At 38.7% G+C, this 72089-nt stretch overlaps 3 protein-coding genes and 1 long non-coding RNA gene across 4 annotated transcripts in view; 2 read left to right on the top strand and 2 right to left on the bottom strand.

Annotated features, from left to right (window-relative positions):
- Positions 1-7202, top strand: part of GALNT4 (polypeptide N-acetylgalactosaminyltransferase 4) — a 24868-nt gene extending 17666 nt beyond the window's left edge. The window contains exons 6-11 of the mRNA XM_053468279.1: positions 2245-2362; positions 2671-2847; positions 4705-4836; positions 5494-5604; positions 5951-6103; positions 7006-7202. Coding sequence (XP_053324254.1) covers positions 2245-2362; positions 2671-2847; positions 4705-4836; positions 5494-5604; positions 5951-6103; positions 7006-7137 — 823 coding nt within the window. The 3' untranslated portion in view covers positions 7138-7202. The remainder of the gene's footprint in view (positions 1-2244; positions 2363-2670; positions 2848-4704; positions 4837-5493; positions 5605-5950; positions 6104-7005) is intronic.
- An 8547-nt stretch (positions 7203-15749) lies between these two features.
- Positions 15750-27658, top strand: GALNT12 (polypeptide N-acetylgalactosaminyltransferase 12). The gene is made up of 10 exons (XM_053468278.1): positions 15750-16228; positions 21394-21563; positions 21884-22073; positions 22386-22571; positions 24121-24238; positions 24470-24646; positions 25256-25387; positions 25794-25907; positions 26660-26815; positions 27111-27658. Exons 1-10 carry the CDS (start codon positions 15819-15821, stop codon positions 27246-27248), a joined length of 1791 nt encoding a protein of 596 aa, XP_053324253.1. The 5' UTR covers positions 15750-15818; the 3' UTR covers positions 27249-27658.
- A 5224-nt stretch (positions 27659-32882) lies between these two features.
- On the bottom strand, positions 32883-53624 carry ICE1 (interactor of little elongation complex ELL subunit 1). The gene is made up of 17 exons (XM_053467839.1): positions 53527-53624; positions 53196-53307; positions 50939-51015; positions 50103-50140; positions 48461-48543; positions 48309-48348; positions 48167-48220; positions 47915-47998; positions 47441-47482; positions 46123-46469; positions 40402-45426; positions 39946-40114; positions 37583-37743; positions 37258-37448; positions 35989-36095; positions 35355-35453; positions 32883-34274 (listed from the first exon to the last, which is right to left on the bottom strand). The coding sequence occupies exons 2-17, from the start codon at positions 53271-53273 to the stop codon at positions 34096-34098; spliced, it is 6774 nt and encodes a 2257-aa protein (XP_053323814.1). The 5' UTR covers positions 53274-53307; positions 53527-53624; the 3' UTR covers positions 32883-34095.
- Positions 53625-54100: 476 nt separating this feature from the next.
- LOC128498015 (uncharacterized) lies at positions 54101-57207 on the bottom strand. The gene is made up of 4 exons (XR_008354376.1): positions 57102-57207; positions 56742-56875; positions 55456-55514; positions 54101-54554 (listed from the first exon to the last, which is right to left on the bottom strand). It is a non-coding gene; the product is annotated as an uncharacterized LOC128498015 (long non-coding RNA).
- Between the last annotated feature and the right edge of the window lie 14882 nt (positions 57208-72089).

Below are 72089 nucleotides of genomic sequence, written 5' to 3'. Positions count from 1 at the left end.
ACTACTATTTGAAATACCTTGGGGTGTCCTAGTTTTCAAAAATATATGGTTTTATGGGGTAAATAAAATTAGCCGCATTCAAAGATGGCCCTATTAGGACATGGGGGGCAGTAGGACCAGATGTAAAAGTTCCAAGTTAAAAAATGTGCATTTCCTAAATGTGGCGTTTTACCTCCCAAACAACCCGACAAACCCATGCATGGGGGGTATCACAGTACTTGGAACATATTTCTGAACACATATTGGGGTCTTGTTTATAGTGACATATAGCAGGAGCTGTAAATCCATACCTGAAGCGCAATTTTTGTGATCAAAAAAAAAAAAACACAAAATAAATTACTACCACAAAGTTTGACAAAGGGTGGTAGTAGAATTAGTGCATGGAAAGGGTTAAAATACCAGCATTTGAAATACCTTGAGGTGTCTAGTTTTCAAAAGTATATGGTTTGATGTAAATTGCATTAGCCGGCTTCAAAGATACCCGAAATAGCAGAATGACCAGCTTTGGGGGAAAAAAATGGTTTTAAAATGGCAAAACGCTACTCGTACTTATTGCCCCATAACTTGCAGAAAAAAGCAAAAAAACATTGGGTATTTCTAAACTCAGGACAAATAGTAGAATCTATTTAGCATGTTTTTTCATTAGCTTTTTCGGATGAAAGAAGGATTTTTGGGGTAAAAGTCAGAAAATGTTTTTGTTTTGTTTTTTTTTCCTTTTCTTCAGTTTTCATCTTTTTTTTTAATGGTAAATTAGATAATATGATCAAAAAATAGTATCTGAAAAAATAAGATAAGACTAAAGTAGTTAGGATGTGTTACCCCAGCATTTTCATAATTAAATCCCTGGTCATTTAATTTTAGCCTTTAACAACATTAAAGTTTTTGACCCAATTATACATAATTAAAGGTGCTGCTTCTCATATTGTTGTCATTGGAACACTAAGTGCTATATTAGAATAATAATCCCTAGTACTGTTAAATGCCATAACCCTTCCCAGAAATCCTTATTTAATCTTGTACAATGTTGTCTCATTTAATTTTTATTTTTTCTACAGACGCCTTTCTCCCAAAAGCAGGCACTGATAGGTTGTCGCCATATAAATTTCTCTTGTTTTTATATGATTAAACCTTTGGAGGAAAGAATGAAAATTAACTCTGCTAAAGTTTATTTGTTTACCATACATGATTCAATAAATGTTTTGTCTAAATGGAATAGTACCTTTAAGTCATGAACGTGCTTTTTATGCTGAAATGTAACTATTAAAACAGCTACTTAACACCGGTAATTTACTTCTGTGCCCTGAAGCTACAATTCAGGTTTCACAAGAGTTGCTGCCAAAATAGTGTCACGCTTGGGATTGGCCTGGATACTTTCCTGGATACGGGCTTCTTCTATATTCAGTTATTTAAGTGCTCTATTGGGTTATTGATTGTTTGATGAGCAATATGTTTGGTATTTGTGGTTTAATTATTGCTTAATGACACTAAATTGTTCTGTTTTTTAATTAAATTTCTTTAATTAGGTGCACTTAAGAGTTACAGACACAATTCTTACACTTACATACATAATTCATGCACAAGACAGTATACTATGAACCAAGTTAGGGACAGTCCAACTTTATATACATGTATATGTATGTCCCAGCTTTATGGAGTTGAAATATGTTATCAATTGCATCTCAAATGTATTCCTGTTGTGAGACTCTTTAAAATTCCCTTTAAATACTTTAATTTTCAGATTTTGGGTGGAGTGATCATTCGGGGAGGGGGAAGTGATGGGACCCATTTACATACACACTTTACATACACACAAATTAGCACAATATCAGGACATGTAAAATGTTGTAGCATTGCTTACGGACCTTATTGTTTCAGATCTTAATCCTGCTTTACCTTTTGTTTGTCCTATATTAAAGAGGCTGTTGTTTGCTTAGCGGTACTACAGTAGAGAGCTCAATGATCTTCTGGAATTTGATAGTTTGCAACAGGCGAAGAGAGGCAGGACAACAGAACACTGTAATATGAAATACATTTTAGGCACTTAAGTAACAATATTTTGTGTATATATATATATAGGGGAAGTAGACTGATCAGCAAACTCAGTTCCTAGTGGGTTGTCAGGTAGGTGGGAGAGTGTGGGTGACGCTTTCAAGGCAGGGTGTATCGAATCTTTGGTTTATTGTGCGCTGTGCTTCTCTACTCTCTTTAAGCTTGATTCAGTTAAACTTGTGTTATTTTTTACAGATCTCCAACTATGGCAGGAGGATTGTTTGCTGTGAGCAAGAAATACTTTGAATACCTTGGAACCTATGACATGGGGATGGAGGTCTGGGGAGGAGAAAATCTTGAACTATCATTTAGGGTGTGTGTCATCATGCGATTTTGACTGTGAAAAAGAGCATCTGTAGATAATTTTAAATGCATATGCGCACTCAAGATCTTAATAAAGGTGCCATTAATATTTTCTAGACCCACAGTTGCAGTCTACTTGTTCCTATTACACGATAGTATATGTAGCACAGTTTGCTTTCTCCACTAACCATTTCAAGAGAAGCCTTATGGTTAAGTAACACAAAGTGACCCAACAAAGTTATGAAAAAAGTGGCTCATGCAGCTATTCACTTTTCAGTGTAAAACACTTGAATTATTTACTACTTCTTTTACATACAGGTCTGGCAATGTGGAGGATCTTTAGAGATTGACCCATGCTCTCACGTTGGACATGTGTTTCCTAAGAAGGCTCCTTACGCAAGGCCAAATTTTCTGCAGAACACAGCCCGAGCCGCAGAAGTGTGGATGGACGGCTATAAGGAGCACTTTTACAACCGTAACCCACCTGCCAGAAAGGTACACAATTTTCTTTTATATCTACTCTGGGGGTCAGGCAACAATACAATAGAGAAGAAAATTCCTCTAAGAAAGAAACTCTGGATTACAATATTCAGAGGAACTTGTTTTAACTCCTATAGAAAATGGGATCAAACAATAAAGAAAAGACTTCTTCATTTCAAGTCTAGATGTCGAATTAACAGATAGAAATCATGGTGCAATCTCACAATTTGATTATTCACCAAAAGATGAATACAGACATTTTCTAGCTAGCTCCAAAACAAACAAACAGGTTACAGAGTATAAAAATATTTCATAGATGCTTATTGCATCAATATATACAACACATATAAAAAGCAATTGCTATAATATGCTATCAACTTGAAAAACAAATACACAAGTTTTGGCCCTCAAGGGGCTTCTTCAGAGGATTTTAAGCGTTGGCTTAATAATACGGACATGGTAACCGTTAAGGCCTGTTTTGCAGAGTATAAACAGTTTAGTACGGCTGGATTCAGTATAGTGCAGCTTGATTTAATTCAGAACTGTGTATATCCCTCACCAGGTTCAATTCTGTTTTAAATGTGGGGCATTCACAGAGGTCTTCCCACTACCCAGGTTGCAGAGTCATCAAAGAGCTCTATAATATAATATATTATATCAATTGTTTTTGATACGTTCAATTATGTATTTTAAATATTGATGCAATAAGCATCTATTAAATATATTATTTTTATGCTCTGTAATCTGTTTATTTGTTTTAGAGCTAGCACATGCACCAGAATTTAAAGCGTTTGTGTGTGTGTGTGTGTGTATATATATATATATATATATATATATATATATATATTTATATATATATATATATATATATATTTATATATATATATATATATTTTTTTTGGTATTTAGGGAACACTACCAACTGGTAGTATTGCAGCAGTTCCTCTATTACATTCTTTCTTTTGTTTTATTTTATATTTTTTCATTTACTTGATTTATATTATGACGCAGACCAATACACTTTGAAAATAGACATTTTATCTAAAAGTCACTAAATTACCCTCTCATAAATCTTGTAAATTCCCAAGAAAGGGGCAAAAAGACAAGATAAATCCTTCAATGCACAATCACATTATTGCGGTTTCTTCACAAGAAATATTGTGCACTAAACTACATTCACTCAACATAGTGCTATGAATGACTAGTGCAAGTCTTCCAACTCATATACCCAAAATACCATATTTGCCCGAATATAGGCCGGACTCCGCCCCCCCCGCTTTAATTCCTTAAAGTGTGAGTGCGGCCTATATTCGGTGGTTTAGCGCAAGGATGCGCAATTCATATCTCCCGACGCCTGGGACATGCACTGGAATAGTGCAGGCGTTCGGCCGGCCCTTCTAGACACCAGGGAGTCTGGGGATGCATTGGCATTTCTAGGGGGCAGAGGGGCATATCTTCATTACGAATTAAGGGGGGAGCTTAAAATGGCTATTGGTTTTTCAAATTTCTGTTTATATATAACATATGCTGACTAACTGCATAATAGATACCAAAAATTTTAAAATACATGTATTCCTGATCATTAGATAAAATACTGTTCTACCATTCCACTCGTGTATTTTTTATTTAAAAATAATTTTTCTTTAAAATAGCACCAAACTTTTAGTGGGTGTGGCCTATATTCAAGCCAATACAGTATTATGGAGATCAAATATAACTTTTTGGATGTGGTTGATGTACATCTGTATTTCTGTGTTGTCAAGCAGGAACACTTAATATATGCGTACTATTCTGTATAGTCACACTCTTAATTCCTTTAAATTTCTTTAAATTTCAACAATTAAAAAGTGTTCGTTCAATGTGTTCCCACAGGAAAGATATGGAGATATTTCAGAACGAAAAGTGCTTCGGGAAAAGCTACAGTGTGAAAGTTTTGATTGGTATTTGAAAAATGTTTTTCCTGATTTGCATGTGCCAGAAGATCGTCCCGGCTGGCACGGGGCGGTAAGTATTCTTGTTCAGAATTATATTGGTGTAATTAGTAGCCTAGGCTACTTACCTAGTTCATAAAGAAGCAAAAGGGTCCCTGCTATTTGTTATGGAAAGTATTGTAGAGTCAAGCATGCTAAGAACAATACTCCTGTAAACTTACTGTACATTGACATGGACGATGGTGGTAATTGGGTACCATGCTAATATCCCTAAAGAGCCTAAACCAGCCTGTTTCACCTCATTTAAACTGTACTATAAATGTTCTTTATACAGTTGAAACACATAGTGACTGCTCAGAGCACTAGGGCCGCTGCCAGTGCCTTTAGATCTCGCCAAAAGAGAAAGAAAACAAAGTATTCATTGTCCTGTCACTTCAAATACACTTTAATCCACAAAATTAATGTAGTTGGAATTTTTGAAGGCATTTTCTCTTTATATACACGCACCTATCTACATATACATATATTTACTGATGTGATCGATATGAACCATGGGCTTGTGTGACAATTACTTAAGGTGTGAGCCCATTTTTATTGCCACTGTGTCATCAGTAATAACCTACAGACTTCTATCCTCCAATACATATTATACATGTATACACATTATACATATTATATGTTTTTAATGACGCAGGGCAACGTTTTAAAACTCTGTTAATTTGCCCTATAGATACGTAGCACAGGAATATCATCTGAGTGTTTGGATTACAATGCCCCAGATCACAACCCTACTGGAGCTCACCTTTCTCTGTTTGGATGCCATGGACAAGGCGGTAATCAGGTAAGTACTCAGATTGTTTAATACACAGTATTCACCAGTGTAGGTTATAATTAATGTGGTTTATACATATACTGCATCTAATGTCACAATTCCTTTTGAGAGCTATTCCATTTGGTGAAAGCCTTTCTTTCTGAAATACAGTGGGGCAAAAAAGTATTCACATTCATATATCTGTTAAAATGCCACTTTACCTGGTATTGGTATAATTGTACCCCTTTACCATAGTGGTGTATTTAAAGTGAAAATAAACTTCTCTATGGAAGATCCTTATAACAAGTGTGCTGCTGTAGTATGTGTCTGTTGTCATCTGTAGATAAATCTACAATGCGCTAATTTTATTTTTTAGTTTTTTGAATATACCACAAACAAAGAGATTCGCTTTAATTCGGTTACTGAAATATGTGCCGAAGTACCAGACCATCAGACCTACATCGGAATGCGGCATTGCCCGAAAGATAATGATCCAATTCCTGAGAACATCATCTGGGAATTTCGAAACGTGAGTTTTGCAAGATTAGTTAATTCCTCCCTCAATATCCTGTGTTTTATGTCTTCAAATAATAACTATTCTGTTTAGCCAATATACTCATATCAGGAGTGTAACAATCATAGTTGCAACCACTTGTCTGCCTCTTTAAAACCGCTCGGTGTGGGTAGTACCTGCAGCTAGCAGCACAGAGTGTGTAGAGATGATCTTTCACACACTCTCTCCCTGCACACTGTGTCTCATTGATTCAGTGGGTAAGTGGTGTGGGCAGGGGCACATGCAGACTGTTTGGGAGCAAAGATGGCACAAGCAAACTGTTTGGGGGCACTGACAAGCTATTTGGTGACAAAGATAGCACAGACAAGCCGTTTAGGGTCACAGATTGCACAAGCAGTTTGAGGCCTAGGTGAACTTTTTGCTCTGAGGCCCTGTGGTTTCTAGTTACACTCCTGGCATCCATTTTTATTCAATGTTTAGTATGTGCCACCATACTATATACTTCTCATTACTTCAGTTTTCTCTGAAATACCACCTAAAATTTCTGTTTAAGCTAATACAAATCAGATTATTTCACTATAATAATATGCACATTTTTTTTAACTCACATTCAAATAAGTTTAGATCATGCGACACATTATGATGCAGGATTTACAAGCACACATATTTTGATATCTGTTGCTCCTAGGGTAATGGAGGAATGGGGAGGCGGAACGCTAATAGGTGTTAGATGTAGCTAGTAAAACTTATGAGAGTAAGGTGGGAGAAAACCCTTTTCACTGAGAGACATGACCTCATAGTGCAGTGAAACTCTCAGCAGGAATCTGTCCTAAGAGAGAACAAATCCAAAGTGAGTAAGGTTGAATAACTGCAGAGGTTATTGTGTGCATAATTAACTTGTTTGATTTGCTCTGCAGGATGGAACAATCTACCATCCACATTCAGGAACATGCCTTAGTTCATACCGTACACCTGAAGGCCGTGGAGATGTACAAATGAAGGCTTGTAACACTTTGGACAAAAACCAGCAATGGAAGTTTGAGAGGTAGAAGAACTGGAGGAACCACGCAACGCAGACTGAAAACTGATTTTTGCAGCTATAACAAAACAAAAATGGATTTAATTCTGTCTGCATTGTACAAGACTCCTTGCCATAATCTAATATGTTTTGAAACATTCTGAAGTGCCTTTTACAAAATACAGACTGCTGAGCTTTTGTTATGTTATTTACATTTAATGTATGTGCTGAAAGAAGCTCCTCAAACATTGATACTCGTTCTTACCAGGTATCTTGTTGGCACAGAAATCTACGATATGGAAAAGTGTGAAGGGTGTTTTTGTGTGTATGTGTGAAGGTGTATGTATGAAAGTTGTATGTGCTATTTGCATCTACATGCCATGCAGGTATATGTTGTAAAATCTCACGTATAATACAGTTTTTGTCTATTTTGTAATATACTGACAGCGTGGACGCATATTTTAAATACAAAATATATGATGCATTTCTACCTTGATTTTTGGGTCAAATAACATGTATGTATTATACTCAAGTAGGTATTATACTTATGATTTTACTATAGATCAAAAAGGTATTTTGGTGGCATGGAACTGTATAGAACATTATATTAAATAGCCACAAAGGAAGTTGGGTCACCATTACTCTTTGTTGTAAAAGCTTTTAATTTGACTTTATAAAATCCAAACATTAGATATTTTAAAGCATATTAATTGCCACAAGCTGCCAAAATCACACACACATTGCACAACAATGTACAGAAAGAATATCACAGAAACAATATAAAGAAAACAAATTCCTTCTCCGTTTAACGTGTTGTACTCGGCTCCAGTTAGTTGAAACAGTGGCTCTGAGATTATTGTGTGCATGCCATTTATTTCAATGAGAATGCTTTCCGGCCGCTGATTGGCTGCTTTAATTTGCCAATCGGTGATGACAAAGGTCGGACCAAGGAGGACAGCTGCGTTTGCACCAGCTGTGTAAATGTTTTCATTTTTGAAAAATGCATATTAAAATACTCACCGAGTACTTTAATATTCCTTCTTCTTTAGAGTCAGGAACTCTAGACTAATTTAGGGGGCCCTTATCTACCATATGCATTGAAATTCATATGACAAAACTGGGCCTTTAAAGAAAACATCCTACTATGTGGAGGTTAAAATAACATCTATACATGTTACTAGTTAAATTGTACAATACAATCTACATAAACAATTTTATCAGAGAATGTATTTCTGCTTCAGAGACAAAAATAAACAAATGAGGGCGTAAGCAGGAGAGCTGATGTTTTATCTCCCTTTACGCCCAACCCTATTGAGCTTCTCTTCCAAAAATAGTTTGGATCTGTAAAAAAAATAAATAAAAAATAAAAAAATACATCTCACTGATTGAACATGGTGCAGGGCCAGATCGTATTTGCCAGAGATGGCTCTTCTAATGCATTGCAAATTCAGTGAGGTGAAACCACAACTCTCCTGGCAAATCTTTCTTTAGTTAATACCTTGAAGATGCAAATAATCAGGATAATGGTCGCAATAATGTGTTCTTTTAACAAAAGTTATTATGGTTTACATACATTGTGTTGATCTGAGCACCACCTTTGGTTACGTGTACTCTTGTATTCATTCAAAATAATGTCCAAATGTCGAGGTACAGATTGTTTCTATGCAATTTATAAGGCGCATGTACAATTAATTATAATTCACAGGTTTCTGGAAAACCTGTTGAAAATGAAGAAATGAGTTGGGAATGATTGGGTTATTAAACTACTGATCAGTTTTTATTTTTTTGTATTTTGAGTAATTCCATTGTTACTGTGTACATGGCAAATTTAATTTAAAATAAAAAGTATGCACAGGGAAATAAAATATTTTAATGAGCTTTGGGTTTTTTTTTTATTTAACAAAGTTACCTATGCTTTTTATACTCGTGTACAGAATTTTAAGATGTAAAACCAAATCTCTATTACTTTGTGAGAATTCATCACTGGTATTTAATGTATACATGTTTATACACTTATATGACCAAATGTGTGTGACACCCCTCCTAATTATTCGATTTAGATGTTTCAAATCAAAAAAAAAAAAAAAAAAGTTTATGAAATCAAGCATATAGGCAGCCATCTCCATAGACAAACATTGGCAGTTGAATGGGTCTATATCCTATATCCTTCTGGAGATACGGTCTCTGATACTCTACACAATACTGAGGTCTAACCAGTGATCTGTACAACGGCATGAGCACTTCCTTCTTTCTACTGTTAATACCTCTCGCATTTCCTGCTGCTCTATTGCATTGTCTACCTACCTTTAAGTCCTCTCAAATAATCACCACTAAAGTAATTACCCCTTGCACAAGATGAATTGCACTTTGACGAAAGAGAAGTACTACTCTTTTCTGCAACGGCACACCATCCCTTCCAAGTTTCTTATGCAGCAGACGATCCTAAACACACATCAAAGCAGTGACAGACATATTTGTGATTGAGGGCTGATTTGCATGGCTTTCTCACTGCAGTCACCATACCCCAGTTATCTTACACATTTTTGGAAATATTTTCAAAGGAAAAGGGCAAAAAGCATTGTGTTATCTCTAGACATTATCTGGCATAATTTTAATAAATTAAATAATGTGGAGTACAAAAAAGTTAAAGCTGACATATATATGCAGATGGTGATCATACCAAATATGCAGAAATTTTGATTTTCAGTATGTGCTGAGAAACACCACAGGACGCACTGTGCCACTGTTACAACGCCGCTGCGAGAGATTTTGCCTCGCAAGATGGCGGCTGTTTCTTTTAAAAAACAAACAAAAAACAGTTTCCAAGAGGGTCCCTCCAGACCCTCCTGAGAACTCTGGGCAGCCATGCAAGTCAATGGAGCCCAGGTTTCTAATCACAATGTGATTAGTAAAATGAATAAAAAAAAAAAAAAATGTTTAAAATGGGAGTGAACACAAATGGTTGAGAGGGTAATGGAAGGTTAAAGATATGGCTGAAGGAATTCAGACTATTAGTGAAAAATAACTGTGAGTGCCTCTATGATTTGGCTAAAATATGCCTTACATTACCCTAAATTTTAAATATCTGTGGTGGCCAGGTCACTCGTGTCTCAGTGAAAACATACAATCTTTCAAAGCACACGTGGTAAATGTACTCATTTATTTATTTATTTGAGAGGGCTCATTTTCCATGCGAGTCATTGGCCCTCTAGGTGGGGACTGTAAGAAATGAAGGGTGCCTTTAAAATGTGATGCTACATTTATTACATAATGTTTTGGGGACGATTTGGGTTTCTATAAGGTGAGATATCTGGTTTTACAATGGCTTCAACAGAGGTGTGATACCCCACAGGGGGTCAGACAACTGAAGCCGATGTATATTAACATAACTGTGTGCATGTTTGCATAGACTATCTGTCTCCTCCTTAATTGGGTCATACAGGAAATCAGTGGCGACTCTAGAAACAATATATAGGGGGGGCACACAAGATATCACAGTCAAACTGGGGGGGCATTCATAATTTCCAAAAGTAATGTGCTATGGAATTATACTTCTGTTATTGGGCTAAAATAATACTTGATCATTCAACATTGGAAGCCTGAAGCCACAATTGAGTGCGACTAATCCTTGAAATAAATATTATAACGCAATAAATAACTTTTCCACTAAATGATTTCAGGGCCTTGAACGTTTTGTCCCCTGAAGTCACTACAACTTCAGGAGGGCATTTTATCTCTGGATAAATATAAATTAAATAATTACTACTGTAAGTTAAGTGCCAGGAACAGATGACCAAACACACACACCAACACAGGCTCTGTCACACCAACACCCAGACACACACACCAGGACAGGCTCTGTCACACCAACACTCAGACACACACACCAGGACAGGCTCTGCGACACCGACAACCAAAAATACACACACACACCAGGACAGGCTCTGCCACACAGACACTCACACACATCAGGACAGGCTCTGCCACACCCACATCCAAACACACACACACACCAGGACAGGCTCTGCCACACAGACACCCACACCCATCAGGACAGGCTTTGCCACATCCAAACACACACACACACACACACACGGACAGGCTCTGACACACTGACACCCAAACACACACTCTAGGACAGGCTCTGACAACTGAACACACACACCAGGACAGGCTCTGCCACACCAAACCCAAACACACACCAGGACAGGCTCTGCCACACCAACACCTATACACACACATCCGAGGACAGGCTCTGCTACACTGATAACCAAAAACACACAAAAAGCAGGACACAATCCACGTCACAGACGTCTGCATCAGGATGGATTTTTCACACTGCATTGTTTTTTATACCCCCCTTAGTGTTTTTGCCCCTGCTGCCCATATATATTAATATTAGCCCCAGTTGCCGATAGCAGGTATAGATCAACACATTAATACACAAACCAAGCTTTGCATGGATAGATAAACTGAAATTCACTTGTGATCTCAGCACTGAAGGTATATATCAAATAAACAGAATCAGACATACAAATCCTGTATTTGCAGGTATACAATAGTATATGAAACGTAGCATTGCAGGTATAGATCAAATAAATACATGGAAACAGCACTGCAGGTATTAATCAACTGAATAAGACATACAAACACTATATTTGCAGGTATACATAAATAATGTATGGAAATATATAGATATGGATCTACAGAATAACGCAAAAAACCCAGCTTTGCAGGTAAAGGTCAATTGGAATTCACATAAAAACACGTCATTAAAAGGTATATTTAAAACCCCCTAAATTACAGGCATAGATCACAGGTTGCACACCCCAAAGCCAGCCCTGCCGTCCACACTGCCCACACAGCAATCACACTCCTATCATACCCAGGCAACCAGTAAATGCTGGTACCTAGGCATGATGGGATTGTGCTTGCTGTGATTGCTGTTAGCAATCACACTCCTATCATGCCAGGTCAGCCAGTACATGCTGGTACAGGGTGGCTGTAAGTGATGTGTAGACCCCATACTGCTGGCAGCATCAATACACAAGGGGGGCAGCTAGCTAGGTTTCAGCATGTACTGGCTGACTTGGCATGATAGGAGTGTGATTGCTAACTGCAATCAAAGTCCCATCATGCCTAGGTTCCAGCACTTACACATCCAACCAGTAAATGCTGGAACCTAGACATGATGGGACTGTGATTGCTGTTAGCAATCACACTCCTATCATGCCAAGTCAACCAGTACATGCTGGTACGGGGTGGCTTTAAGTGATGTGCAGACCCCATACTGCTGGCAGCATCAATACACAAGGGGGGCAGCTAGCTAGGTTTCAGCATGTACTGGCTGACTTGGCATGATAGGAGCGTGATTGCTAACTGCAATCAAAGTCCCATCATGCCTAGGTTCCAGCACTTACACATACAACCAGTAAATGCTGAAACCTAGGCATGATGGGACTGTGATTGCTGTTAGCAATCACACTCCTATCATTCCAAGTCAGCCAGTACATGCTGGTACAGGATGGATGTAAGTGATGTGCAGACCCCATACTGCTGGCAGCATCCATAGACAAGGGGACAGCTTGCTAGGTTTCAGCATGTACTGGCTGACTTGGCATGATAGGAGTGTGATTACTAACAGCAATCAAAGTCCCATCATGCCTAGGTTCCAGCACTGACACATCCAACCAGTAAATGCTGAAACCTAGGCATGATGGGACTGTGATTGCTGTCAGCAATCACACTCCTATCATGCCAAGTCAGCCAGTACATTCTGGTACAGGATGGCTGTAAGTGATGTGCAGACCCCATACTGCTGGCAGCATCCATAGACAAGGGGGGCAGCTAGCTAGGTTTCAGCATGTACTGGCTGACTTGGCATGATAGGAGTGTGATTGCTAACAGCAATCACAGTCCCATCATGCCTAGGTTCCAGCACTTACACATCCATGCTATCACACACACACTCATTCATATACTCATTCATTCACAGATTCATTCCCTCAATCACACATTCTCATTCAAACTCCCTCCCCACCCCTTACCTGCACTGCAGCTCCTCCACGCCGCTCACAGACTTCAGAAGAGGGCGCGGCCTCCCTTTGCGTTCTCTGGTAAAGCACAGAGGAAGCGGGACTGGAGCAGAGTCATGTGATGTCACGTGAACTCTGCTAGGCTCCGCTTCCTCTATGCAGTACAGAAGACCCTCCCACAGGTAAGTAGTAGGGCTCGAGGTGCGGCCCGCGTAAGATCGGTTGCCTTGGCTGCCGATCTTACTCGGGCCGCACCCTCTCTCTCCTCCGCGTTAAAAAAAAAATAAATATAAAAAAAGAAAGACGAGATCCAAATTCGGCAGGGGGGCAACAGGGGGGGGCAAGGATTAACCTAGGGGGGGCAATTGCCCCCCTGTAGCGACGCCACTGCAGGAAATCTCTGGAAAGAGGGGTTGGGTGAACCACTTTCTGGGAGGTACAAGGAATTCTGGGATGAATAGTTAGGGGCTGCAAGAGAAAGAAGAGTCTGAGAAAGAAGAGTCTAAGAAAGGAAAGTGCAGCGAACAGAAGTGTCCTGGGTCAGGAGACTCAGAACGAAGCTGCGCAAGATGGCGTTCGGGAGAAGCCTGTGAGCTGAGAGAGGTTTCCAAAGAATGTGCTTAAGTATCCCTTTTGTTTTGTATTATTATCAAATGTTTTCTGTATGTTATATGTTTTATCACCTGTAACAGTGACTTAATTCAATATCAATATACATTTTTCTATACGCTTGTATTTGTGCTTTATTCCCTAAAAGAATACATTCCCTAAAAGAATAACCCTGTAAGAGGGTCATACTTTCTTACATGTGGCTTGGTTGTTGGTGCCAGACGAGTTGGTCTGAGTATTTCAGAAACTGCTGATCTTCTGGGATTTTCACGCACATCTCTAGGGTTTACAGAGAATGGTCCGAAAAAGGGAAATATCCAGTGAGCGGCAGTTGCGTGGACAAAAATGCCAGAGGATAATGGGCAGACTGGTTTGAGATGACAGGAAGGCAACAGTAACTCTAATAACCACTCGTTACAACCAAAGTATGTAGAATACCATCTCTGAACGCACAACACGTCGAACCTTAAAGCTGATGGGCTACCACACTGGGTGCCACTCCTGTCAGTGACGTATACCAGGAGCTGTCAATTCATGTCTGAAGTAAAATATGTGTAAAAAACAAACCGCAACTGTGTATGAAAATGGTTGCAATTCCTAAACGTTTCATATGATTTTTCTGTTCAACCCCTTAAATTAAAGCTGAAAGTCTGCACTTGAACTGCATCTTGATTGTTTTATTTCAAATCCACTGGTGGATTACAGAGCCAGAATTATAAAAATGGTGTCTGAAGTTAATGGGTTTTATAATTCAAAAATGGTCATGTGCCCATCTTAAAATATATCTTTATCATTTTTTTTTCCATGAGAACCATCACACCTGCAGGGATGAGGAAAATGTAAGGCTGGAAACTCAGCTAATAGTAACTGAAATCTCATATGAGATCATTTACCACATGACCTCCAAGGGTTGTGTGTAATTATTACTACTGGGGCAATTTGCGTTTAAAAAAGAAAGTTTCTATGTAACATGCTGGCTGCTGCTTCAGTTAGCATGTTTTCTCAGCTCCCGCCTTAACACATTTGCAGTAACCGTATTATTATTTTTAAGTACGAGGCAGGACTTAAAGCAGCTTTGGCTGTGACACACAGTAACCGGGCGGACAGAAGTGGCGGGAGGAGTCAGGGCTGGGGTGCGGCCTGTGTGAAAGGGGTAAGGTGACAAGGAGGAAGAGGAAGAAGTGGAGGTGCCGAGTCCTTAGAGAGGAGTGTAAGATAATGAGTAAGAAGCAGGCATGACACTGGCTGCGGCACAGGGACCGTCCTACGAAGCGCAACCTTGAGAGCTCAGCACTGGGACGGAGCAGAAGTTTTTGGAAAGAGGGAAGCTTTAAGTCGCAACTTGTACTGGAAAGCTGTTTCGGTGTCAGTGATAGGAGGTGGGGAAGGAAGTTGTCTTCACTTTTCTTGTGGGACTCATTACTTGTGAGAGTTAATGTGAATCTTAAGGATGTTCCGCCTCCCAGCCCAGCCTGATCGCGGAGTGAATGCGATGAATGAGATGAATGTGTAGGTAGAGGTGCGATATATTCCTCGCTCTCTGGATATATGATCGGGCTGTGATACCTGTTTAGCCACTCTTCAGGACTGCATACAGGTTAAGAGATATTCATTTAATACAGTTATATTTATAAACTCAAGTGTTTGATCATTGCACACACATCTACTAACACACACTAACATACACACATTGTAAATGTATACAAAAGTCTGCTGTACTTTCCTGGAAATAAATGTTCAGTCTGTTTGACACCTAGGTGCTGATATGGAAGCCTAGTGATAGGCATTGACGTAGCCTGAAAATACCAACGTACACGTAATTGCTCTCTGGGATTCACAAAGAATGACTTGGAACTTGGAACTTGAGGACACTCCCTTCTGTCATTCAGTTTCTGCTGGGGCACCTGGTCACCAATCCTTTTGAGAACTGATACTTGTCCCTATCTGTGAAACTTCAAAACAGGTTTAAGCCACCTGCTAGATTGTTTAACTTAAGTTCTAATTATCTAGCTGTCTCCTAACCCTACCTTTGTCACTGTGTGAGTGTAGATAGTGTGGACTTGTCAGGATGAGTAAGAGACGTAGGGGTTTGGTGAACTTATGGGTTCCAGTAAGGAGAAAGAAGGGACTCTATTTATTGGCAGCAATCGTCTGCACATTTTTCTTTGGCTCTCTGTTACTAAGCAAAGGAGGAGAACATCAGAACTCAAAAGGCCATGAAGTGGAGGAGAAGCATGACCGCAGGGAGGTAGATGGTCCACGGGACCCAGTGTCTTATGAGCAGCTCAAGAGGCCAGTGTATGAAAAGCCTCCTTTGGATCCCACTGCATTGGGTGAGTTTGGACGTCCTGTGAGACTCGACCTGCAAGGAAAGGAGAAGCAACTGGAAGAGGAAAGCATCAAAAAGCACCAAATCAACATATACCTCAGTGACAAGATCTCCCTACACCGCAGGCTGGAGGAAAGATGGAATCCAATGTAAGTAACAAATATGCTGAATCTTGTAACATCTTGTAACATATGATACAAAAGTTGCAGCTGTAAATCTTTTGTAATGATTGCAAGTATAAATGCATCTGTGTTCTAATTCAAAAGAACTAGGACCAAAGTTAAATCAAGCAATTGTGACAAAATATAATAAGAAAAGTAAAACAAACATAATAAAGAATTTATTTTAGTTTAGATATATTTGGTGCACTACAGTTTCATATCAAAAGGTCCATATATTTTTCTAGGTAATGTAAAAATAGTGAGTAAACATTTGCACATAAAAAAAAATGTGTACCCTCTTCAACCCATCTGAGATATTTTCATATAATTTACTAAATGCCAAAATACAATAGAAGATAATCAAGTTTATTGCCCAAACCAACTTTATTTATCATCTTTTTCAAAAGCGTGCACTCTTCCTTGCTTAGGTTAGGATGTGGCAGGTACTGGAGGGATGCATCTTAGTAAGATGCAGTAGAGAAGCACCAGCTTCGCAGCTTTGCTTTAAAATTATATCTAAAATAGACATAGCTTCCATATGCGCACCTCAAAAAGGAATCACAGAACATTACAATATATTACTTTACATTTTAGTTGGGATTCACTTCCAGGTTTAAAATGAAAGAAAATGTGGTTCTTCAATTTCTTATTAAATAACATTATTTAATAATTATAATAGTTTCTAGTTTCACTGGAGGCTATGCAATGTTTTCATATGAAATCATATGAAAGAAACAATGTAGAATATAATACAATTTTGTTAACATTGTATGGTTGTGGAATAGTGTTTCTAGGTTTGAGTCAGAGAAGAGTGGGCCAGTGAGGAACAAAGGTGAAGATCAGTCACAGTTCAATTTGTGTTTGTTTTGTAAAATACATAGTATGTCCAAGATTCTGTATTAGAGTGGCATTGGCATTTTGTTTTGCTGACATTGTTGTTTTGTCTTCCTTTTTTTCAAGTAATCCCAATATGTCTTTGTTTATGAGTTTAGTCTTTTGGAAAGCAGTATTTAAAAGACTTTTTGCTTAAATACATGCATACATGTCAAAAGGCAGGTTAAATATTCATAATACTCTTGTGAGTCACAGTAATTGAGCAAATATTCTAACAAACATGTGCAGCAAACGTATTACTTTTCTCATGGGTGAAAAAAATAATGAAAAAAAAAATAATAATAATAATAATAAAAAATATATATAAAATTTCCATCCAATTCTAATTTGTAATATTGGTTTTAAAGCAATTGTGGTTCACTTGCCAAGTGTTAATACTTTGATCATTGTTTGTAAAGCAAATATTGTCTGACACGTATGTGTTCCAGGGTGTGCTTTGAATAGATCCTGTTTCCACGTTAACAAGCGTAAAATCCAGGATTGAATATGACCCAACAGACTTTTATTTTTTCTACCAGTCTACTATGAGAATTTTTAAACTCTCCCTCAAACTACTTAAAGTAAACCCTTGTTTTGTGATCCCATAGGAAAATATATTTGATACTTTTTAGAGATACATATTATATACTGTCTGTATATGACATTTATACCATATCACACAGTACAGAGAAACTTACTAAATTGTTTTATGGCATAGACTACTAGATCAGACAAAGTAATGGGGAAAGCAATGTAGGCTACTCTTATGGAGATTGCATAATGGTTCCCATGCAACCAAGTCTGTAAAGTAAATGTAGTTTGTGGCACTGATCTTGAAAAAAGAGCAGCATGGCTACTGATTAAGTACTTGTATATAATCCAAAAGGCTGTGAAAAGAGAATTTTGTTGTAGGTGTACATATATATATATGACCAGACATATGTTCCCTGCATGTGAAGGTGAACAGAACAAAGCCAAACATATGGGCTTCGTCAATAAAGTTTGGTTGGTATCTCTTTGAGTGCATTGAGCAATGGGCCCACATACACTATATGGCCAAACGTATGTGGGCACCTTTTCACCACACCTATACAAGCTTGTTGAACATCTCATTCCAAAACCATTGGCATTAATTGTCCAAACAATTGTCCAAAATTTCTTTGAATGCTATAGAATTAACATTACATGTCACAGTTTGGGAAGGTCCTTTCTTGTCTCAGCATGATTGTGCCCCAATGCATAAATCAACGTCCATAAAGACATGTTTGACAGGTTTGGCAGAACTAAAGTAGCCTCACAGGCCCCACTCATTAACCCCATCGAATACCTTTGTGATGAATTGGAATGCAGATTGCAAGCAAGGCCTTCTCATCCAACATTTATGCCTGACCTAACAAAAGCTCTTTTGGTTAAATGGGCGCAGGTTTCCAAACACACACTCCAAAATCTTGTGGAAAGCTTTCCCAGAAGAGTAGAGACTGTTATAGCTGCAAAGGGGGGGGGGGGGACTCCATATTAATGCCCAAGGTTTTGTGATGGGATGTCCAGGTGTCCACATACCTTTGGTCGTATAGTGTATTGGGTTCACTTACAATTAGGGAGGGTACCCATGAACTATCGAATTGGCATGTATCTAAAATGATAAGCCACGAACAGGTACTACTTGTTAGCGTGCCCTTTGAGATTCTTCATACTCAACAACATTTCATAATTACTCGAGTTACATTGTTAATTTATAACAGAAGAGCTTGAACACAAGATACTATGGGGTTTAACCACAAAACCTAGGTTTGTAACAGTTTTGACCATAGTTTACAATGTCTTTTCCCAGCATTAACTATGCCTTATAAAGGACCAATTTTGCTGTTTATAGGAGAAATCTTGGCCCATCATAATACATGCTATTGCTATGATTTTTTGTCTGTGACCACAGCATACTTTTAGATGGAATAAACCCCTTGTTTTAGGTAATTTAATAGGTAATTTACAACATTAAACATTTTAGGAGTAATATAGTTGAAATGTTAGACACATTTTGTAATTCAATTGAACAAATAGGGCAGCAATATCCTCTACTGACATTAGATATCCCATGACATGATACACTGCATGGCATCATTGCCACAATGCTATATTCTCCATATTACTACTCCATAACTAGGTGAGTCAAATTAACTACTTTAAAGAATATAAAATAAAGCCTTAAGTATTTATTACTTATGTACTTAATGATTTATTAAACAAATAATGGGCATGGATACTGGAAGTTCCTACTTAAAGCCAATTATCCCTACAGGGAAAGCCCTCGTCTAGTGTATGGCATGCCCTGCCCTTGTTTCTTTGATATTTATCACATTTTCAACACCATAATTACTTGTAGAAACCTAAATAACCTCCTAACCTAGCAAATCACAGGGTGGTGGGAAAGTATTGCATTGATAAGGCTTTTCAGAGTGGAATCAAAGGCTGTGTAATTTATTGCAAGATACAGTTTTGAGTACACACACATATACAGTATATATATATATATTAAAATATTAATACAAAAAATCTTTAACAACACAATTGTTCATGATATTTCTTACACTCTGCAGCAGATAACCCCAATTCTTTCCCACAAATTTGAGTGTAAAGTTATACTTGCATATTATACGCAGGTTTCATTGTACCCGCGACTATACCGCATATACAATCCAGCTGCCTGATTTCATTGTGAGATGTGTTCTTTCAATATTGGGTGCAAATTAGACTAACCAGCTCATAATCATTAATAAAACTCTATCAGCAAAGAAATATCTACATTTGTTTTGCATAAATGTTTTGCATAAAAGATGGAAACCCAACTGTCTACTTATGCTTATTATTATTATTAATATGCATCATAAAGCCAGGTATACTGGGAATAGGTTATATGATCACAATGGTACACGGTGATTGGAAATGACCAGATTATTATTATTATTATTACTACTAATGTGCTACATGAAAAACAGACTATACATTGTGGACATTGGTTTTTGGCGAATCACTGAATTTTCAGAGGTCTGCTAACCAATATTTGAGTTGTCGTTTGAAATCGCTTAAATATATCAACTTTATCAGCATGTCATCTGTGTATAAAAAGTCGAGCTGATGTCAAATGCCAATGTACATCGCAAGTTTCACATTGAGTTTCTGTGAAGTTGATTTCATTGTCGTGTCTGTGAGAAGAGCTTGTCACATGAGCCTGTCATTTCAGTTGGCTGGCGATTTGTCTGTCATTTTCATTAAGTTTAACAGAGTTCTTGGTGAACCCACTTCCTCCTGAGAACAAGGAAGTCGATTGCATCTGATGTGTTTTTTTTTTATTGCTTGGCTCACCGTGGGGCTGCCGAGGTGCACATTTTGGCCAACGCAAATACATTTCCGACACAAATTCAACTAGATATCCAGCTCACAGTTACTTAACCTTTAGTGAGTAGATAGACCGCACAGATTATATGCAAGAGGAGGAACCAGATGTTTGGCAGCACCCAAGACACTTAATTAACAATTTAATTGATACAGCATTAGCTGATTACATTGAGCATGTTCAGATAACAGAACTGGATTTAATAAAAGACTAACTATTATAATCTATTGTATTGCCTGCAGATCATCCCTGGTAGTCTTTAGTTATAATATAATCTTTAGTTGGAAATTAGACTTATTTCTCACCCTCCCATTTGCCTCCACGAATAGGGTTATGTGTTTTCTAGCACAAAATCAGATTTTTCCATTAAGAAGCTGTAAAACCGGAACCAAATGACACGTAATCCTACAGACTAGGAATCCATCCTAATTTACTTAGTGTGGGTGGGGTATAAGCCAGTAACGATGAATAGATTGAGGGTCTGATCCTGGTAGTAGATTTCGGAAAAACCCAAAGTAATGTACTTAGTATTTGTTTTACCAACAGATTATTGTTTGGCGAAACTATTTATTTTGCATCTTGAATAATCTTTCTTTATCTGAAGGCAGGGCCTAATGTACTCTGTTATTTACCTCCCATTAATTATAGAAGCCTTGTGTAGAGCTGACCAAGGCAACTTTTTTTTTCTTAGTACTTACTGATAAAAAGAAACCTGGATGTTAATGTCCAGGTATTCAAAAATGATTTCCTTTATTCACATCATAGCACTTTATCTCAAATGGAAGCATGGCGCAGACTTCCCAGTTACAAGGGAGAACTCTGATCCTCTCAAACCCGTAGAGTAGTGATCTGATATAATTTAACATGATTAAATGTTATTTTTTTGCAGGTGTAAAAATGTGAAATTTGATTATTACAAGTTACCAAGAACATCTGTGGTCATTGCTTTTTACAATGAAGCCTGGTCTACACTCCTGAGAACTGTCCACAGTGTTTTGGAAACATCACCAGATATCCTCTTGGAGGAAATCATTCTTGTCGATGATTATAGTGACAAAGGTAAAACATCTCTTTAATGTGTGTATAGTAGCTGAGAAGAATGATTGGTATCGGATATTCTCTTACAAGAGCATCTAACACAGAAGTATATATTTAGAGTTAATGAAGTGTAGATATTCATTTATTTGGCTTTGTACAATCTGATATTCTTACCCACAGAAGACATTAAAAGACAAAGCCAAACATTGTTTGCTCTGGTAGTAATCCCTTTAACAACGCCTAGCTAAAAGATGGAATCTGGGCACCTGTACTGTTTTTATATGCATTTTTCTGGAAAGTAGAATATATATAAAGCAATACACAATTTCTTTTCTCAACAGAGCACTTGAAGGAACCTTTGGAAAAACATATTTCCACTCTTAGAAAAGTGAGACTTGTCCGCGCAAATAAAAGAGAAGGGTTAGTGCGTGCCCGCCTTTTGGGTGCCTCCACTGCTACAGGAGAAGTTCTGACCTTTTTGGATTGTCATTGTGAGTGTCATGAAGGCTGGCTGGAACCTCTACTGGAAAGGTATAATGGCTAGTATTCTTGATCAGGGGTAGCCAACAGGTAAATCTCTGGGTGTTTTTGGACAACTGATGCTTAACTAGCATCAAGGTTGTTTTAGTAGGCAGCTGTGCTCTACTACTATAATATAGTACATATATATCTTTATATAAGTGGCTCCTGTTACATAGAAGCATAGGCATGTATATATAATCAGTATGTTGCATCCATACTCCAGGTTTGGCATAGCTTAGCAGGTGTATTTCTAATATCAACAACAACAAATAACAATACCTTAATGTTAGCTATTTTTTAACATCTACTTTTTTTATTAAGGATTAGTGAAAAGGAATCAGCTGTTGTTTGCCCGGTGATCGACGTGATTGACTGGAATACTTTTGAGTATTTGGGCAATGCAGGCGAACCTCAGATTGGAGGTTTTGATTGGAGGCTGGTTTTCACTTGGCATTCAGTGCCAGACAGAGAGCAAAGGCGCAGACGGTCTAACATTGATGTGATCAGGTAAATACTATCTACTTATTTATCTGGGATTGGAAAGGTTTTTTTATACTGGAAAAATGAAAATGTTGTAAATGTGATTCTGCAATCTTACCTTACGCTAAAGTTTCTCTGCATTTGTTGTCCGATACATTAATTATTGAGCAAGGTTTCAACAATTAAAGGAAATACTGTTATATATTAAGAATCAAATGTTTCCAGGTAGATTATGTGTTTAGAATACTGAATATTCAGTGTTTATAATTTGATTTACTAAACTTTCAAGTTAAAACCTAGATTGTTTATCTGCACGAAAGTAGATATTTTGTGCTGTTATTTATGAGATTGGCTATTGTGCACATTTTTGTTTGCACTTTTAAGCTGTCGCCATGTAGTGTAAGTAGATATATGTTTTGATCTATGTATATGCGAACAGATAATAAATTGCTTGCTTTTTAAAGTAGGTACCTGTTTTGTATGACAAATATATTTAATGATGTGTACTTACAGTCCACGCACACTTTAACCCCTTTGTGACAGTGGGGTTTACCCCCATAAGTGACCAGAGTTTTTTTGCTATGTTAAGCATATTTTGGTTCAAACATTCACTTTTTCCATGTTTAGTGTACCCAGACAAATTATATATATATATAGACACCTAGAGCTATCTCTTTATACCATTTCATTATAAATACTATGTCAAAACATAGTAAAAATTAAGGAAAAAACTGTGGATTAGGCAAGAAAGGTTTTTTTATGTGTATTTCTAGTGAGAGGGGCACCAGGTGTTTGGGCACCTATTTTACCCCAGAGATCTTTCTTGTTGTCATAAGGGGATGGTACCCCTTATGACAACAACCTTTAATGTACTATATGTACCCCTGGATATTTTTTCTTGCTCAAAAACAATCCAGTTTATTCTTAAAAGCTTCTGCAGTTCTTACGACCGCCATTTCCATAAGCAGTGCATCACAGCGCCCTTACTGTGAAAAATATCTGTTTAAAATGAAACAATGGCTCCTCTAATCTTAATAAACGGCCTATTGTTTTTATTGTTTTTTTTGTGTCATATGAAAAAATGCATTAGCACACTGTGATGGTCGTCTCTTAGCTGCTTGTTTTTTAAAGTTAATATATCCAAATTAGCTGAATGATCCTTAAAGCTAAAACGTTCCTTTCCCTTTGCTAATTGTATTGCTCTTCATTGTACTTTTCCCAATTCAGTCACATCTCCTTCATGAATTGGTACCCACGATATAATTGTGTATTTTTAATGAGGCATAACTAATGTTTTGTATTGAGGAAAAATCACATTTGTTTAGGTCTTGCTTTGATATCCTTATTAATGCATGCTAGAGAATTGTTAGCTTTATTAGTTGGTACTGGACATTGGATATTGTAAACTGAGTTTAGCATAATTAGCATGTATATTTTTAATAGCCAAAATCCAATAGGACCCAGGACAGCTTCTTAATATAGTTCAGCAAACGTCTAGTTATAAGTAATATCTATAATAAAGCTTGCGGTTCATGTTTAAGATAGTAGTAACAGTAAATGTTTTCTATTCTCCTAGCTCTCCAACGATGGCTGGTGGATTGTTTTCAGTTAGCAAGAGGTACTTTGAATATCTAGGCTCTTATGATACTGGAATGGAAGTTTGGGGCGGAGAAAATTTGGAGTTTTCATTTAGGGTAAGTTGACAATTTGTTCCGTATCTTAAACTTTCAAGCTGACACATTTTTGAAGGGGTATTTAGGTTCATTGTTTAAGCAATCTCAATGAAATCCAAGTAGCACCTCTGTTTACTTACCTGGCAGCGGCACAGACCTTTTGTTTGGTCACAGGGTCCTCCCAGCCTACCAGGCTTGCAGTGTTTGCTTGCTGTGCATGTACTGATTATATGTCCTACATTGTCTTCGTAGATCTGGCAGTGTGGGGGAAGTCTTGAGGTTCACCCATGTTCCCATGTTGGCCATGTCTTTCCCAAACAAGCCCCGTATTCCCGTAGTAAAGCTTTGGCCAACAGTGTCCGGGCAGCAGAAGTATGGATGGATGAATATAAGGAACTGTACTACCATCGAAACCCACATGCACGCTTGGTAAGCTTACCAAAAAAAGAGAAAACTGTCTAGTAACGGGAGGAAGTTTATGGTGAACTTGTGCTTTAACAGCCAAATAATTCATACATTTTAAATTCATTATTTCTAAAGCAATTTCCATGGTTGTGGAAAACACTACATCAGCAGTCATCTTATTATCTTCTTCTCTGTATATTCCTAAGTATTTGTCCCATTAACTTATTTTTGTTGCATTGCTGATGGTTCAGGGTTCATATGTAAGGGTGCAGTAAGGTAGGTAACTTTACAACAGGGAAATCATTATGTTCTATTATAATATTTTGCTATTATTTGCCACCCACCTCGACTTCCCTGAGCTAAAATATTTCCTTACTTATAGTTATATAAAAAAAAACAATTACACTAATTGAAAAACAAAAAATTAAGTTCTCCTTTAAAGCTTTCCTAGTCACAGGTGAAAATTTTGTGAACCATGTACCCAGCTTGAGAAAGACAAGCCTAACAATAAATGGAATCATTTTGCCAGTTGTAGCCACAACATTAAATCATATCAAACAATTTAAGAAAAACATTATTATCGTTGTTAGTATAGGTCTATGCATTCTATTTATTTATTTGTATATGTTATAGGAACCATATGGGGATGTAACAGAAAGAAGGCAACTTAGACAGAAACTCCAATGCAAAGATTTCAAATGGTTCTTGGAGAACATTTACCCAGAGATTCATGTCCCAGAAGACAAACCAGGACAATTTGGAATGGTAGGTGCCTCATTGGGAGGGCCAACATCTTTGTACACTTGATCTTTTTCCACGGGAAATTCGGTTGTTGCTGCGGAGGTAGTTTAGTAAAATGTATTTGTGATTCCAGATCTATATAGCTCCCTCTGATGAAGTGTCCTCATCTCCCCTTACATCATATGATATTCCTCAAGTAGTGCAGGCAATATCTATCTATCTATCTATCTATCTATCTATCTATCTATCTATCTATCTATCTATATGTCTGTATATATATATATATATATATATATATATATATATAATGAAAATAGTAAAATAGTGATATTTTGACTTGATTACACCTGTTGCCTGAGTTTTCCACAACTTTGTGGAAGGGAAGATTAGACAGCAGTGACTGAAACATGTCAACATTTATACTCCACAGCTGAAGAACAAAGGAATGCTCAATTATTGCTTTGACTACAATCCACCAAATGAGAATGAGGTCACCGGACAGAAGATCATTTTATATCCATGTCATGGTATGGGACAAAATCAGGTAAGAATTTCTCCGAAAACCAGGACGCATAATGTCATTATTATCTGTTAATTTATGTGTACTACTCCTGGCAATTACCTAACCCATCAAACCATGAGTTATTCTTTTTGTGACCAAGGGTAGGCCAAGGCCCACAACTTTCTCGCATCATTAAACTTTTTACTAACTGTGCCCACAAAAACATTTCTGTCTAGAAGAGTTTGCTTAGAGAGAAATGTTATGTCATGGTGAAGTAATAATACGGATGGAAATACAGATTTTCATGCTTTTGTAGACAGAACATAATTAGGAAGCCTACATCTTTCTTGGCATTGTTTGGAAATGCTCTTGCGTCTACATAGTGAAAAAAGAAAATGTTTTAGCAATACCTGTTTTAACAATACAATAATACCATATTACACCTGTGTTATGAGAACCATAATACAGCCGAGTGTTTTGAAAGCTTGATTTACCCTTCCAAAATCAGCCACTAGAAGGGACTTTATAATGAATTTGCGATTAAACCAAGTTTTGGCAGAATATTTTTCCATCACAGCTACAGGTGATGATAACAGTTTGGACTACGCAGACTACGCAGACCATTTATTGAAAAACCTTCAATTAAATAAGCTACACATACCTAAAATACATACTTTCGTGCCCTCATAAAATAATAAGATTCTTTATATTAAATACCTTCATTTTATTATAAATATTTCCGGTGTTTACAGCCCTCCCATGTTTTACATTAATGTTTAATATTTGTTTTTCAGTTCTTTGAATATACATCGTACAATGAAATCCGCTACAACACCAGGCAGCCTGAAGGATGTGCTGCAGTTGATCCAAATACTGATCATCTCACAATGTACTTATGTCGTGAAAATGGTCAGAGTGTGCCTGATAATCAGAAGTTTATTTTCCGAGAGGTATATTTTATTTGTTGATAAATGCTTATAAGTGATCTGATTTTTATGTGTGAGATTTTCTCAGTCTGTGATGATGTCTCCGGGGAAATCAATATAGTCACAGTTGTATATGTATTATGATTAGATTTTCTAAATGAATTAAGTGCTGCATTGTCTGTTGTCAGTGGACTCCGTGTTAGATATTGGTTGCATTGCCCAATCAATCAAAAAAAGAAGTTAGCATTTTTGGCTGTTTTGTTTGACCATTATTTTACAAAATTGGTATGCTAATTATTGCCTATATGTTATTTCACAGGATGGTAGTTTACTTCACCAGCAGACCCAAAAATGTGTGCAAGCTGAGAAAAACACTGAGACAAACCATCCTGAACCTAGGTTACGGCCATGCGCAGACACTGATCTACAGAAATGGTTCTTCCAGGAGAGGAGCTGAGCCGCATGGACATTTTATTTTAATTACATTAACCGTAAACCAATATTCCAGACCAAAAACCCTTGCTTATAAAAAGCAATAACCAGAAGAGACTGATCACTGTTTTTAGTTTTAAGTTGTATGGGTGTTAATGGCAAATTATTTTTTGGTGGGGTAGAAGAATTATTGGGAGCCTTAAATTTGTGCATACATTTACAGTTTTATGTTATTGTGTGTGGGGTTTTTTTTGTAATTTACATTGGTTCCATTTATGCAAAATCAGTACAACAATTTAATTATTTTTTTATCATCCCAAGTAAAAAAAAAAACACCTCCTAACAATACTCTTCTATCCTTGGTTAGCTGCTTACAGGAATCTTAGTTTTCATGGCAATGTCAATATTACACATACCCACCTTTACAGAAGTAAAGTTTTGTTGCATATTGATTCTACTTCACATAAACATCTCCAGTGCAGATCAATGGTATCTTGCCATCTTAGAATGACTAGAGATGACAAATGGGTTAACCTGAATAGATTTGGTGAGCAGCATTTGTTAGAAGTCCCACAGACTTCATAGGTATTAAATAGCCAAGCTGGAAACTCTAGACCCAGTCTTTGTGTACAGTTTTGCTGTTTTAGTGCCAACTTTTGCTCAAGGTAGCACCAGCTTTAGTGGTTCTTGACTTACTGTGCCTCCAATGTACAACTGCGCTACTACATTTAGCATTTCGGGTATACTGTGTTAGTGTCTTTTCTTCACTTTGGATTTGGTTATCTGGAGTGGGATAAGTATTCTTTATAAGAAAATATTCATTTTTTTCCTTGAGAAACTACACATATCAAGGTTCCTTGTTAAATCTTGCCACAGGGATGATTTTTGGGGGGCTGAACATATATTAAATGTTTGTACCTCTTTTCTAAACATATCCAAGCTGATCAGCAGTGTGTAAGAAACATTTATGCAGATGTATGTATAGTCACCATGAAATTGGACTATGAATCATGCATCTCTACCAGATAAAAATAAACATAGCTGTATTAGCCCAGGAGTCTTTAGTTGAAGGTGGTATCGTTTTATTGGATCAACACTTGATTGATATATAAACTTTGGATGGTCTCTTCTTCAGATTGAATCATTTGATTCCATTTGAAGAAGAGGCCTCTAACGTTGTAAACTTTCGTGTAGCTTCTTTTTCTATGTTAGCCTAATAAAAGGTAACAACTTTAACTCTAGACTCCACACCTCTACTAGGTAATACACGTTGGGTGGCTAAAAACTGTTTGGGCAATTTTTTACATTTTTTTTTTACCCTTTTGTGATAAATATGTTTTTTTATCTATTTCCGTACGTTACAAATATCATATCAAAGGCACATATCTGTATTAGAGATTCATAATTATTATTTTTTTTAGAAAGCAAATATATAATGAGGGGGTACTATTTGGGGGATAAATCAAGTCTACTTTGCACATCATGTTCAAGAATAAGTCTTGCTTTTTATTCAGAGTATTAGTAGATACATTTTCCACATGCCCTAGAAGGAAACCTTACAAAAGTGATAGGGGCCAGGGCCACCTTACGTGGAAGTAATCACTCTCTGCCTGCTTGCAATTTTAATTTTGACATTTTTATGTTCTTGTATCCCCCTCCACTAGACAACTCTCCCATGTCTAAGTGAGGGATCTTTGGTACATATGTGATCTCTGGGGGCTCTGACAAGTCCCCCTGAGAGCCAAATGAAGGCTATAATAATAGGTAATACAATCCACCACTCACTACGTCAATCTTAGAGTGCACTCCACCCAAATAAAAACTGCATTATTAAAGGGACAGTTTAGTGTCCCATGCAGCCTCGCCAACACAGAATGCATATTATGAAAATAGTTTGCATGTACTTTAATGTACATTCTTCACCCTGTTACATAAATACATAAATCATTTGTCATTAGAAGCTGCAACTTCAGCGCAGTAGCAACTCACCCAGTTTTGGTCCTATGTTTGTGCCACCAATAGGCTCCTTGAAGCATGGAAACCTATGGGAGTGTTTTCTGCACATGCACACAGGGGGTCTCATTTGATCACCCTGGAACTCTTTTCGAACCAGCAGAGGATTTGGGTGGCAGTGAGTATACCGCATATAAGCGCAAGTAGAAGGAGATGTCTTTGAACAAACACATCTGCAACCTAAGTAACTGTGGGCTGGAAAATAATGCATGGGGGGCTTCGCAGAATTCCTCCATGCAGTTGCACAAGGCACAGGAATTATTATTATGTGCTTCTTCTAGGCAAACATATTTATTTTCAACACATTTGTCCTACGTGTTTTTTTTATTGTTAGACCAATATTGCCAACCTGACCTGAAAAGTCTCAGCAAGTACCACATGCAACTTGAACGTGACTTCAGCTTTATACAGAATTGCTACTTTAATTAAGTGTAATGGTTTACAGAGCACCTTGTTTTGTTTACTTAAAGGTACAGCAGCTGCAAGAACGATTTATTTAGCTAAGTGGGGCTTAGTCTCTGAATTCACTATGAATTAAAAACAATAATTGCTTATCCTCAACTAAGATTTAGCCCACCCTGAACGCTACAGTAGTTCAATCAGTGACAGGACCTCACTCATTTAAATTTACTTTATTCAGGTTCATCCACATTATTCTTGGAGCAGACGCTCAATTGGATTGGCATTCCTGCAAATGATTGTGCCAACTCCCTCTTCAGTGAATAAATACCATACTGTATTTGATTAAGCAAATCTTTTTTTTGTTTGTTTTTTCAACATCTTGCATTTATCTGACAAGCTATTGAAATTTTTTGTCTATTTTATGGTTGTTAAATTAAAGAAAATATTGATTTATTGTGATGGTGTTCCTCTGTTCTAATTACTCCCTTTAAGACAAAGGTTTTTCAGAACTTTTTTTTAAAAAATCATGTTTGTGTAACACCCCTTCTGTGTTTTTAAGAGTACCCATACAAATATCAGCTTTTTGTAGAGTAAGTAGGGATTTTGTTTGTACTCTCTATAGTCCTCAGATATGAAACAGTACCCCTAGTGTGGGTCAGGGTGACATCACATTTTCTAAAATGTAAGATTACAATTTAATTATGTCCAGGAAGCAGGGCTTTAATAAAAAAAAAGTTAACAAAAATGATGCAAACGTTAGCCCTTAAGTGTACATATATGTAAAAAGAACCTTAATGTTTAAAGGTGAAGTCCCATTGAAAAGGTTTTATTCTTGAGAATGTAGCATAGACAAAGAGAAACAAAAAAAAACATAGACCTGGAGGAAGCTGCCATTGTTGTTGACTTACCCTACTAACAATCACTGCCTTGAGCTGATTCTTTAAGGCAATGCTAAAGATGTCTTTTCATCTATAGAATTTCATTAGACAGTCTTCGGCTGTGTGATTAACAATGAGCCATTCTATTGTTAACCCGAGCGTAAAATAAGGAGCCTGGGCGTTTGTCTAGCACATATATAACAGCGATAACACGCTTGTACACAAAAGAATGGTTAATATGCAGCATCCTCAAAAGATGATGAAAACACTACAACTTTAGAATAGTCTAAGTCCCGTATACTGCTAAATAGATTCTCATATTTGTCCTGAGTTTAGAAATACCCAAATGTGTTAACGGCGCAAAACAAATAGCATAAAAGTACAAAGTAGTGTTTTGCCATTTAAAAAAGCATTTTTTCAAATCTGGTCTTCCAGCACCCATGTCCTATTTGGGACATCTTTGAAGCCGGCCAATTCAATTTACCCTAGTAAATTTCAAATACTGGTATTTTAGCACACTTTCCATGCACTATTTCTATCACTAGCCTTCGCCACACACACATTGAACTTCAGGTACAAACTGACAGCTCCTGGTATACTTCACTTTAAAGCACAGTGATACAACCCATGCATAGGTTTGTCTGAGGTGCACTGTGGGACAAGCTATAAGATGCTGTCCGTTCTTGGATGAGTCATTTATTTTGCATAATTTTACCCTTTGGGAAAAGGTGGATCCAGAGATGGTCCTTGTTATCTTGAGCCTATAGGGATACCATGCTGCACAGATGAGGCCAATGAAGGATGAGACATACATTTGGGGTTTGTTGGTTGTGCCGTGGAAATTTCCCTCACATTTCTGTTCTGGACTGCCCTTTGGAGAGGATCAGACGGATGATTGTCAATTTTTCCTTTAATAGCACAAGAGAGCTAAAACTTGAGTTGCTCCTAAGTGGGGATGCATAGTGGGAAGCAGCTGCCTGTTCTTGGTTGGACATCTCAAATTTGTTTAAACAAAAACTTATCTGCTGAAAACACTGCAACTTCACAGCTATGTACAGAGGGCTGAAGCGTACCGATAAAAGTATATTCTAGTGTGATGTACAGCTTGGTTAATGCACATTGAAGTAGTTTGTATGTGCTTTAATATGCATTTACCTTTAACATAAGCTGCATAATGACACCTCGGTTGTACAGGTTTTGCCTAATTGAGGCAGCCAATCAATTTAAGTACTTTATACATATGGGGGGCATCACATGGGACCTTTGGCAAACGGGATGTATTTGGCAGAACTTATCTCCACCAAAGTTAGGATCTGGGGCAGGAAAAGAAGGCAAATGCATACGGTTTGTTCTTCGCTTAGTTTCTATATGCATTTGCATGGGGAAGCAAATGGCTACTTAAAGGGAACACTCCGCTATCATGTAAACGCACACCACAGTAAGACACACGTGATCAAGTTTTTGTTTTATTACAAAGCATCTTAGATGCATACAAACAAATCAAAAAAAGCAAGTAGTCAACTAAAATTTCCAAAGTGGAACAACATCAAATGTGAATCACATTATAGGTTTAGGATATAAATACAATCACTCACAGGGATTCTTCAATTATCTCCATGAATCATTTTTGAATTTTTATTTTAATCCTTTTTAAATTATTTCTCCCCTCATATGGTATAGGTTAGTAATACAGACTTACATGAACAGCAAAAACTAAACTATGAAAATGGTTCTTATGCTACCCAAATTATTCCCACTACACATAAAAATCTACTTCCACAATGCCATTGGCTTAAAACCTGGCAGAAAGTAGTCTTATCCTACGAATATACAACAGGCAAGCATTAACACTTACAACAATGAAAGCTGATGTAATCGATATGCATGCTTTGGCCTATTAAACAGAAGATCAGATGTTGCCATTTGCTTGTTTAGTAGTGAATGCATTTTAATAAGAACTTCTGGGAACAATACAAATTTACACTTTTATTACAAGGTGAAATGCCCATAGCCTATTAGAACACAACTGAAATATGCAAACAAATGACTGGTAAAATGTTGGCCGCTGACATATGTGCAGTTGAATTGTTAAATTCCTTAAACCTCTAAGGAGTATTAAAAAAAACAAACAAACAAACAAGCGTTTGCCGTCAAGCTGAATATTTCAATTTCCAAAAGTATTGTGAAGACCAACCGGTGAGCTTCTACATGCAAGAAGATATAAAGTTCTTGAAGGCATGTATTAACCAGACCACAGCATGCCATTCTTGGAGGAGAGACTCTCAAAGATGGTCTTTCATAAAACAGTAATATCAGATAATTTAAATGTTCAACTCACAAAAAAAAACAAAAAAAAAAACTTTAGTTAATACTTCCTACGATCTTACATCGGTCATGATCAACAAGTCGCTTAAAAACCCGCCTTTTCTCTAATTTACTTGTGTGCTTTTCTCGTGTTGTATTACAAAAAAAAGTGCTATGCAAAAATGCTATTTCCAATGGCAATAATAGCAGCTGTCTGTTTTATTAAATGTGCTTGTGAGACTGTCCGGTAACACTACACACGTGTCACACCATACATTGTGCAGCATCTTTTCTATTCAGCACACTTCATACTTGATTCTAATAAAAAGCTGTCTGATGTGATTAATTACCCATATACTAAACAGGAAACAATATTTCTTAACACCTTCTCTAATGACATACACAAGTCCGGCTACCTAGAATGAACCACAAACTTATGGCAAAATGCTTGTAATTATCAATTAAAACGTTTTAAAAGTGCATTTGCCTCACTAGCCCAAATGTAAGCTTCATTAAAATGAACACATACACCAGAGGGATTCCATATTTTCAGATGGACAAATATGGAAGAGAAGTTTTTGCTTTTCAAAAATGGCTATTCAACAGCAAAGAGCATCACAATGACAAAAAGGGAAACAATGGAAGCCCAGTACCTGGCAGCTAAACAATAAATAAAAAATTAAAAAAACAAACAAAAAACAAAATCAGACCAACTGACCACCTAACACTATTTGGGGAGATTTTTTCTATACAAAAGTGACCATTATGCTTTACCTCAACTGAAATCAGCAATGCGGCAAATGTATTACCCTGGACATAGATTACACATAGAACAACAAAAAAAAATAGTAACGCATCTCTATGGGTTCAGAAGAGAGATCAAGTGCAGTTCGATTGGGCTCAAATAAGGGGGGTGGACCAATCAGAGACCACGTCATTATTTGCATGATCTGTCTGATAAGCTAAGTATAGAAAGGATATATACTTAGCAAAAACACAGAAAAGTAAAGTATTTTGTTAATTAAAAAAGTAAACCACATAAAAAAAAGTAAATGCTACTGGCTTTGTTGCAACCCAGTACATTTTCAAACGATATACTCTACAAAACATTTACAAAAAGTATAATACAATTTACAGATTTACAATGCTCTTGTCTATGAAAATGTTAACAAAGTCAAATTGAATAAACAGGTAATGGCTTGTTTCCTTACACTGCAAAAAGGTGCAAACAGTAATAGTAAGAAAGGCACTTCTGTAACCAATAGAATAAAAGCGTTATTTCTCTGGGTTGCACAAGGATGCCACCTGAGAAATGCAGCTTGTAACAGCAGGCGGAATTGTGTTAGTAGCGCTCTCTTTCCATGCGCATAGTGTCTTGTGTACGGCAGCTGGATCACAAGGGCACAGGTCACGGAGCATGTACACCGAAGCCAACTGAATACCCCAGGGCATACCTGTAAAACGAGAGAAGAACCATTATGCGACTCCATTAGAAGCACAAAGCCAATGTCGTCTTCAAAATGTAAGAAACAACAACGTCAAGGACTTTTATAGCTGAGTTAACAATTGCAAAATGGCTTTCTAATAATCAATTAACTTTTTAAACATAAACCTGGATCAGCTACCACAACGTGCCAACACGTGGAACACAGGCGTGATGGTTGCTGATACAGAACCTCTGTACGCCTTGGAATATATTCCAGTCAGTCAATCGCTTCCAGCTACAATCAATTATAAAATTAACATCTACACTGTATTTCTATTTAAGGGACATGTTTTTGTTCTTGTTGAAAAAAGGTATTTCTAACTCACCCCAAATGGTAGCAATATATTCACACATATACAATATATATATATATATATATACACATATATATATATATATATATATATATATATACACACAATATATATATATATATATACACACACATACATATATATACATATACATATATACACACACACATACATATAATTATATATGTATATTCAATGGACTGCTGTGGATTTTATTTCAGAGAAAAGGGAGTGAGATCACTCCGGAAAAGTTTTGGAGGCCTCAGGGGTGAACTGGAAGGCAATCATTGGGTTAAAGTAATGTGAAACACTGGAGCGTGGTACTAAAATGTACCACAATGTTCTCGCTTCAGGACAAAATGAAAGGAGATAGAGGCAGAGCATGTAGATAAAACCAATGTTTACCAACACTGGTTCTGTCACATGGATGCATGCGATCACCAATTACAGCAATCACATGACTGTAGGGGACAGGACAGAATCATCAAGCGTGTTATCAGTCGCGAGGCAGTTCCCCTCACCGTGAACATGCTGCGTTCCCATTGAACATAAACGTGTTACCTACTAGCATTTGCACCAGAGGACGTAATAGTACGTCCTATTTCGCAACAGGGGTTAAGAGCCAAAAATAAAAAACTTGGTTGTTTTTCCAAATGTACATCTCACAAAATGTGCATATATAGATCGAATCTTAAAGATCATAACTATTTCCTAAAGGTTTACTATGTTATTACCTTCTTGGTTTGCATGCATAATAAAAGCAATGATAGCGGAGGCAATGTTTTTCACAGCAGTGACAGAGCCTTCTTTCAAACCCATCTGACAGAGACGGCCTGTAACACACAAAACATTGTTTACTTAAAGCAATTAAAGAATCATAAAATATCTAATCAAGCAACAAAACTCTCAGGAGAAACAAACTGACGTTGGTTAAGAACCCCCCAGCCATCAAATTTGCCCATTATTTTAGCTGTAAAGACTCACCCTATACTTCAGCAGAAATGTCTACTGCACCTTATTTACTAACATAGAAGGGTGCCATCTATAGCCTTTAGGCTGTTTTTACTGACAGGCTCTAGTTCCACAAGCACTTTCTTCAAAAAGATTGTTGACAGAAGTGTGCATTGGAGAAAAATATCTAATTCTATTCTGGTTGGGTTCACACTGTCCTGTGCACTGAAAAGCTACAATCATCCAATACAGGGTTCAACTAAATTATTTGGCGGAGTCACATACATTATATATTACACACACATACTTGGTTTAAGAATATGATATATTTGTAGTGGTTTGTTATTGTACTTTCCTACCACTAATACTTCACTATTTCAGCATACACAGTTTGGTGAATGATGAAACAGATCTTACCAAGAAGACGAAGTACAGTGGCTACAGTGATGTCGGGGACAAACTGAACATTCACATTGCCCTTTTTATGTTTAATCCACTTATCCAGAATTGGCCAGAGTTCTTTACTAAAATGAAGAAAAAAATGTTGTTATGCATCTTACAGCAAAACTAAGGCTCACGTACCAAATTAGCGATGCCAATTTCTATAAATTTTCATTTATATTTGTTACCAAAGAAAAAAAAAAAAAAAAAAACACTTCTGCACCCCTTTCTCCACAAATCTATATGCATTACTGGCCACTCGGCGGACTTCCTCAAACAGTTGAAGCCATGGGTCAGACTCGACCCTGTTCCTCCAAAAAGAAGTGCATAGACAGCAGCGATGTACCAGGGGAGCACGATGGTACGAACAGGTCCAACCGAGGTGCCTCTAATTGGGGGGTGACACACTGGCACACGGGCAGGCTGCCTTCGAGCCAGTCAAAATTGTTCACAAATGGCTGAATTTACACTTTTCACTAGTTGAAATTAAGATTCTCAAAGAGATAACATTTGAAATGGCGCACAAAACAAATTGGGTACTCAGTATCCAGGCTAAACTAAAAAAGGGGTGGGACCAAAAGAGGAAAGGGTGGATTCTACAGTGGAAGAGGTGTGGCCTGGACAGGAAGCAGTGTGGTCAATTAAGATTAGGGGATGCATGAGTTTAGTCAGGCCTTGGGCAGCAAAAAAACAAACAAAAAAAAAAACTAAATACACCATTGGGAAAAAGCAAATGTATATGGAAGAATTCTGCAGAATCCTGACATACATTTCCGAATCGGGACTTGTTGATACCCAATGCATTAAAGAGCATTTGCATTAAAGAGAGCTGCCTTGCATTTACTCAAACACATGCATTCATCTGGTGAGAACAGAAGTCTACAGACTGGTCCATGAACGTTAGAAGTTGGGATCCATAAAGCAAAAGTGGGTGCACCAAGGAAATGCAAAAGGTGTACCACACTTGACGAAATGCGTTCGCTATCCAGAGTTTGTTTCTTTAGCATGATTATTGATTTACTCTCTTTTTGTGTATGGTAACCACACACTTTTAGATGCTCTGAGATGTAATGATCATGTGTTTGTGTGAAAACTGTCTTTGCATTTCACCGAAAATAATGTGTTTGGGACTCAATCACCGTAGAGTTGAGCTGGATTTGCAGCACCCAATTCTCTAACTTTTATAATTAACACCTTATGGCAATGATTAATGAAGCATAATCTCAACAGGGCAAACATTAATACCTTATAACATTGTCATGTGTCCAAGTCCATTTGTAGTGACAGCACAACACGTCAACTGCAAACACATACTCCCATATGTGGTCTGGCAGATCTTCTCCATATTGCTCGCTTGTTTGGAATTTGACATCAGGATACATTTGTATGGCCATCAGTATGCTGGGCAGCATAGTGTTTATGTTCATGGCAGGACTCTAAGAAAAATATGGTTAAATATACAAACATTTGCATTGGAAATTTGCTTTGCAGATTTCAAGTGCCATACCAATGGTGTGAAACATTGGGACAACAGAATATGTTTTACCAATAAAATAACAGGTTAACTCACCTTTTCCCATTTCAGGTAGGCACGAAGACAGGCCAAAACATCTTCTTTTGCCAGATATTTAAGAAGTGCCTGCATGGCCTTACAGATTACACCGTGAAAAGAAAACATCTCACTCCATGTGCTTACTGCGAACAGGAGCAACTTCTCTGGCTCTGGAAAACCTGTATGAATGGAATTAAATTGGGAGAGATCAGGCCATTTTAGACAGTAAAGCTATGTCTATATGTATTTTAGAGGATAGTAAAAGCATTATTATAAACTCAGGAAGAGGTTGGACACACACTGCCATTCCAACTCCACTAACACATAATTGCATAGACACAGACCCCCTCTCTAAGCACTATAAACGTACATATTCATACAATTATTTGAATACCGTATTTGCTCGATTATAAGACGAGGTTTTTTTTCAGAGCAAATGCTCTGAAAAATACCCCTCGTCTTATAATCGGGGTCGTCTTATAATCAGACCTCAAATAGGTCTGACTATGAGACGACTAAGATCCAGATCCCCCGCAGCTGGAGGGGACCTGGATCCTCCTGTCTCCCCCCCCCCCCGCCCCACTTACCGGTACTTCTGAGTCCCCGGTGTGTAGCTGGGGCAGCGTGTAGCTCCGGTGCAGGGAACTCTGATCACTGACAGTCAGGGAAGGTCTGCACGATGGACGCAGACAACCCCCGCTGTTAGCCACGCCTCCTTCCGGCTGCAGCGTAAGTGCGTGAGATCTACGCGCTGCCCCAGCTACATGACAGGGAAGTCAGAAGCACCGGTAAGTTGGGGGGGGGGGAGTGTTAAAGGGGGGGCATAAGGCATTTCTGGAGGCAGAGTGCTCTGTGAAATGCCTTTTAACCCCCTTAATGCCACTCTGCCTCCAGAAATGCCTTTTTAACCCCCTATACACCACTCTGCCTCCTGAATGCCTTAAACCTCCCTATATGCCACTCTTCCCCATAATATGCCTTTTAACCCTCTAAATGCCAGAGTGGCATATAGGGGTATAAGGCATTTCTGTAGGCAGAGTGGCACATAGGGGGTCAAAAGGCATATCATGGGGCACAGTGGCATATAGGGGGTATAAGGCATTTCTGGGGCAGATGTGCATAACTGGGGGGCAGGTTGGAAAATAGAAGGAAATAAAACCAAAATATTTTTCCTCAATCATAGCTTTTATAAAAAAAAAAAAAAAAAAAAAATTGTTTAGATGAATTAACATTTACTGGTAAAACTTTTTTCCTATAGGGTCATCTTATATTAAGGCTTTTCTTTTTTCCTAAATTAATATTCAGATTTGGGGGGTCGTCTTATAATCGAGCAAATACGGTAATTAGAAAATGTTATAGGTATCTCTGTTAATTTGTACGTTTCTCATTTGATCTATACCTGCAATGCAGGGTTCGCACGCAATATTCAGCTGATCTCGGTTTCTATGTGGTGTTTTATTTGCTCTACAAGCACAATGCAGGGTATGCAAGTGATATTCAGTGGATAGTGGAGCTCAGTTTCCATTTTGTTTTCATTTGAGCTATACCTGCAATACCAGGTTTGCGTGTGATATTCTGTTGATCGGTTTGTTTGAGGCAGTCCCACTTTATGACATGACTTTTTCAGACTTTGACCTAAGTCAAAGTTTGGACTGCTGCTATACAGCTTAGAAAAATCTTTTGAACATGAAGGGTTATTAGGACTGTTACAAAATTAATTTAATCACTGATTAAATGTTTTGCAGACTGTTAAACAGGCATGGTTTGTCGATATTCTAAACAAAGCAAAATTTGGTTTGGTACGCCACATGTGCCAATGGCACCATGAAACATGGGGACGGTATTTATTTCTTCCCAGGGCTGGTATTTATTCCCAGTCCTGCCCTGAACCTAGCATTCTAAGGATAAATGAATACTGTTATACACTAATGGACTGCACAGCAGGATGGTGCTTTTCGCAACAAAACCAAATTTCCTTTGGATTAGTCTCTATCCTACATATCAGAAATGTATTTTGCAGACAAGTACTGCAAGTAACATGCCGTAAAGACATACATTTGAATGGTCTCTTAAGAGGAGACTTCAAGTTTAGCATTATAAAATAGTTCCTGTTTAAAACTGATGTAGCACAAGTGTCATGAGAGTATTCGTACTCCATTGAAGTAATTCCAATAATTACCTGGAGAGAACTACCAGCAGAAAGGGTGCGACTAGCATCATCCGGTGTCAAACGTGTTGACCGTGAAACCGAAGATATGAAATGTGCGCTTTCTAACCCATTTAATCCCCAAAATTGGCATTACACTAGTCTCACATCAAGGGATTTTTAAGATAAAAGACTTAATAGAAAACGGCAGACATGTTTATATGCACTCACTTACCTTCTTTAATAATGTTGTAACACAAGACACGTGCCCTCTCGAGGTCTCCAAGCTGACGACATAATCCTACATAAACTCTGCAAAGAGCCTGGAGATACTTGCCGTCCAAAGAGGTCTTTCCGGCTTTCATGGTTTTCAAAATAGTGTTTAGGAAATGTCCTGATAAATCCTGGGAGTACAATTTTAAAATATATACAGTTATATATCAGTCCACCATGCCATGAACAGAGAAAAAAAAAACGGTTTATAACAGCGCAGCCAAGGGGCAGCGCTCCAGAGGTGCACGGTTTTTGAAGCTCTATAATTTGAAAGCTAGCCATTGGTCATCCCCGAACAAGAACAGCACAATTATATCTTCAGAAAACCTCAAAGTGAAGCGATGAGAAAAGAACACCGATTGTTCTATTAATACAAGAATATCTATCTAATATATATATCTATCAGAAAAACTCTTACCTTTTTAGTATGGCTAAATTCATAAACAACTTCTTTTTCTTCGTTTCTCATCACTGGAACGCATGGAACGGTGCCTACATGTATATGACTTCTAATAACAGGTAAAAGGTCAAAGCACAACTCCTCTATTTTCTTTAGTGCACTCGTCACAGCATCTTCATCAGGTTGGCCAGCTTTTACTTTGCCCTTAATGGGATCAGGGCCACTAAGGTCACAAGACGGCCTCCTTTTCTCTTCCAGTTGGCCCTTACTTGCAGGAACAGTGAAACAGTCTTTCAGATTCTCCGTCACCGGTGATTCGCTATCTAGTCGTAATCGTTTAGCACTTTTTGGCATCGGGACAGAATCTATAGTCCTTTTATTGCTGGATAACTGCAGGCTTTCACAATCTTTTTGCTTGTCTTTGTTGGTACTTCCTTTTGTGCTACTCCCAGTTTTAATGAAAGCTGTAGATGTTGATGTTATTGCTTTGAACCCCGATATCTGACTCACTGGCACATTTCTGCAATCTCCAGGTAAACACCTGTTGAGCTGAACGTTACCCTTTAGGATGTTCAGTGTCCTTGCCCTGGCAGACAACTCTGGATACATGGTATCAAGGATTTTAACAGAGTTTTCTTGAACAGTGGCTCCTGAATTTCCAGTTGCAGAAGGGGGCAACCTTCCAGGGACAGGAAGGGCATGCTTTGGGGTAGCTGCGCAAAACTGTAAGGGCGAAGACAAAATTCTTCTGTTTGTTTTCTCTGATGGGGAAGGAGTGTTGAACATAGGAGACTTGCGCCTTCGGCTGTCAGACAACGGGGACATCAGCGGGGGAACTGGCGTTTCTCTTAATGGGGATATCAAGTCGTCAAGAGGAGACGGCAAGGAAGACCGACTTGAGGAAGACATAATTGGGGATATAGGCCTAAGACTTCTAGGAGGCGTTGCTAACAAAGGGCCTAGTAAGGGCGGAAGTGGTGGACCCATCTCCGACCGGACCTTGTTTAATGTTTCTGGTGAATGTTCTGTGCTGGTGGATGTGTCAGCATTTGCCAGGACGGTCTGCCCCACTGAAGCATTTTGTGACTGGTTTCTACTTCGGGTAACCCTCTGTGAGGGGCAGTCTTTTCTTACAGCTGGAATATTATGCACAGGACTTACTACACCAGTGCTCCTATTGTGTTCTCTTTGATCTGAATCTGTACTACTGTTGCTAGCAAGTGATTTATCTCCTAACAAAACAGTTTTTCTCTCAGATGGTACTTTGCAACGTATAGATTTACCTGAAATTGCTCTACGCTCAGATCTGTCTGATCTATTCAAGTTCCATATGAGGTTTTTACCAGGTGCCGTCCTTATGCAGTTTGCTTCCACAAAGCTACTACTAGCTGTTTGTTCAGCAATATTGTTGTTGAGGGACTCTACCTGACCAGGAAGGGCAGGATCATCACCATCACTTGGTTCTTTGATAAAACGCCTCTCGTTTCCTTTATCACAAGACAGCAAATCTTTTTCTGGCTGTGCGGTAATACTTACAGGATCTGCATATTTTTGGTCACTCAAGGGGTTATTAATTTCAGCCCTAACCGGGACCACTGGAGAAGTAACTGGTTTGGAATCACGTTCAGCGACATTTTCTTTCAGACAGTCAGCATCAATATTTGCAATAGAAAATATATTGCAGAATTTCTCCTTTTGAACAGTTTCAGCTTGCACACATGCATCTTCTTCAGCTCTCACCACATTTAAATCGTTTTTCAAACTGTGTGGCAAATTAGCAATTTCCACTGTCTTTGAAGGACCTTCGGTGACTGAATGGCTTTTTACTTGGTCATCGCTGTCAATGCTTTTTAGATTTGTCCTAGTGCTAAAGAGATTATTTTGATTGATACTTTTATAGTTGACTTTACGGATAGGGGTGTCATCTTCTGACTCATCACTGCTTTCTGCTGCGCCTGGTTCGATGCAAAGTTCTTCATGAATCTTCATATCCGTTACTGCATTTTGTTGGCTTTCTTTCAGGGGACAAGCTATGCTGTCTTCCCCACACACAACAGGTTTCTCTGTATCTGAAGGTACATTAAGATTTTTTTCTTCTGGTAAAAGCTTGACATCTACCTCAATAGACACTTGCTTATGACATACAACGGTGTCACTTAAGTCTACATTTGTGGAATCATCTTTTTCATCAGTGTCAGTCACGGATTCAGAGTCAGTGGTGGTAAATTTAGGAGAGCTAGGATTGTGCTCAAGAGAATTAATGTTGTCTTTCAACATTTGTTCAGTACTACGATCAGAAATCTCTTCAGTGCTAGGCAGCAGGGCACTTGTTTGGTCTGCAAATTCATTACTGTTCGGGAGAACCGTCCGGCTCTGCTCATCATGTAGCTCACCACTGCGGTTACTTTTAGTAGAGGCGTCAATATCGGTTTGTAACAAGTCTGGTGTAATAATTTCCTTGGCTGACGGGAGTATCTCCAGTTTATTTGAGGTACTAATGGAATTCAGCGATATGTTGTCTTTAGACTTGCTATTGTCAACGTTTTCTTGTGCAGTACTGTCCAATTCAGCAGTAACTACATTTGGCTCTATCCTGGAGTTTATAGGTATTTCAATATGAGAATCTTCTGATAATTTGTTGTAAAAAGGTGCTGAATCACTTTTAAAATCTGTAAGGGTTTGCTCCGTAACGGGTTGCTCCGTAACGGTTTGCTCCTTAACAAATTCTTCAGGAGAAACAGTTTCACAGGAGGTCCGGGAGTCACTATCTTTAGACTTGCTATTGTCGACGTTTTCTTGTGCAGTACTGTCCAATTCAGCTGTAACTACATTTGGCTCTATCCTGGAGTTTATAGGTATTTCAATATTATGAGAATCTTCTGATAATTTGTTGTAAAAAGGTGCTGAATCACTATTAAAATCTGTAAGGGTTTGCTCCGTAACGGGTTGCTCCGTAACTGTTTGCTCCGTAACGGGTTGCTCCGTAACAAATTCTTCAGGAGAAACGGTTTCACAGGAGGTCAGGGAGTCACTATCTTTAGACTTGCTATTGTCGATGTTTTCTTGTGCAGTACTGTCCAATTCAGCAGTAACTACATTTGGCTCTATCCTGGAGTTTATAGGTATTTCAGTATTATGAGAATCTTCTGATAATTTGTTGTAAAAAGGCGCTGAATCACTGTTATTAAAATCTGTAACGGGTTGCTCCGCAACAAATTCTTCAGGAGAAACGGTTTCACAGGAGGTCAGGGAGTCACTATCTTTAGACTTGCTATTGTCGATGTTTTCTTGTGCAGTACTGTCCAATTCAGCTGTAACTACATTTGGCTCTATCCTGGAGTTTATAGGTATTTCAGTATTATGAGAATCTTCTGATAATTTGTTGTAAAAAGGCGCTGAATCACTGTTATTAAAATCTGTAACGGGTTGCTCCGCAACAAATTCTTCAGGAGAAACAGTATCACAGGAGGTCAGGGAGTTGCTATCTTTAAGAATTGTTTTTCCAGAAACAAGAATTGTGTCTTGGCTGTGAATTGATGTAGACACAGGTTTGTTTTCAACATCTATTTGGTCTTCCGTGTTTACATGTTGCAATACCTTGTTTTCTAAGCGATCCAAAGAAAGTAATTGATCATTCTTAACATAGTTTGCCATGTCACACTCCTTTGTACAATCCTCCTTTGTACAGGATGAGGTAATTTTGTCACTAGTTTCGCAGTTTAGCCCTTGATTATCTTTCATTGCCATGGTTTCATGCTTCTCTTCCAACTCAGGCTCTGGGTGTTCCTCCTTTGATTCCGTGAGTTCCCATTGCATAGGCTCCTCATCTTCTTCATTTACTAACGGAGCTGAGACTGTCAGAACTGAACTGCTGCTAGCATGTTCATCTTCTTGTGCGTCTTTAGAAAAGCGTTTGACAAAGACACTAGGCAAACCATCCGCAGTCAGAGCATGACCTTTATTGTCAGAATAGCATTTTGCAGACGAGAGCAAATCTTCGGTACAAGGTATTTGTTCTGTGCCCTTTTCATTGCTTTTAGTGTTTGCGTCATCACTTGCTGAATCATTTTCAGACTGTACAGGTAGAGTTGGCGCACAAGCATGAGAACTTCCGTCTTGTGTGGAATCAGATACCAAGTCGCAGCTACTAGACATTAAGTTCAGTCTGTCAAATAAGACCTCACATTCTGCAATACTACTGTGTTCCAAACAGTCAACATTTCTGTTAACAGTAGATGGCAGAACGGCATTAGCACATTTGTCTACAAATAAAATGTGTGAATTGGCCGATGAGCTACATGGGAAATCCAAATTGTCTTTGTTTGGTTGGACGTTATCCTTTGATTGGAGCCCTAATTCAGATGTCTCTTCCTGAATTTCTAGCTCACTGGCAAACTCTTTAGGCCTTTGAATGGGGTCAAACGTGTGGCGAGACATATCCCTCTCCACCTTAGGAACGGAGGCACTGCTAGTTTCTTGATATTCTTCCCGCAAAACAGATGCATTATTGTTGCATTCAGGGATTGCCTGAGCCGTTTGTGCATCTTCAGATGATAAAGGTACGTCCAAGTCATTTGTAGATATGTTTTCAGAAAAGGAGCCAGTGCACATGGATTGTGAAGGCTCTTCATGGCATTTTCCGCCCTCAATTTGAGAATGAGTTGAGTTCTCACACACAGCTTCCTTTAACTCTGGAGGTGTTGGTACTTGAATTGCATCGGTTAATAAATCATGTCCCTCGTCTTGCGTTTCTGCTGCTGGTGCAACCTGGTTGGAGCTCTCCATGCACAATACTGCACACTCAGCAGGGTTATCTGTATCGGTCTCCTTTGGATCACCTATATCATTCAAATCTTTGGGTGTCTCTGTCCTCTCTTGTAATGCAACTGGTAAGTTTGTGCGAGATTCATGGTCTGTCTGATCTTTACCACAGTCTGGACTTTCATCTGATTTAACATACTCCATGGAACAAATTGGTGAAAATGGTTCTGTACAGTCACCTTCTTCTCTAGCACTCAAATCTGTCATTTCTCCAAACAAATCCTGTAATGGAAAAAATGAAACGCAAAACAATTCACTAAAATAAAGTATGAAATAACAAAAATGCATATAAAATGAAAATTTCCTAAACCGATTTAAACGGCATTACTGTATTATATAATGCTTCTTTTTATTATTATAAAACGTACAAAATTACATACATAAATTTAAAAATACATATAAAATACAAAACAAACATTCCAAGAAATGGTATATTTATATTAATACCTTTTCTACGTATTCTTCTTAGGAGACACCTAACTTATTATTAGAGAGTATGAATGTATGAACTTAAGAAATGGTAAATTTTTATTATGATCTTATATATTTCCCTCTCATATATAATGCTTCTATTCACTGAAATAACTCAGATAACATTTTAACACAATTAAGAATTTGTATTTCACTTAAGTGAAATTGTGCTGGGTACCCAATTTTTTTTTTTAAGGAGCCTACATTATCTGTAGTTCCATAGGTCACTATTATAGGCAGTCATGTGATGTTGAAGGGGGCACTTAATAAGCTGACTCTTAAGGGTGACAAAAATGTTTATAGAATTTATTTACTCCATAGATGTTTATGAATCAGAAGGGCCCATTGGGGATTTAGAAAAAAAAAAATAAAAAAAAAAAGAAGAGGATTCCTAATGCTATTAATAAAAAATAAAACAAAGTGGTAATATCAAGAGACTAGACTTACCTGTGTAGGAGAAAATCGTATGGGAGACAGAAGAGGTGGAAGCGGTTTTGCCCAGTCCAGAATTTGTAGAAACTCAGAGTCTCTTTCAACATCAGAAACTGTGGAGTAACTATGAATAAAATCTCTGGGAACAAAAAAGTCTGTGGTTTTGTCTTCATAGAAGGCACTGTCTCCATTGCAGTCTGCAGCCCCTTCCTCAGAGTTTTTGTGTTCATGTAATGCTTGGCTAAAGGGTAACTGAGTTGGTGTCTTCTGCATCTGACTCACAACAAAGGGGCTGCTGTGGCTAGGAGGCATTGTACATTCATCTATGCTTTTTAGGTTTCTACCTCTTTTCCCATTCTTCCCTAAAAAACAGAAAAACAAACAATATTTATTGGCCCTCTATTTCGAATACTCCAAAACCTGAAGGACATAGCGGCCTAATGATTAAAACCATGGGATCCATTTGTAATGGAGTTCAAAGCAGGTTTAAAGGATACTAGGAATAACTTGCTAAATTGTTGTGCAGCACTGTGGAATATGATGGTGCTTTATTCCATCTCAAGCAAGATAAAAAAACTCATTTGGACCACTATGCCAGATCTGCAAGCAACTTTATTCATTCATATTTTGTATAATTTTGCATGTTTTCCTGTCTATGTACCAAATCTATATTTTGGGGACATATTTCTTATTCTTTTTTGGCCAAGGTTTGGTTTTTACCTATTTGCACATTCCTCCCCCTCTGGTTCCCTATAGCTATAACTCCTTACCTTTGTAACGTTAAACCTCCGCTCTCCTCTTGTAGCTTTTCTGCATGGGAGCCTGCCTACTATTGTCACAAGCCACACTTTAACACACAACTCCTACCCCTCTGTACATGTTATTTTTATTTTTACATCTCTTTTCCATGCTGAAACCACTAAGCCCTAATTACTGCTACAAGAGTGCCACTTCTACCTCTTTTCATCCCTTTCTTGTTTCAACTCCTATTTAGATTGTAAGCTCTCGAGCAGGGCCCTCAAAAGCACACCATTCCCGACTAAGTCCCAAAAGGCTATATGACAACTTGACAAGCAGAGTTCTCAACTTGTGATGTGTCCTTATGTATTAATGTATATTTTTTTTATTTATGTTAACTGCCCCATTTAAAATTGTCAAGCACTGTGTAAATTCTTGGCTCATAATAAAAGATCATAAAATAATATTACTTAAAATATGCACCATTCCCATTGGTAACAGTTTAGTAAAAGGGAAAAAAAAAAACCACAACGCATGACCATTGTTTTTCATATCAATAACATTTAGGCTATTACATGATCTGGAACACACTTACGGTCTCTGGCTTTTAGATCTGGGGATTTGAGAAGGCGGTCATCTGAGAAATTAAAATCAAAGCAGTTAAACCAAGAAAGCAACATACAAAAAAATCATTAAGTTATGATGATATCACCATCACATGGTAGGTAAAAAATTCATTTCCCTCCATCACCCATGCCAAAACTTTACCAACACACAATGTCTCCTTTCTCCTCTTGTAGCTTTCCTGCATCATAACAGCCTGCTTACTATCATCTGAAGACACACACACAAACTATGTACAAAATAAATAAACGGCAATAACGCCATAATGTGAAATTGAATTAATCTGACCCAAAGACAGAAGTTGTAGAATTCTCAAAACATCATAAACATCCGTGCTTGGCAAATACTGAGCTCAAATGAAATCTAAAGTTAGTAGTAAAGTGTAAATTGTAACTGTTACAAAATATGCATTAACTACAGAAGTTTAAAAAAAAAAAAGTCTCACCTAACAGATGCAGCTCATTATTGCTATTGTCCGTTGTAGAATCGATACATTCCCACAGTTCTTCCAGCAGAAGCTTAATTTTCCCTAGTTAAATACAGTAAAGGATTACTGTCACAGCACATTACGAAGAACATTTCCTTGAGAAAAAGTAAAACAAACTTTACATTTGGTTCTCCACTATATTAAACTGTAAATGAGGAACTATGCATTTTTATTACACAAATGTAATTTCAGACCAATGGAAATACTCACTTTTGTCTACATTTACAAAAGCCTCTCCAGTTTGTGTCTGTGTATTTTTCATCCCTAGAAATGGATCGAAAGAACCATTTAAAACACAAAGACTAGAAATGTAATGGAACAGAAAGCCACCAAAAAGGTTTTACTCAAATACCTTTTTTTCTTTTGCTGCTCTGAAAATCATCAAGCTTTTTCTGTGAAGAGAAAAAAAAAAAAGGATAAGGAGGAAAAAAAAAAAAAGAAAACTGAAATCTCAGAAAGTGATTTTAAATACAGAGTTACATATTCCTACAAAGCACTTAGTACCTGCATTTGTTTCAGTTCTTTCTCAAGAACCTTCTTTTCCATCTTCATTTGTTTAAAGCATGTCAAATTCTTCTCAGCAGATTCTGGAACATAAGATTAAATGTAAGACGTAAAATGTTTCCAATTAAATTACCTACCAAAATTGTAGTTGCAAAGCATTTAGACGTTTTAGTTAAATGCCTCAACAGGGGAGAGAGATTATATACACATACATACACACAGATTATTTCATTCATACCTAAGTAAGACAGCAAATAGGAAAACTACTTATTTATAATTACAATTGATGTAAGGAAACATTCATTTAACGTTGGGATCAATAAATTTCCAAAAGAACTTAAATTCAAATTATAAATCATTGATTTATACAGTGCCAGTGTATGTCAAAGTCCTTACAATGGGAATGCACTCAAACAAATGAACATATCAAGCATGTTACCATCACAATGTGTACATTAAACCAAAATGTCAAAAAGACAAAAGTAATATGCCAGATTCCATTTTCAGGTCTGTTTTTAATAACCATAGGCATTATTAGGTTATAGATTGCAACTATTTGGCCGCATTATATAATCTTCTGACAGAAACCTAATACCATTTGCAGGAAAGTAAAAATATTAGTGTTAAGTAAAAAGCATCAGTACACCCGATGTTTACATTAAAATATGAATTTGAACTCATGTACAGCATGTTCTAGGTCTATACAGATCCAGGTAGAGGCTCCTTTTCATTGTTCTAGAAGTTCCATTTGGATAATCATAAATTACATATTTATTTTTTGCAGGTCTGCATTTTTCCACCCTTCCGTGGCAGGTTGCATAATGCACAGTGGATGGGTATAGTGGTAGATTATGGGCTTTCGTGGTAGCCAAACAGCAGCACAGTAGTTTAGCTGGAGTACATACAACACAGTATAACAAGGAAGCCACAATGAGGAAACAGAAACGAAGCAAACAGGTCATTAATGAGCACATTTCTAATCGCTCAATGCAGTTTGCTCCGTGGATGAGATATGAACGTGAAATGTTTGACCTCATGGCTTGCTTGCCAACATAATACTACCACCTACCATTAGAACCATTCTTTTCAGGACTCAGAGTGCAAACCATCGGTATTGCAGTTTTAGTCAAGGCTATCTCTTCTGATAGTGTCTCCAGCAGTAAATGCAGACTGCAAAGAACATTGGAAATAAAATAAAATCTTAATTCACTTTATGTAACAAGGGTCCAAATAAAAGAGGAGACTTCTGAGATTTTTTATATGAGAGGTCTCCAGCCTGTAATACAGTTCGATGGTAGGCAACATTTTATTCTGTTGAAGCGCCAAAACAAAAACGACACAGAACAGCTGCTTTGGGCTTTTTTCTAATTTGCTAAAATGACAAGCAGTGATCAGCTGTAGCCTATATGCATGGTAGGTTTGCCAAAAACACAGAAATCTTAACATAGATGATGTATTTTGAAAATACATCAAATAAACCTAAGCAGTACACAGGTTTTCTATGTACAACACTGGGTGTACTAATACTGTTTACCCTGGATGGTCAACTTTTGTGAAACTATACCGGTACAAGTATTTGGATCAAATCCATATGATACAATGTGATCAGATATAAAAGAAATAGGGTTGTAGGATTCATTACCTTCCACCTTCCTTAACTTTGCTTCCAGTTTCTTCTTCCTAAAATGTAAAATCAGTTGTAATTCAGTAATTTTCAAGTATCAGTAACATTCAAAGATGGGATTGAACACAGGACTCCAAAAGGGCAACCTGATTTCTCAATGAAGCAAACTATAACTAATCATGTCCTTATAGTCTGTTAGATGCCCCTGACTAAACACACACTTTACATTAAGGAAGGCATATATTTTACAGCACTCGATGTAAAACTGATTTGTTTAAAATAAAATGTTTTAAAGGCTATGGTACATGGTATAGTCTTACCCCATAGCAAAAAAACACGTGTTACAATGTTATATATCTCATACAGACTTTGCAGTCCCAGGCTAAAACAGGTAAACGCAGGTATATACAGTCACTATGAAGCTTAACTTTGTGTAGACGAGTCTTTCCTATTCAGAACAAACTTGTTTAAAAAGTATCCGTATGATATGAATTCCATAAGCTAAGAATACAAAATTTCTTTAACTCCGAAAACATAATTTATCAAACATGTTAAAATGCATTTAATCAAGCAGTGAGAAAAATAGTCCATGAGCCAGCATATCACAAAAAAACAACCGGTTTTGACACCATTCTCAAGGCAAATCTGCATATTAACAGTTTAGCATGGCCGCAAAGTCTGTCTTATCTGTACATTTTAGATTTAGAGATTAGAAATACACATGTATGTATGCGTGTGTATATATTACACAGTCAACCGCAAAAAAACATTCAATAGCTGGTTTTTGTTTATCCCTAGACAACTCTTACTGCAGGAGATATTACTTTACATCAAATAGTTCATATGACACATACACCAAATCACTTTTTTCACACTCTTCCTTAAAACGGACATACTCCAGTTGTGTTTGTTGATAGATCTTGAGAGAAGACTGTAGTTGACAAAACAAAAAAAAACCAGTAAAATTAATAAGACAAATGGAACACATGCACAGGGAGACGTACATACATGTACTTGTCACATAAAATGCTGCAAAATAATCTTTGAATATTAACTGTTTAAAGTAGAAGGAAAAAACTTAACATACTATAACCATCAGACAACAGTATTCAAGAAGTTAAATTTACAAGAGAAATCCTTTATTGGAGAGGAATGTAATTTAGCCAAATAGGACGAGGTTTATTGTATGATCCCAGTACACAAGTTATACTATTCATAACTACGAACGCCAGATATTTACAGTTGAGTTCCCACACTGCGGTGACCTGATTCACCATTAATGTTTAAATAAAGCTTGATTTTTTTTATATTGCTTTAAAGATGTAAATAGAACCAGAATAGCATTGTAAGTAGGGCTGAAACAACGAATCGATAAAATCGATAATAATCGATAACGGAAATCGTTGTCGACGATTTCCGTTATCGATTAATCGAGTGATCGATTCGTTGTTGGAGCACTCGGCTCCTTTTACTTACCTCCGCGAGCGTTTCCCGCTTCTGCTACACGCTCTGCAGTCTCCGCCTTCTTTTAACTACGTGACGGATGTGACGCGTTCCGGAGGTAAGTATTCTTCATGTCTATGTGCACAGATCGCACAGAGCGAATCGCTCTGTGCGAATGGAGCCACTCGCACAGAGCGATTCGCTCTGTGCGAGTGGCTCCATTCGCACAGAGCGGTTCGCTCTGTGCGAGTGGCTCCATTCGCACAGAGCGGTTCGCTCTGTGCGAGTGGCTCCATTCGCACAGAGCGGTTCGCTCTGTGCGAGTGGCTCCATTCGCACAGAGCGATTCGCGGGGGTGGGGGTGGGGTTTCAGGGGGTGCAGGGCAGGAGACTGGGTGCAGGGCAGAGTGGGGGTGGGGATGCAGGGTGTGAGTGTGGGTGCAGGGCAGAGTGGGAGACTGGGTGCAGGGCAGAGTGGGGGTGGGGATGCAGGGCAGGGTGTGAGTGTGGGTGCAGGGCAGAGTGGGTGCAGGGCAGAGTGGGTGCAGGGCAGAGTGTGAGTGTGGGGGCAGGGCAGAATGTGGGGGCAGGGCTGGGTGCAGGGCAGAGTTGGAGACTGGGTGCAGGGGCACAGTGCAAAGTGCTGGGTGCAAAGTGCCAGGGCTGGGTGCAAAGTGCCAGGGCTGGGTGCAAAGTGCCAGGGCTGGGTGCAAAGGGCTGGGTGCAAAGTGCCAGGGCTGGGGCAAAGTGCTGGGTGCAAAGTGCTGAGTACAAAGTGCTGGGTGCAAAGTGCCAGGGCTGGGTGCAAAGTGCTGGTGCAAAGTGCTGGGTGCAAAGTGCCAGGGCAAAGTGCTGGGTGCAAAGTGCTGGGTGCAAAGTGCCAGGGCTGGGTGCAAAGGGCTGGGTGCAAAGTGCCACGGCTGGGGCAAAGTGCTGGGTGCAAAGTGCTGAGTACAAAGTGCTGGGTGCAAAGTGCCAGGGCTGGGTGCAAAGTGCTGGTGCAAAGTGCTGGGTGCAAAGTGCTGGATGCAAAGTGCCAGGGCAAAGTGCTGGGTGCAAAGTGCTGGGTGCAAAGTGCCAGGGCTGGGGCAAAGTGCTGGGTGCAAAGTGCTGAGTACAAAGTGCTGGGTGCAAAGTGCCAGGGCTGGGTGCAAAGTGCTGGTGCAAAGTGCTGGGTGCAAAGTGCTGGATGCAAAGTGCCAGGGCTGGGGCAAAGTGCTGGGTGCAAAGTGCTGGGTGCAAAGTGCTGGGTGCAAAGTGCCAGGGCTGGGTGCAAAGTGCTGGGGGCAAAGTGCTGGGTGGAAAGTGCAAAGTGCTGGGTGCAAAGTGCTGGGTGCAAAGTGCCAGGGCTAGGGCAAAGTTTCTTGAACAGTAATAGTCCACCTCTTTTCAGAATGTTTGGGGTTATTTTGTTTCATAAATATTGTGTTTGGGTTCTTGTACTTTGAAAATATTGTTTTTTATTACATCATAACAAAATAAGAATGTTAATGTAAATTTTAAGTTGTTTTTTAACATCCAGTTCATTAAATTATTTTAAATAAACGAAAAATTTGCATATTGTTTTTTTGTTATCCGATTAATCGATTAATCGAAAAAATAATCGGCCAACTAATCGATTATTAAATTAATCGTTAGTTGCAGCCCTAATTGTAAGCATATAACTACCGTCTTTTCCTCCAGTTCAGCTTTTATAGATTCCAGCTGTTCTAGGTTGCTTTCTTGAGGCGTTATCTTCTGCAACATTTTTTCCAGCTGACATCTTAAGGTGTCATTCTCCCTAAACAGGTGGACAATGATGTCAGTTTTGGTAATTGAAAGGGACATTAGTTACATATCAAGTTACATATCAAATAATAAAGGGATAAACTTGTTGTTACTTTAAATTTCCATCAAACCGTGTTGCCTAATTAAGGCAAGATTAGTAAATCAGTAATATTTTTAAAACAAACTCCTACTCCATCGAAGCATATACACTGGACCAAGCAAACATGCTTACCTTTCTGTAAACTGAAGCTGTATTTTCAAGTTAAGGAGTCAAATAAAAATTCGGCAAACGTAGCAAAATTAACGGGTTAAAATAAATAGCACACTTAACTACAGCAGTGAAGCCAATAAAAGTAGTAAATATACGTGTTTCTCTTCAGTCTGAGACACTATTAGCAAAGTTTATTCTCTAAAGGTTAAGCTTTCCGCTACTTGACTTCACAAAACATTACAATCCATCATCCTCGGCGAGCTTGGCTGGTTCTGTATAACGTGTAGTTAAGTCAGCAAGTTTTATTTAAGTCGCCTTGCACACTAAATGATGCATTTTACAGAGCCGACAGTCCCTTTTTTATGGAGAAACTTGCTATTGTTCTAGTTTTTACATTATACTATATTGTCAGAAAGCAACATATGCATCCTGTTATCTTAGCTCAGTCTACTAAACAAAAGCCTGGCTCCTTATCATACTGCCTTGCGGTAGACAATAGAATAGATTCTGTCACCTACATTCATTTAGTATGCTGTAAACTTTATTCTAGCTTAGATGTTGGTGTGAGTCAGTTTAGAAGAAGGTGGTTTTTATTTTAAAATTAACTATTTCATGCCTATGCACATGACAGTACATCCTTGAGTGCCAGAGTTTTGTGTACTATTGCACCTTAGCTTTAAGTATCAGTGCATGGCAGATGAACCTGTCACATAAAGGGGATTTAAATACATAGGTTCACTTTCCAGCGGCAACATAGGAGGATCCCATCACCCTGACTGAGCGAGTGTCAGATCGTGTCTCCTAGTAGGTTTGCCACTGTAGCCAATTTAATTTGCTTGTGTACACTAAATGAGAAATCACGGCTGAACAAGGAGAAATGTTGAAAATGCTACTATAAATGAACCCTAGTCACATATCGGAATTCTTGTGGTAAAGCTACAAATACAAGAGCAGATGTAATTTACAACATATAAAACGGCTGCAATGTAAAACAAGTATTTCAATAAAGGATATCTTCACATTTCTGCTGATACTCCGCAAGCAGGTGGCTGCAAAAAAAAAAAAAAAAAAAAAAAAAAAAAAAAGTTTAGATTGGAACCTCTGTTCCTTCCACATAACAATATACTACTGACCAATTTAATCATCAAGCAGACTGTAAAGAACAGGGTGTTGCTCTGTACATTTGGTATAGACACCAGGGGGTCTAAAGGGACACTTCCCACTCTCATGTACACGTGGAACTCCCACTGCGTTTAACGGGGGCACTTTTCTGACAGAACTGGGGAGAATCTGAGAGAGCAGTATGCATATTAAAGTGTTTAAAGACACTTCATACAGCCCCACCAATGAAGGATGCATACATACAGTAGAGTACTAAATAGTGCTTTAACAGTTCATTTGGGCAAAGTGGGCTATTTGATGTATCACATGCGTTCAATTGAATAATATAATATAGAATACATGTTGATGCATGACAAGAGAACGATGCCTATGAATCTAGAACCAACTCGTTTTATTCATGTTATCTTTCAGCACATGCAGTTGCGTGAAAAAGCATTTGTCCTGTGTTTTTTTTTTTCTTGCAAAGAGGGAGACTTAGAAACCGATGAAACCAAATTTTTGGGCTTCTTCATTTGTCTGATGTGCTTAAACAGGCATAACATCAGGTCAGATGTTAGAAACACTAAACAATCTGACAAACACTGACCATTGACATCAGACTAAAATTGTCAGTACAAAAAGTTCCAAAACACATTCTTGAACACCTTTGGAAATCAGCTATTGATGCATCATTCTGCAAAAGGGTTTTGGTGTGGCTCCACCAAAATAGCTCTCTGTCAGACACAATGACTAACGGATATAATTCTAACTGCCAAAAAATATGGCAAACACTTCTTCACGCAACCGCAAAATAAACAATGCAATAAAAGTTTGGAAAACTGAACTTACTCAGAGTCTATTATCTTTTGTTTGAGTGCAATTAATGCTGCTACATATTCGTTTAAATTCTGCAATTGAAGAACAAGAAGAGTTATACATTGTTGCTTAGGTCTCGACATACAATATACACAAATTATGCACAATACCCTCTTAAAGACTATTACACGAATGTTACTGCAGGTTGTATAGATTGAGGATTTGTTACTAAGAGGGAGTTGACAGAAACGTTGTGATTTCTGCACCTTTAATGCACTATTTTTTTTAAATAAATGGCCAACTTTCTACTGCAAAAAAGGACTGAGCAGAGACCATATAAGGCATAATTCAATGGGTGATGAAATCTTAATGACATCACTATGCACTATATAGGGGTTGGCCATTTTGAATACAAAACTGGAATACAATCAGCGGGTAGATAGATTGATGCTGTCAGTTCTTCTACTACATAATTTTTTTCCCTGGGAATAATTTTTCCACAGTGAAGAAATTTCTGAAGTTAAAAACCGCTTTCTTGGGCAGACTGGTCCTATCTGCAACAAGAACTCACTGCTCCAACATCTTGCGCTTACATCAGCTCTATAAAGATAACCTAAATTCCCTCAATATTGAATGCACAGTAGCAGCACCACAAAGCTTATGTAGTTGGTCTACTGACAGTAGAAACGTGATGCATCTCAACAGACACATTATCTAAATGATTAAGTTTGTCTTCTTCAAAAGTTCAAAATGTTTACTTCTCAAACAGTTCAGTAATTTTTTTCCGGACACCAGGTACAGAATGGTGTAGCCATCACGGTCATAGAACAATGGAATTTGATTAAAGATTTAAACCACAAAGCCCATTTAGCAGACCGACTCCCTTGGAGAGATCTGACACTGTATACAAATTCTAATAAAACGTTTTTAAATGTAATCTCAACCAATGAAATGTCGCAAATGAAATGTCGCTTCCCATTTAACTATTCCATTGGTTGCTAAGGTGAAAATAAATATACTTTGAAATATCAAATACAGTATCTGGCAAGACATTGGATAGGACTTTCAGCTACTCGAGAAAACAAATTAAGGAAAAGTTAGAATATACCGTTTTAAGTGCACTAAACAATAAATGGCATGGGGAGGACTTCAACAGTAACAGCGTAACAACTGCAGCAATAGCTTCTGTTGCATTGTTTGAAACGACACATCTAAATACACTTAAAAATAAGAAAAACCGCTCAGCCTTCACAGGAGAAAGTCACACACATATACACATTAAATAGGAAAATGCCATTGAAACTAATGGCTTCACATACCTGTTGCAAGGCTGTGCAATTCTGACAAGTGCCTGCTGCCTCAGAAGCAATGCCCGCAGGCTTGGAGTGAGTCTCCCCGGGCATCATGATTAAGATCACCGGATTCCTCTGAGCAGAAGTGAAGACCAATTACACTGGGGAGGAAACACATACACATCAGGAACATATACCACAGGAGAGAAACCAGGGCAAAGCAGAGCGCCTTCTCACAACACACTGACAACACGCTGGACAGCTACCGATACCATAATAAACAACTACCCCAAAGCACGCCCGCACCGTAAATAAAGAAACGTTTGACACAAAATCACCGGCATAAAACACATATCTTATATATGGATATTTATTCCCCCTTCTTACTTTCACAGCGTGGAAAATCAAGGAAATGCGCGGGGTTACGGAAGGCTCCTAACCGGCCTAGTACCAGAATTCGCATCGTGCGCATGCGCACAACACCGTGACCGCCATCAATGTGCGCCGGAGTGGGCGCCGCAACTAAGTGACGTCAACAAGAAAATCACCCTCCCACTTTAGACTCCCGCGCTAATCCGTGGGCGGTTTCTGCTTTGATGCGCTCGTTTTGTGAGAGTGCTTGTACACAGAGGGTTTCTTCGTTGCAATGGTGTCTCCGCATGTGATAAGGTAATCGGAGGCATTGGAACATCAGAAACAAGAAGAAAGGTTTTGGAATATTGGCGTCAAAAGTAGGGGGGCACTTTTAAAACTATATATATATATATGGGAAATCCTGCCAAAACACCTCAGAACATTTTCTGATGGTATATCTTCAGGTAAGGTGGGGCACCAAAAATTATACATAAACTTAATTTGAAACTCAAAAAAAAAATAATTATTTCCTGTGACAACTTTTTGTGTACCACATAAGCATTGTCCATTGTGTAGAGTGATTTGGGCCAAATAGATAAATCTTTTTGTTCCATATGGTTACTTGTCAGTGTGCCTGGTATGACTGGAGGCACTGGTCAATCAAATCTATTCCCCTCAAATACTGTATTGTGAAAAAGTACACCATCTTTGGATTCTATGGTTTTAAATATCAGGGCACGAGAGCAACCACCTGTTCCTTATCAGTGTTAAAAATTAGGTGAATACAACCTCAGATAAACAACAGAGCCATACCTGGGAACTTCTGGGTTCCGGCTACCCGGAGCCTTCCCTTTGCCGGACGCGGCCGGGACTGCCCACTGACGGCAGCGGGAAGCACCCCTATTTAAGGAGAAAATGGACAGGGTGTGTCAAGACCCCACGACCCGGAGGATTCGGGTCTTGACCCGGAGAAGCCGTGCTTCACCCGGCAATCTCCGGGTCAAACCCGAAGAGTTCCCAGGTATGCACATAGCATGATTTATTCAACAAAAATAGAGGCAAAATGGAGAAGCCATGTGGGGAAAACTAAGAGCACCCTTACTGCTTCCACAGGAATTAAGAGACTAAGTAGCAGACAGGTGCTACTAATTAAATGCCTTTTATTGATTGGTCGTTAGCAAGTGTGACCACCTCTGTAAAAGTTTAAGCAATTTACGGGGCTGGAGCATTCAGGTCTGTGTTGACACAATGCCAAGAAGGAAAGACATCAGCAATGATCTTAGAAAAGCAGTTGTTGCTGCCCATCAATCTGAGAAGGGTTATAAGGCTACTTCCAAACAATTTAAAGTCCATCATTCTACAGTGAGAAAGATTATACAAAAATGGAAAACATTCAAGACAGTTGTCAATCTTCCTAGACTATAAAGGCCTCAGCAGGCTAATAAAAATGGTTTGGAAAGGTTGCCAGGAGACGGTCTCTTTTTAAAAAGAACATGGCAGCACAGCTTAGGTTAGCAAAGTTGTATCTGAACAAACCACAAAACTTCTGGAACAATGTCCTTTGTATAGAAGAGACCAAAGTGGAGATGTTTGGCCATAATGTACAGCGCCACATTTGGCAAAAAACAAACGCAGCATATCAGCACAACAAACACCTCATACCAACCAAGCACGGTGGTTTTCTTCCTACCTAATGGGGCCATGTACCGTGAAATCTTGGGTGAGAACCTCCTTCCCTCAGCCAGGGCATTGAAAATGGGTCGACAGCATGACAATGACCCAAAACACACAGCTAAGGCAACAAAGGAGTGGCTCAAGAAGAAGCACATTAAGGTCCTGGAGTGGCCTAGCCAGTCTCCTGACCTTAAACCCATCGAAAATCTATGGAGGGAGCTGAAGGTTCGAGTTGCTAGGTGTCAGCCTTGAAAACCTTAATGACTTGGAGAGGATCTGCAAAGAGCAGTGGGGCAAAATACCTCCTGAGATGTGTGCAAACCTAAAATGCAAATCAATTTATAACTTATTTGAAATGCGTTATTCTGGATTTTTTTGTTGGTATTCTGTCTCTCACTGATCAAATAAACTTACCATTATTACAATTATAGACTGATCATGTCTTCGTCAGTGGGCAAACATACAAAATATTGTTTTCCTTCACCGTATACAGGACTATCCAAGCTTCCCGCAGTAGAAGCTCACTGGGGTTGGCCTATCATAATGTATAGTGAAATCGAAGTAAAAACACTCCTGCGAACTGATGTCAGTTCTCCTTTTAGTATATTTAGTTATTGTAGCATTTATTAGATATAGAAAACAAAGAGTGCAAGCCTCCTGCTTCCCTGAACTAGGCAATCAAGTCTACCTAGTGAGGCACACAGTTAATAAAAGTGCAACTAAATCTCTATTAAGAAATCAGATAAGAGTTCATTGGGTTTTAAATTACAGGTTTTGGAATTTGAATAACCTTGTGCCTCCAGGAGGTGTCACTCTTGGAGTAAAGTTTTGCCTCCAATTTCTTAACTAAAAATATGAAAACATTAGCTTGTTAGCATTAACAACATTAGCAATCATTTAATTTTAAAATAGGTATATGCTGGAAATATAGTGATATTTAAACAACCATATATATCTTCTGCTAACATACAACAATAGTATTTTACATTACTAGCAAGGCAAAACAAAATATTTGCATTAAATTGTGGTAAGTCAAAACTATACCACTACACCAAATACTAAGTTACCACTGCATGGGTAGAGCACCTTGGTGTTGGGGGGCATTACTTCTTTATTCAAATAATGTCTCCTCTATACTAAATTTTTAAAAAATGCTAAATATTTAAAATTACTTTTACTTCAAGGAATAGCCTGTCAGGCAAATTAGAGTTATTTGGTGAGGGTTTTAAGCCTTTGAGTACCAGAGGTGCTCACCCCATTAATAAATGTATTATATGAATGAAGTTATAAATACATTTAAATCGCACAAGAAGACCATGTAGGTAAAAGTATGCAACCTATCACAAGGTAGGGGTAGGGTAAATGGGATAAAATTCCAAAAATATCAAGAATAAATATAATAAAGAAGCACAATATAGTGAGGAAATACACATTTAGTAGACCCTGTAGTAGATATGCTTTCTCAACTACAACTCCCTTGTCCTTAATGCTATTCTAGCTGATAGTTATGGTGGTTGTTGACCTCAAAGGCTCATCTGCTTATTTTTTATTTATAAAATTGCATTCAAATACATGTAAAACTACTGCCAGGAGTGTAGAAAAGGCAACTAAGTCGTTCACCCTCACTATACCATATTCAATTCTGCCCATAATTTTAGAGTTGCCTAGGTTGCTGATGTTTACTTTGATTGAGGAGGTTTACTTTGAACGTGCTAACAGGACTTTTCATAAAGTAAGCAATCTACAAAATTGACAATATACTAATGTTTCAGTCAAGACAGCTGGCCTTTATCACTAAATTTCATCAATCGCAATCTCTTTATAAAGAAAATGGTATTAGACTCCAAACCTGGCTAAGCAAGTACTGTTAACAATATGTTCCCACAATAGAACAATATGGAGTTATTGTCAGCATTATTGACCGCTTTGAATGTTTTCCTGAAAAAGTGCCATCTAACTCTTCTCATAGCATCAATTACCAAATGACACTGCAAACCCCTTTCTTTAAATTCTTGTATCATATTCTGTAGCTGTACCTCAGCCATCTTGAGATGTTGCAAAGTACCCACCACGTGTTTTTTTGTAAAGTATGGAATGGATACAAGTCATTGCAATATATCTTCTTGTTAAATAGGGCTACTTAAATGTATTCCATGATACATATATTTTTATATCCAAAAAGTAATAATTGAACTGCAAGAAGGACTCCAGTTCTTCAGCTGCTGGTTCGAAGGAAGTATTAGCATGTCGCCAATAGCAAAAATGTCATCTTGTGCAAGAAAATAGCAATTGATATAAAATATAAATAGATTCATTATACAGTAGTGCAGCCACAATGGATTTTTTGGGCCCTGTAGATAACAGCCAACATCACTACAACCCCTCACAGAATACAAAGAACTCAATAAGGGAACCCTTATACACATCAAAATTCCATAACTATTTCTCCAACCCTACCCTGGAAGCATGCATCATTATGAGGTACTAACTTGAAACATCAGATTGAACAAGTAAAAAGTCCTGATCTGGTCATCATAACATTAATTTATCCAGTAAAATATATATATATATTAAAGGGGTCTGGCAACACTAGAATTAACAGACTAAGACAATCGGATACATTAAGTTACATTACATTCTTCAGAGTATGAAGACAGCTAATTTCCTGAAGCCCATTTGGTATACATGACATGGGAATATTCAAAGAATGATGCCATTCTGATGAGGTTCATATGTTCCTAAGAATGCTTTCACAGTTAAAATTGCTCTAGTAAAGAAGACCTTCAGTACCTCCATTTGCCACTGGAAAAATCATTGGCATGCCTACTTGTCCAGTAAACAAATGTGTTTGTGTAGGCAATGCATCTGTTTTCTAGATGTTCATATTTAAGATGACTTCATCTCAAAATGTGGAAAGATAAACTTGACAAATGTTTCTCTCGTTCCACATTATTTCTGGTTTTACTGTAATGAAACTGGCATGGAGACTTATCAACATATTACTAGTCAGCAAACTACAAATCCAACTGTTTTTAAGCAAAAACTGTAAGGAGAAGTCCCATGCAAAAAATATTGCAGAATCGCAAGGGCCCTACTGCTTCCCTGTGTGTTGCTCACACAACCTTTTGTGTCTTTTGTACCGCACAGGTGAAGCAGAACCCAAGGGAGTCATGTGAATTTATGTCACATCACTGCATAAGTCTGCGAGTGAGAGATCTGCAGTGCAGGAAAGAGGGTGGGGTTGTATACGTGCTTGAGGGAATGAATCTGTGAATGAATGAGTATATGAATTAGTGTATGTGTGATGTGGGGGGCATAGCACAGGGAGTCTGTAATTGACCCCATACTGCTGGCAGCATCAATACACAAGGGGGCAGCTAGCCAGGTTTCAGCATGTATTGGCTGACTTGGAATGATAGGAGTGTGATTGACTGGTAATTATTTGCTGTCAAAGTGATTGCATAAAACATTATTCTGACTATACTAGTGCTCTCCCAGCTAGTCCCAACCTATTACACAATGTTACACGCCACAGTAATATTAGGAACTATGTGTTTTTATATGTATCTTAGGTATGACTAATGCGGTCTTCAAATATACTTTAAAAATGCATGGTATGTCCCTATTTTGAACAAAAAAATATTGATGCTATACAGTTATTACCTGAGCTGGTTTTATTCCCAGTCCAACCCTGTTGTTTTGCATATTATATCCCTGCAGGTTTTAGAGAGTTTGTACAAAATGTTCACTTACTAGGTAAGGGAAGATTAGTGCTAGTCCTAGGATTTCTGGCTCCCTAGAAGAACTGTTTCAGGTATCCCCCTCCACCATGGTACCAAACATAGGAAAAATACTTCAAGATAGTGGCCCCTTTATGCTCAATAACTGTCCCCATATATCACAGCTGGCCCTGGTAAAAATCCATAATTATTTAAAATTCTTAATACCACCTTGAACTTCAATATTTAACAGTTGAAATGTTTGCAAACTCATATTTGGTTGAGAAATTACTTTATCAGATGCAAATCACATTGGACTGAATGTGTTTGGCAAAGGATTTAAGTGATGCATTAAACTGTTGTTTTTATGTTAAGATTGATAACATTCCTGTTAAATTATGTTGCATCATGTATTTCTCACCTAAAAGTTGGAATAATCAGTTTGCAAATGAAGTCTGCGGGCCAGTGATAAACGTTGATTATCCAGCTGTACTCGTAACTTAGATTTTGGTTTTGAAAGTTGCTTATATTAAATGCTTTTATTCTGAACATGATCTTTTGAAGACAAATTTTCAGTTGTATGGAAACCAGTTATTTTAAATCTCCTTCCCCCTCTATACACACTATACCCATTGTATATGATTTGGTGTATAGATAAGTGTGTAATAATACCCATGCATACCCATTTCCAAACTGAAAGTTTTCCAGACATCCATTATGACCGGTGTTAAATGTGTTATTGTAACTAAGTAATGCTGTGGCATGTCCTACATTTGAAATCTGATGTTTTTATTTGTGGAGACATGGTTACAGAAAAAGAAGGTATACAGGTTTATTAAATTGTTCTGCATGTTAACACTAAGAGTAGAAGCAGCACTTGGCATTTTGTCCTGCTAAAACTTTAAGCCCCATACATGATACACTACCTATAAAATATTTATATTCATAAAATCCGGTTTATTATAAATACTATGAGCCTCCATCATCCCCATCAGAAGACAATTCCAAAAAGCACAATGTCTTGGTTTAAGTAAGGCAGTGGTATTATATTTTGCTTAGATGGTGAGCAAATTACAAGGGGGAGCAGAGCCAATGCTTTAATCTACTTAGAATTTGATTAACCTGATTTAAACATGTGAACTCATATTGATAGTAAAGGAAGATCCCTGGGCATGAAAACATCATTGAGCCAAAAGAGGCACTACCATCTTGGTGGTCGACCCTGGCCTAGCCAGGCCAGTCAAGGATATTTAGTAAGCTGGACACTTAGGCTACTTATCCAACATCAGCACGAGCTTAGCTTTGTTTCACTTCATTTATACCAGTTTGTTACTGTGTGTAATTTAAAATTATTCCACTGATTGTAACCTCTCTATGGAATCTGCTGGCAATAAATAAATGTAATTAGGGAGCCGGCAGAAAGTTAGTGTTGGTTTTCGGGGGAAACATTTTCTTAGTATTCAGCAAAATTTATCCGTCTCCATCTTTAGTTCAGATGAAATTTGTCCAACATTTTCGTTTTTGGAAATCCTATACGTTCATCAGGTTGCCATGGAAACAAGACATAAACATGTTGAAAAGGGAATTTGAGACCAATGGATGGAAGAAAGAGGGACAAAATTAGCTTAGAGTTAGAGGGTTAAGGTTGAGGCTGCAGGATGAGGCTCACCAAGTCTCACACAGAAGAATCGCAATTTGTAAACTGCTCAGATGGAGCACAACAGTGTCCAGGGGAGTAACTAGAAGCCTCAGGGCCCCGGTGTGAGAATCTGTTAAGGCCCCCCACCCCCAACCCAATCTACCACCTTCTCACATTATCTAACCCCTCTCCCTCCCTTCTCACATTATCTACCCTCTCCCTACCCCCCCTTCTCACTATCTACCCTCTCCCTACCCCCCCTTCTCACTATCTACCCTCTCCCTACCCCCCTTCTCACTATCTACCCTCTCCCTACCCCCCCTTTGTAGGTCACTTACCTTGCAGTCCTGTGGTGGGGGCGCAAGGCCTCTGTCTCGCTGCTCTGCCGCGGTGCGCACAGCTTCACTGCTGAGCGCCGGCATATGACGTCCTTTTCCGGCGCTCAGTGTGAAGCGCCGGCCCCCGAGACAGACGCCTCACGCTCCCAACACTGCAGTCGGGGCAGCGCTGAGGCAGGCGGCGGCGGCAGCTGCAGCAGAGGAGACTGAAGGGGGCCGAGCGGTTGCTGAAAACGACCGCTCGGCATCCCTTGGGCCCCCTGTTCTGCCACTGGCAGTGTCACATAAAGCAGTCTGCTCTGCTATTATATAGGCTCCCTTCATTACTAGTCTGTTTCTTTGAGAAATGCAGCACAGCTATTGGACGAGTCCTCAGCATGATGTGACCGGAGTGAGCTGATTGGACAAACAGAGATGAGCTCGCTTAATATCCCTCCTCTTAGTGCAGGCAAAATGGCAAGATTCTTATTGTTGCCAAAATGACCAACGCGGAGTCGGAACAAATGAATAAAGATTTTCGTATTGTGCACATTTGTTTTTTTGTTTCTTTCGTCCAATGTTACATTCATTGGTTTGGTAAGATTCAGTGAAATTGCCCAAATGTTGCAAGGAAACAATCTAGAGAGTCACCAAGTAGCCAGAAATGAAGCCTAGTAAACTGTAGCACCCTTTTCTGGTATAGTGTGTACAAGCTTACATCATTGGCAAGAATATGCCAAACATTTAGTTATGGCTGAATAGACACATTGTGTATAGGTACATGTTTCATCATGAGACATGGCCTATGTACAGACGCAGTGAGTCTTTTTTAGAAATCATTTTTAGTTATAAAAAAAGTTGGAAAGTGCTTATCCACAGAATAGTTGGCAGGTAATAGAAAATATAATGTGGTTTATGAAAATAATAAAAAAAATCTTACTAAAATCTTATTTTTTAATACTACTTTATTAAAATGAAGGTTAAAAAACTAAAAGCAAAGTCTACAATCTTGCATGTTTTGACAGATGATATAGTAAATTAGATAACAGATGACAGAGTGACAGAGCGATATCACTAAAACATATAATAAATGTAAAAACAAAGTCCTTAATGGAGCATGGAAACCACTCACTTCATCTGTAGCTTTGTGGTTTTCTGAAAAATCATTACCACAACACACAAATCCAGCATATTTCGTCATTGCCACCTTGTGACCTTCAAAAATTCCATTGTGCTAAAAAATACCTATTTGATTTGAAGAAGGAACAATAGTAGTAGCCATAGCTACATGAACATGTAAGTAAACACAACAGACCACATTGCTGAGAGATACATGCGGAACTAAAATTATCATCTGTTCTCATCTGTCAAGAGTGCTCAAGATAAACATACGTACGTATGTATGTTCTGGGGTTATAAATCTGGAAAATCATTACAATAAAAGTTATGAGAGGCAAAATCACACTTGGAAATGCTGAGAGCATGTTATCTCAGAAATGTGACATCTCAGCTGTTAAGGCAATCACTAGAACTGTATGAGACGTGTGGAAAGAAAAATACAATACAACTTGCTGAAACATGCACACTATAGGATTTATTCACTAAAGTTGGAGTTGGCAGGAGAGTTGTAGTTTCAATACATCAGGTTCACTATACATTAGGTAGGTCTCTGTGAACTTTTACTGCAATGTTTGATTCACCTTGTATAGTTCAATCAGTGAAATATGCAGGAGAAACATGGTTGGGATTATCTTTCATTGTGTGTAGTGGATTTAGTCAGTTGAAACCACTGCTCTTCTGCCAACTCCAACGTTAGTAAACCCCAATTTTAATATACCAAATTATACACTTGCAAGAGCTGGATCTTCCTCACTTCCATACCAATAGGTCCTATCAGTGCTAATTTTGTATATTTTAATGTTATTGGTAATTTTGTATTCTCCCTTCATTGTAAAGACACTATAGAATCTGCTGGGGTTCTGTAAATAAAATGTACCCAATATACAATTAGTTGTACCACCAACACCAGAACAAGTACCAGATCAGGTGGGAGTCTTGAAGGATTTTTGAGTCTCTAATTGCTGTCTTGGTCTTTAGACACAGGACTCTCTAGTTGGATACAGACGTGAAGACAGGAGACTGTGAAGCGATCAACTGGAAGGCAGTAGGATAACACGGACAGGATCTACTGGCAGATAGCAGGAGTAACTGGCAGACATATCTGGCTTCAACCCATGGCAGAGACCTATAGCAGAAAAATCAGGGTTGGTATAGCCAAGGTGATGCATAGCCGGGGCACAACACGGTACACAGGGATTAGCTAGAGGCATAAATAAAGTACAGTCCAGGGTCAATAGCCAGATAATCACAATCCAAATGAGGTACCAAAGGAGTGAGGACAAAGCGAAAGTACAGCCAGGAGTCAAAATTATCATGTGCACACTCCAGGAACAAACAAAACAGAGGTCATGAAAATAGGACTTCAGCAATGGACACTGGGAGCAATCCAGTAAGGCATAGAAATAAAAACTGTGAATATGGCCTGCCAAAAGAGACAAATACTTTTATACAATCAGCTCAGCCAGTCCGACAGGCACCTCCTAATCGCAGGTAGTTGTAACTTTAAATATATATATATATGAACTTACTTAGACTTTCACCAGCACAATGTATATAAAACATGTCCAACTTGGACCTTGTTGTCCACATATTTAATAGTATATAAAATTGTAACTATGACAATATACACAGCAATTTTAAACACTGCAGACGTTCTTTTAACCAAACTACAAAATGAAATGAGATACAGATAGAAACATTTTGGAAGACTTTTTTCAATTGAATTGACTTTTTCTGTTTTGGGTCATTTCCATGGGAGTTCAAATCCACTGATATGACTAAAAAGATTAATATTAATCTGGCTGAAAGAAACATAAAACAGACTTAAACAACATAGCTGTAGTTTATTTTTGAGGAAGACTCATTTGTACGGGAAATAAAGCCTAAAACACATGTATCAATGAAAACGAACTGATGATGAATTATATGTTTTTGAGCATAAGCAAATACATGGTTTTAGCACGCTGTGATCACAAACACTTATGGTGCTGTAGCATATGGCTCAAACCACAGTTGAACATCTTCCCAGGACAGAAAATTTGAGTACATAGTCTCCAGGGAATTGAGAGCTAAACACTATTATTTTGTGAAAGAATAATATATAACATTCACATTTTAATTTTTATCAGATATAACTCTATATGTAATATACCTGCTTTGTTTAGTAGAGTTGGGGAGGCACTTTCTTCCATGTAAGTGCTGCACAAAATGTTTTGTGATTGCAAAACGGATGCCTTAGTTTTATGACTAAGAAAGAAATAAACTTTTCCTGTAATACTACTGAATGTGTGAACTGCCTTATTAAATGTATATGAATGTATAAACTGCCTTATTGGGCCCATTCTTGCCGCCTTTTCATTGGCACAATTTTCTCCTTAGTCTTGCCCACCTTCCTCATTGATTCCTCACCACTTTGTTAAACCGTACAGCAGTTGTACATTTTCGGTTTGTTGGTGCTGAGATACCAAAGTAGAGACACAGGAACAATAATCTGGTCACTGTTGTTTCCTTATGTGCACCTCTAACTTGCTTACCATATTCTATTTTGGAGTAATAACTATTGAGGTTTATTGCTTCAGCAAAGAGTTCACGGAACACAAAGCCTTTCATCAAATAAATTGACCCAATACGTTGGTTGTTTTTCATACACAGGAGGCAACTCTTCTATTTATAATTTTGGACAAAGTGGTGTATGTAAAAATGTACGATATGTTATAAAATAATTAAAATCATAACCCAATTTAAATCAGCGGTTAAACCATACACACAATTCTTTTGTGTTGTTATAGCTTTTTAAAAGCTTAGCCCAGTTTTGCTCTTTAAATCTTGCCAGTACACTTACATAAAAGCAAATTATTACAGGACGTATCAACTATTCAATGTACAAAACTGATTCTGCAAACAGCATAGCTAAAAGTTAAAATTAAGTAACAGCACTGACAGATAAAAAAAATACTATATATATATGTATGTTTTAGATACCAACCTATAATGAGAGCAGCCATCTTATTTATTAAGTTATTACTTAGTTACATCCAGGAGCAAAATGCCCAGCAGGGTGACATAATAATGTCTTTGTGACCTTGTACTACAAGGGTAGCAGGCACCTGACAGATGAACAGATTTTTTGCGTGTGTGTAAGTATGAGTGTGCGTGTGTGAGTACTGGGAGTCTCAATCCAGTACTGTTTCACTGGCAGCAGTCTGGTTTGTCTGCCTTTGTAAGGATGGGAGAAGAGATGGGGATAGATTACATTAAATTGTTCATACTGTCCTCTTTGTCAAAGATCTCAGCTTCTATAAAGAAATATAGTCCGATACTTGTAAACCAAATGTCCCCGAAACAAATACACAGGCTGGCAAACAGTAATAAAAGAGTTTAGTTATGATAAATAGAACAAAATGATAATACAAGTTTTGTAGATGAAGAATAATAAAAAAACACTAATTAATTGAGTATTACATCATTGTATTACACTGTTTTCCTGTCCTGCATACATAGTGTGGTAAAGTGTATGGGAGAGTGGTTGATGGGATATATATCTCACCTGGTTACCTCAGCCAGGCATGGTAGCAAACCCAGGTGCTCTCAGGTGAGGCTTCCTAAGCTCGTTACTGGGGAGGAAGCCTTAAAAGAGAGGGCTGTTAGGTTTGCAGGGGAAGGGAGAACCTGAATGAAGGAGCAGCTACAGCCAGCGCTGCAGCCCACCATGTATGAAGCTTTACCCCATACAAAACTGGTTACTTTGCTTTGCGTCAGACCTTAGGCTGCTAGAGAGGTATCCTGCTGTTTAGTTAGAGCCGGACAGGCTTATAGTTTGTTTTGTTTACAAGGTGCTCTGTGACTACAACATCTAAATAAACGCGCTTTTACGTTGGAAACCTGTGTGAAGACTGTCATAGCCGCCCCATGCGTGAGCTGTCCCCTACAATTGGTGGAGAATGCGGGTACAGTTGTGCTAGGAGCAACGGCAGGACAAAACACAGCATCTGAATTTTGTGGACATTTAAAGGGCCGGAAGCATATGTCCTGAGTGAAGGCTGCAGCACTGTAAGGCCCATCCGGCACAATGGAGGAAGTGATAAAGCAGCTGATACAGGCTAACCTGAGACATGAGCAGGCCTTGGAACAGCAACGGAAGTTTCATGCAGAGGCTTTTCACGCCCAGCAACATGCGCAACAGCAGACCATGGCCCAACAACAGGAAACGAATCGCCTGTTAATGGAGCAGATTGCTGCGCTCAGAGAGACTGTTGTGGCTCAGCCCCAACAAGTGGAGGCAAGCCCCCTTGAGACTGTTAACGTGAGGAGGGCCGTTCAGCGGGGCTTACAAAAAATGACACCCGACGACGATGTTGAGGCATACCTCGCTGTATTTGAGAGAGTGGCGGAGAGAGAGAGACTGCCAGTTGCAGAGTGGGCAGAAGTGATTGAACCCTTCCTGACTGGTGAACCGCAAAAGGCCTACTATGACCTCGGGGAGCAGGATGTCCGGGACTTTACAAAACTAAAAATGGAGATCCTTGCTCGCCTGGGTGTTACGCCCGCTGTTCGGGCCAAGAGAGTCCACTGTTGGAAATACACCATGGACAAGCCTGCCAGGTCCCAGATGTATGATCTGATTCATCTTGTACGCAAGTGGCTGGAACCAGAATCCACTACACCAGCCCAGATTGTGGAAAAGGTGGTAGTGGACCACTACCTCCGCGCCCTCCCGGCGGAGCTACAACGGTGGGTTGGGCATGGAGACCCCAGAACTGCTGAGCAGCTTGTCAACATGGTGGAAAGGTTCATAGCAACCGAGGACTTCCTCCGTGAGGTCCCTGCGGCACCAACACCTTCCAAGACTGTCAGACCCGCGACATCTTTGGGTAAGAGAGTTCCAGCTGGAGGTGTATGGAAAAATGTGAGAGAGAGCAGGGCTCTAGAGTTTGGGCAAGGGCAAAAGACTGATCCTGAACCCCTGGGACCCCACATTCCTAGAAAGGGCTCCCTACTAAGGAGGCCAGGGACCCCCCAGTGCTGGAGGTGCCATGAGTGGGGACACATAGCCGCCTATTGCCCTCTTAACTCAGAGCCCATGGTGTGTGACGCTAGTCGGCGTCAGTCCCTGTTTGCAGAACCTGTTTGTGCAGCCATTCCAGAATCAGAGACTGAGCCGCATTTTTGTATGGTGAAGATAGGTGACTGCTCCGTGAAGGCACTTTTGGACTCGGGTAGCCTGGTGACTTTGGTTCGGGCTGGCCTTGTGACTATGGACTATGTGCCGAACAAGCACATAAGAGTGCTATGCATCCACGGGGATATTGTAGCTTACCCTGTGGCCCCCATTAAGTTGGTGACCCCATCTGGAACTGTGACCTACGAAGTCGGAGTTGTAAAAAGACTTATGCATGCGGTTATCTTAGGCCGCGATTTCCCCTTGTTCTGGGAGTTGTGGAGAAGGGGGAACGTTTCTGCAGCTGGGGAACAAACTCCGGCAGAGTCTGTACCCCTCCCTGTAAATAATGGGTCAGGTGAGACGGCCATTGGGAACAATGATACCAGTAAGGGGCATGATGAAAAGGATCTAGGCCCACCTGAAATGTATAGTGAAGATTCTTTCCCCTTGCAGGTGTTAGCTGGGGAGGAAGAAGAAGAAACTTCCCTACCCGGCCAACAGGTCTTAGATTTAGAAATGTCTCGGGGTAACTTCGGGACCGAGCAAGTGAGAGACCCCACTCTGGGAACTGCACGGGCAAATGTCACGGTAGTAAATGGGGTACCACAGGAACCCGAAGCTGACCAGAAATTTCCGCATTTTGCCATGAATGGGGATCTAGTGTACCGGGTCACCAAAGTTAACAAGGAAATTGTGGAACAGCTTCTGGTGCCAAAACCATACCGACACCTGGTGCTGGACATAGCCCATAACCATGTGTTTGGGGGGCACTTGGGGACTAATAAAACACAAGAGAGGGTCCTCCAAAGGTTTTATTGGCCTGGGGTATATGAAGAAATAAAAAGGTATTGTGAGTCATGCCCCACATGCCAGAAGAGTGCCCCAACACCACACTTCCGTAGCCCCTTGGTGCCACTTCCCATCATTGAAGTACCATTTGAGAGAGTTGCCATGGATTTGGTAGGGCCCATTGTCAAATCTGCTAGGGGACACCAATACATTTTGGTTGTCTTGGATTATGCTACCCGGTACCCAGAGGCGGTACCCTTAAGAAACATGGCCTCCAAAAATATTGCTAGGGAGTTGTTTTACATGTTCTCTCGCACGGGGATCCCTAAAGAAATTCTTACTGACCAGGGTACGCCCTTTATGTCACGGGTCATGAAAGACCTGTGTAAGTTGTTTAAAATCACTCACCTCCGTACCTCAGTGTACCACCCTCAAACAGACGGGTTAGTGGAGAGGTTTAACAAAACCCTAAAGCATATGCTAAAAAAGGTGGTAGAAAGGGATGGTCGGGATTGGGACTGTCTATTACCCTACCTCATGTTTTCTATCCGGGAGGTGCCCCAAGCATCTACAGGGTTTTCCCCCTTTGAGTTAGTCTATGGC

This window comes from Spea bombifrons, chromosome 5, assembly GCF_027358695.1.
Source record: "Spea bombifrons isolate aSpeBom1 chromosome 5, aSpeBom1.2.pri, whole genome shotgun sequence".
Classification (NCBI taxonomy): domain Eukaryota; kingdom Metazoa; phylum Chordata; class Amphibia; order Anura; family Pelobatidae; genus Spea; species Spea bombifrons.
Note: the sequence above shows the minus strand (reverse complement) of the source record. Positions and strands in the feature narration are given on the sequence as shown.

What these genes read in the sequence shown, in the direction of transcription:
- GALNT12 (XM_053468278.1), top strand. Translation starts at nt 15,819, where the DNA reads ATGAGTAAGAGACGTAGGGGTTTGGTGAACTTATGGGTTCCAGTAAGG. An exon ending in GAGGAAAGATGGAATCCAAT is followed by an intron (nt 16,229 to 21,393) that starts GTAAGTAACAAA and finishes ATTTTTTTGCAG; the next exon opens with GTGTAAAAATGTGAAATTTG. An exon ending in ATTTGGAGTTTTCATTTAGG is followed by an intron (nt 24,239 to 24,469) that starts GTAAGTTGACAA and finishes TTGTCTTCGTAG; the next exon opens with ATCTGGCAGTGTGGGGGAAG.
- ICE1 (XM_053467839.1), bottom strand. Translation starts at nt 53,273, where the DNA reads ATGTTGCAGAAGATAACGCCTCAAGAAAGCAACCTAGAACAGCTGGAA. An exon ending in AAAGTTAAGGAAGGTGGAAG is followed by an intron (nt 48,544 to 50,102) that starts GTAATGAATCCT and finishes CTTATGTTCCAG; the next exon opens with AATCTGCTGAGAAGAATTTG. An exon ending in ACACATGACAATGTTATAAG is followed by an intron (nt 36,096 to 37,257) that starts GTATTAATGTTT and finishes TCTTCATTTTAG; the next exon opens with TAAAGAACTCTGGCCAATTC.